General features: G+C 33.9%; 1 protein-coding gene across 2 annotated transcripts; it reads right to left on the reverse strand.

Annotated features, from left to right (window-relative positions):
- Positions 1 to 6,960: 6,960 nt before the first annotated feature.
- LOC131157457 (RING-box protein 1a) lies at positions 6,961 to 13,706 on the reverse strand. 2 transcript variants are annotated; one of them, XM_058111634.1, is made up of 5 exons: positions 13,379 to 13,706; positions 13,220 to 13,270; positions 13,018 to 13,077; positions 7,334 to 7,405; positions 6,961 to 7,229 (listed from the first exon to the last, which is right to left on the reverse strand). In XM_058111634.1, exons 1-5 carry the CDS (start codon positions 13,533 to 13,535, stop codon positions 7,192 to 7,194), a joined length of 378 nt encoding a protein of 125 aa, XP_057967617.1. In that variant the 5' UTR covers positions 13,536 to 13,706; the 3' UTR covers positions 6,961 to 7,191. The 2 variants fall into 2 exon arrangements, with proteins under 2 accessions (XP_057967617.1, XP_057967616.1); XM_058111633.1 differs by having other exon boundaries at positions 6,961 to 7,405; positions 13,379 to 13,670.
- Between the last annotated feature and the right edge of the window lie 58,383 nt (positions 13,707 to 72,089).

Below are 72,089 nucleotides of genomic sequence, written 5' to 3' on the forward strand. Positions count from 1 at the left end.
TTGTCTACAACAGATTGCCAAAGTCCGAATGAGGAAATCAGGGACATGTCAAAAGTCCCCTATGCTAGTGCCATGGGGAGTTTAATGTATGTTATGGTATATACAAGACCAAATTTGGCACATGCGGTAAGCGTGGTGAGCAAGTTCCTCTCTAATCCAGAAAGGCAGCATTGGGAAACCGTTAAATGAATACTTAGATGCTTGCGGGGTACATCGAGATATGGCATCATGTTCGGCAAGCAACAGGGTTGTCATTCAGTTATGGGGTTTGTTGATGCAGATTATGCTGGAGACATGGATGACAGAAGGTCTACAACAAGATATGTGTTTACCCTTGTAGGAGGACCGGTATGTTGGAGATCCATGGTACAGTCTCTGGTTGCATTGTCCACGACTGAGGCGGAGTATATGGCAGTTGCCGAAATTACAAAGGAGGCCTTATGACTTATTAGTATAGTTAGAGAGTTGAGGTTACAACAAGATGGTGTGGTGTTGTATTGTGATAGTCAGAGTGTCATTTACTTGGCGAAGAATCAGATATACCATGCTAGGACCAAGCACATTGATGTGAAATTCCACAGAGTTCAGGAATTGATTGCTTCAGGTGAACTTGTATTGGAGAAAGTTCACACATCTGATAATGTAGCAGATATTATAACCAAATTAGTTACTTCAAAGAAGTTTAAGCATTGCTTGGACTTACTTCATGTCTCCAAGTGATAGAAGGGAGACATACCCAACTAAGCATGTTTAAGTTTAAAGTGAAGCAATTCATGTTTTTGAGATTCTCCTAAGGGGCGTATAATCGCCAAGGTGGAGATTGTTATTTGTGACTCTTATACTTCTATTTTGATAAGTAAAGAAGGAAGAAGGAAAAACATGAAGGGGCAGCAGAGCAGGACTCGACGACGAGAGCCTTATATTCATCGACAAGGGAACAGCAGAGGATCATCGACGAAGGTTCTAAAGCTCATCGAAAAATAATTACCGAGAGCAGGAAATTTTCAAACTTTTGGCATCGTCGACGAGAGCCTTGTATTTGTTGACGAAGGTTTTTCATGGTCTCGTCGACGAGGTTTTGTGTTCGTCGACAAAAGGCACCTAGGCTGTGACAATTTTCTGAAATTTTGAATTTTTGAACGTTGGGTGGTTGGGCAAACGAGGGGAAACTTCCGAGGAAACTCTATATATGTCATCTAGGCATATTTTGAGATAAGAGAATGATCATTATTGAAGTGTATTGTATACATTTTGATTTCCTTAATGAAATTTGTGTGTCATTGCTTTTGTGGATGTAAGCTTTGCCGAACCATGTAAATCTTTGTGTTGATCTTGTTCTGATTGTGTGTGTTATTTACATTCACTTGTTGTTGTTTATTCAGTTATACATCTTCATTATACGATCCATATCACAACAAATTTGTTAAAAGAAAGTACTATGTTGTTATATTAATCAAGATAGTATAATGATTCATGCTTTAAAATGTGTGTAGTATAATGCCTTAGTTTGAGTAATTTTTGCACAATAATTCAATGTTTGTCGTTATGTTCTAGCATGCTTTCATACTTAGATGATGCATTTGCATGATTCTTTTCAATTTTTTAGACTTTATGGTACGCTTGGCTCATTAGTTAGGCTAGACTAGGTTAAGGTAAGGACCCTTAACCCACATTTGATGTAACACAATGATAAGATCGGATTGGCTAAGAAATGGTGGCTCGACACATTTATATGGGATAGGGCAAGGCCCTCTCCAAACTTTCGACCATAAGTGGAAGCTCTTCGTCCCTCAACCTACATTGAAGTAGATCGAAGGAGATAACCTTTAATTAGTTGAAAATCTTTATTCAACCTTCATAATGACACCCCATCTCAAATACCACAACCACAATTCCGCCACTGCAATTTTGACGAGGATTCCACTATTAATAGTAACAAGGATGATGCCTCCATTGGTCTAGGAGGTACTTGCTCCCCCTCCATTGCCAATTTATATGTTTCTCACAATAAATTCTTCAATTTATAAGAGATTGTTCAGCAACCAAGTTCTTCTTCTAGAAACCATGACTCGAAGGAGCATTAGCAGGTAAGAATCATGGACTTTGAGATAGGTCAACCAAGGTCGTTTTCCCTTGGTAGGTCCAATCGGACAGTACAATAGATGAGAGTATCGTTGAGAATTCATGGCAGAAGCTATTAATAGCCTGTCTTTGAGAATGAAGGATTACAGAAAAGGGGGATGTGGGTTGGAGTATTTTGTGGAGATTATATTACTTCTAGTGTTGGGATCTACATTGAAGTCGGAGAATGGGATTGTGGTGGTGCAGATTTATTTGTGCTGCTTCTCTCTTGCTTTATGGCTTCTACAACTCTCTCTCTCTCTCTCTCTCTCTCTCTCTCTCTCTCCTTGTTCTATTCTTTAATTTTTCTAGTCTAAACATTATTCTCAAGGGATTTTCTTTGTTTTTTAGTCCATTTTATATTTTATTTATGATAAATTATTTAATATTGTTACTGCATATTTCCTTACTTTTACATTACTTTTTTAAAGAAATTATGTTCTTTTGGTGATTTTCAATTTAAAAAAAAAAATTTATATATATTTTTAGAGAAAAAATATTTTGATCTTCCCAATGAATAGTATAGTATATTATGGGTATTCCAATCCAAACATGAGGTACAATAATAATTAAAACAAGTCCAATCAAATTAAATCTAATCCAATAATCCTTTGCCACACCACCAAACATATCCTTATCTCCTTGAGAATTGGCTAGAGAGAGAGAGAGAGAGAAAGGTGGAGAGAACCTACCTCCTTGTTTAGATGATGATACCCATAATGATGTTATAATTAAAATTTTTGTACTTTTAGTAAAAATTAAGAGGGAAGATAAAATTGAAAAGGATTTTTACGAATAGGAGTTGATGCTTTTAATTACTCATCAACAGCCTACCCCATTCAATTTTTATTTTATTTTTTTGGGTCAAAAAATTAAGAAAATACTAAGAATAAAAAAATAAATACAAAATTAAAATTTTAGCAATGTTTAGTTGTATTTTCAAAATTAAAATAAATTAAAAATCCGATTAAGTGCCTATTAATCCTTGAATCATCTGATAATTATTACACTATCACAAGCACTAAGCAGTTCAACATATGATGACTAAGCACTAATATATCAAATATTAGAAATAAATATAAAACCCTAAATTTATTAAAAGTATAATTAAAATAATAAAAATTGCGAAAAGAACCAAATTTTAAAACACAACAAAAGACCCTCACCTCTCTTGAAGTTTAACCATACTTGAACTTTCAAAAATCCCACGGACCGCTTTTAAGATTTCAAAAATCTCACAAAACTTCTCTTAACATTTGATTTTTAACACTCATACTCCTCAAGAAATTTGTCTTTTCATTAAATGTAAGAAGAGATCTTGTCTTTTTAACAAATCTTTGGGAGGTCGTATCAAGGAAGGTCATTGGAATTTTTAATACCTAGAAAAAATTAAAAAAAAAAAATGCTGTTAACCAAATATCAAAAGAGGTTAATATCTTTTACCCTTTACAACATTATAATAAAAGAAAAAACTTTATAATTCTTTGAATTCACTTTTTAGCATTCCAAAAATAATCTTATTGTACATGATAACATTAAAATATCCTGTTTTTTTCTTTTTATAATTTTTTAGATATTTTTATTTTAGTTTCACAATGCAACATTTTTTATTTAATTTACTTCATTTTAAAAACTTTAAACTTGATAAAATTTCAATCCAAAAATCTAGTGTTCTTTAAAAATTAGAATACCTTAACAAGAAGGGTGCCACGAGTGAATAAAAACAGGTCTATTAATAAAAATCCACCAATGGTCTTGCGTGATCTCTTGATTCTTTTCTCAAGTCACCGAGTAGCTGACAGCCAGCTTGTATCACTAGAATCTTTTCACAACTCAACACCAAGTGAAGATCTGTAGGATATGAATTCTTATGATTATTTGTTGCGACATCCCTCCAAGCGACTCTTTGCACTTGCACTACTATGGTGATCAAGGTCATTAGATTGGTTCAATGCTTGGGTACTGTGTTGAATAAGCAAGAATTTCCACATCCCAAATGTGGGCAAGTTTAAAGAAACCAGTTTAGGAAGAGTTAGATTAGCAACTTAAAAATTGCGACACTTCTTGACAAAAGCATGAAGAAATTTGACACAAATACTAAAGAAATATTAACATAATCTTCCTTTTTGTATTGGAGGGAAGCTAGAAAATATGAGAATTAAAATTTGATATATTTATAAGAGTTGGATAGAAATCATTGTAGACAAATACTTGAAACGGTGCTATAAATGTCAAAAAGAATATGAACTAGAATCATGAAAATATGGTCTTTGCAACATACATAAATCTTACAAGTGCTTATACTCCTTCAATGAGGTTAGGGAAAACCCCAAAAGATAATTTTGATAAAACAAATATTAAGGACTCGGTATGAATAGGAGCATATTTGAATAGCCACACTAGAATAAACAACAAATGGTATAAATGGATGCATGAAGAACATGCCTCACGAGGCAAGGCATGAGCCTGGGTTTGAGTCTTTTGAGAATTTGTTTTCAATATAAGTAAATTATCTATATTTAAAATAAAATAAAAATTAAGAAAATCACAAACATAATGTAAAAAAGAAAAACTAGATGCACTTTACAAAATACTGGTTGGTCATTCAAAAATTGCTAACTTGAATACAAGACATAAATCATGACAAGTACCATTACAAAGTTCAAACGATTTTCATGATGAAAGATACAATTCAGTTATTTTGAAAAAATTGAGCTTCAAGAATTTTAAAAATAAACTCATATTATGACATTCCTTTTATACAAACATCTAGTTAAAATTTTCTAACCAAATCTAACTTAGAATCACACACCCATGCATAAGCCTCAACTAAAAAGGCACAACAGGAGTGCTTTTTTGTTTAAAAAAAAAAAGTGTAAGCCTCAACATGTAATGCATTAACCTTTTTAGAATTTGGCATTTTAAATAGAGTCTAAATGCATTTTAGGCATGTCTTACTTGAGGCAAGCCTAGATTGAGCCTTTTAAAAAACTAGTATTATATATAAGAAAAGGGTAACAAAGATTAATATAAGAGAATTAAGTGGCCAAACCTAAAAGAAAAAATATAATAAAAATTTAAGCAAAAAACTGATAAAAGATGGTGACTAGAGAATAGAAGATAATGTACACACCACTCTTTAGAGGATGAATAGTTCAATAAAAAAAGATAACAAATAAGGTTTTAGGTGAATCTAGAGGTCAATGTTTGCCTAATATAGAGAGTTGGTGTTGAAAAAATGGGAAAAGATTGGGCCGGATAACGTTCAATTTGGAAATGCCTAACTAAAACAAAATTATTTGGTGACTAATTTATTAACACAATTTGAATGGAGAAAAAGTATTTACCCATATACAAAAATAAAAGAGATTCAAATTAAACCTTTAAGACATGACGAAACTTTGGAAAAAGGATAGTCAAACAAATACTAGAATAGAAACAATGGTTTTTAAAATTTTAGTTTAGTTCTATGCCTAGGAAATCAACTATAAAAGTTATACATCAATCAAAAAGATTTATGGAAAAGAAGGAACTTGCACTTGATTTGTAGACCTAGAAAAAACCCATGGCATGATGCCTAGGGAAGTTGGGGGAAGAAGGAAGGATGTAGTAGATATATTGATATCTTTAGAAATATGCACGATAAAATAATGTATAGTTTTAGGGGTTATAGATGTAAAGTTAAAAAAAATTTCCAATGACAATAGGTGCACATCAAGAGACAGCTTTGAATCCTTATCTCGCTGATGAACTTCCTAAGAATATTCAAAATAAGTTTTCATAGTGTTTGCTGTTATATATATATATATATATAGCTTAGAGTGGAGTAGAATTTAAGTTATAATTATGGATAAAAACTTTGGAATTGGAAGGCTTTAAGACAAGTCGAATGAAGACAATATATCAAATGTAATTCTAGTCGTGGCAAGAAACTAATATCACTAACAAATTTCAACACCCTAGATATATTCTGTAAAAAAACGAAGGAGAAATCAAAGAATAATTAACAGAGTTAAAGCAGATTGATAAAAAAGTTAAGTGCCTTGAGCAGTAGCGTGATTGTAGAATAAAATTAGTTAAAATTAAAAGAAAAAACTCTAAGATGACCAAAGGACCAAGTATGTTATATGGAACAGAATGTTGAGCAACTGAAAAACAGCATATCAAAAAAATAATAGTCAAAATAAGAATACTAAAATTGGCAATTCTAGAAGATAGATTAATGAATGGATGTATTTATAATAAATTGGGCATAGCACACAAGATGAGGGAAGGACAACTGAGATGGTTTGAGTACCTGAAACATCGACCATATAATGCATATGAGGAAGCATGAACAAGTTAATGCTAATGACAGCAAGAGTAAAGGTAGACTCGAATAACTTGGATGAGATTGGAGAAATTTATCCACCCTTCATTTGTATAAAGATATGTCCACATTTGAGCAAATTGGTGGAAAAAGATTCACATGACAAATACCACAATAGTGGAACCTACGATCTGGTTATTATTGCTGTAAACACCAAACAAAAATTCACCTTGTTTCTCCGTTGCACTTCAACAAAAAAGAGTTGAAAATACCAAACTTACCCTCTTCCCAAATGGCTAGCTTGTTCTTTGCTTCAATACCTCTAAACCTATCCAGAAGAGTTCTGCTGATCTCTTGGAGAGGCTAGCCCAATTCACGTGAACATAAATATACAGAGGCTCCAATTACATTTTCTAAATCAGAGGCAGTTCTTCAGATGGAGCAAGATTTAAGCCAAAAATTCCAGGGGGAGAAAAAAAACACATAGGAGCAGTCATAGTTTAATGCATACTCTGCTTCCTACAACAAGGTTAATAAAACCTTTCAAGATATTGCAACTGATTGTCTTAATCATGGCTTACAGAAGCCAAATATCATGCTTCTTTAAAAATTTTAGGAATTAACAAACACTGCCATACATAGAAAGGAAATGGATTATGTAAAGGGAAAACAAACTGTTCATATGTCCCACTGAAAGTGACAACATGTAATGTAAACCAACCTAGGGGTTTCAACCCAACAGCTCAACAATACAAAGTGTTCTAGTGGCCATACTTCTGAAACTCCCATTCACTATTATCTGTAAAAACAAAAAACAAAAAAAAACCGCAAACAAGACAAGAAAGTTCAGCAGAAGGAAAGAAATTGAAACACACTTTCCGAGGGAAGCAGGCACAAACATACCCAGTGGACACACTTGACGGGTCTTGAGCCATCGGCTGATGCAGTGGAAGTGGAATGCATGGTTGCAAACCCCTGCAGAATGAAAAGAAGCCACTTTCTTTCAATTTCAACCAAAATGGAAAAGCAAGTCTGGCAAGCAAAACTGCAATGACAATTGCACAATAAAATGTTGCAACATTGAAAAATAAAAAAAATAAAAAAAACTAAGCAATGATGACAAGATGAAGACACCGGCCCAAGCTTTTTCTGTACACCAGAAGATCATCAAAATACCAACCCATTGCCAGCCCTTGTGCATGCAACATATCTTAAAAGTATCCAGAGAGCAAAAATCAAGCATGGTTTATCTAATCAATTGTAATCAACATTATCATAAGCAGCACTGATTTACTTATCACAGATTTGCATCTATCCAAGTAAATTTCATACTTTAAAATTTTTCAAATTTTAGAAATTCTTATAGGGGAAAAAATAACTGGTTAGATTTTGCTACATTAATGTAAAAAATGAACTACAAAAATTATAAGCAATATTTAAAATATAGATGATTCGTGCGAGTAACAAAAATTTAAAATCAACCTTCTGAAAAACTACAAAAATAGTAAAGGAGATCTGGGCACAAAGAAATTTTTATGCAAGCCTTGAACAATTACAATCATCAAATCACAGGATAAGTACTTGTGAGCTCAGCTGCTCAATTACCAACACTCAGGAGTTTTGTCCAATCAATATAACTGACTAATTTTCTACGAAATGGGGCCCTGCAGTAGACAAAACTATTTGATTATTCATAGTCCGCAACATTCTTCAAAGTACATTTACCTGCACTTTCTGTTACTAATCATAAAGCAATCTGTTCATCATCTTCCAACCAGACTAAGAATATCACTGCATCAGTATTTCAACAATTTTAATAGTCCAAACCCCAAAATAAAAACTTTATCATTCCTTGAGGAGGTAGAATCTCTCCAAAATTCAAAATTTGAAACCACAATCATTATCTGGTGTAATGCACACAAGGCAAAGGTCTACAGTGCCAACAACTTCTGTATACTAAAAAGGCAAGGATCAAATGACCACTTTATGTAAAAGGTCTTCACACTAAGTGTCATCAAACCTTCCCATCCCAAATTGTACAATGACAGTCAGTGTCTCAGTGAATTACAATCCCAAAATTTACACAATACAAATTCAATAATATGAATTAAAAATATTATATAACTTGATCAATAACTACTACACCTTATTATCCTAAAAATTGTAAATAAGTACATAGGGTTTAGGTATCCAAGTCAGCTCATTTTTCTGGAAAAAATAAACCCAGAAGAACCTTGGTTAAAATACCAAGTAAGAGATTTTCTTTTTTTGCAAGAATTCTAGTCCAATAGCCATCACAGCCTTTGGTCTGTAATAGATTTATTTATCTTGCTTCACCCTAGTGTTCTTTTACCAGGTTTCTAGGAGTTTCTTTGGTCGATTTGCAGATAGAAAGGTTTTGCTTCACTGTTAGGGAATGTGGACACTTCAGAAGAGTAAGTGTCGGTATCCAACATGTGTCAGACACATAAATGACCCCTGACATGGCCGAATACATGTTCTGCACATGGTGGAAATTATTTTTAAAATTTTTATTTTCTAGACAAGGATGGATATGCCCGGACACACCCGGACATGTTAGGGATACATATGGGAGCGTTCTAAGACAAAAATGCTGCATTTAGGGCCACTTTATACCCCCCCCCCCCAAAAAAAAAAAAAAAAAACCCTGAGGCAAATAGAATAAAAGATCAGCAAGTATAGGAGCTTCGTCAAATGACTGGAAACCGATCTACCTTAAACCTCCCTCCTATCCTCCAGTCGCCAAACGTATCAACCTTCATTGACATTCAATCAAAATCTTGGTTTCTTCGAAGGTCGAAGCCTCTTCTCTTCCAAATGGTAAAACTGTAAAACACTTGAATTCTCCCTCTTCCTTCCTCCCTATTTCCCATCTGCTTAAACAGATTTCTACTTAGCTTGCATTAGAAACTTGACTGAGGCTAAGCTAAGAATTATTGTTTAAATTGTTAAAGGTTCTCTTCCTTCTTATAGACCAATTGCTTGTGTGGTGTTTGAAGTACAAAATTGATATACATGTTTCAGTGTTTCAAAAGTCAAAAGTTAAAAGAGGGGGGGGGGGTGCGCTGCTAGTTTTATTTCGTAGGTAGATGCAGGACAGCATGAACATGGTTCTGCTACTCTGCCTACTTTGGTGTTTATATTGATAAATAATGATGTTGATCATAATATGATATCAGTTACAAATTTACAAAGTAGTTTGTTTTCACTTTTCATTTTTTTAATTGCTTATTGATAGTAATAGTATTAGTGTGTGTTCTATGACAGTAATGACTTCCAAGAGTTCTTCATCTTCGATTTCTTTCACTAGTAAATTTGCAACTATTGCATTGGATGATAATGCCCTTCTTTGGGCTAATGTTACTAAATTAAGGAATTGAGCAAGGAATATTAAACTCTAATTTTCAGCGCAACTAATGCCAACAATCTTACAAGGACTCATATTCTAGAGTAGAAGCTCATTTATTGAAAATTTCAGGGGGAGAATAAAGGCATGTCCTAAGGTGTCCATGGAGAATCTTTCTAAAATGCAAAGATTGGAAAGTGAAGAAGAAAATAAGAAGAAGCCTAAGCGTTGTTGCCTTCTCCAACTTTGCCACCACTTCTTGGCAATCTAATACCTCATATTCATCTTTGTTCAAGAGGAACAAGGTGGCTAGAAAATCTCCATTGGAGAGGTGAGGGACCATTGAAATGCTTGACTGCAAGGATGGTTTGTTTAGGTGGTCTTACCTTTCCACCTCGCTAGAAATTTGTATTAGGTGGAAGCATTTACTTGTGCCTCCAGCAATCCCACTGTTGGTTTTGTACCTCCAGGGTATATTTATTTGAGAACAACTCTTTTACAAAAAAAAAAAAGAAGAAAGAGAGAAGGCACAGATTGAGAGAAACTTGCAATCAATTAAGGAGATTGGGAAAGAAAAAGGGGTGCCTGGGTGGGCATTGTGTCTATTGATGGATTAATCCACAAAAAGGGCCATTGATTAATTTTATGGATATATTAGCAGGAAATCCAATTTTATTGAAGGCTATTGATGGAACTAAAGAATACAAGGAGTCAAGGACAAACATTACATTGCCCAATTAATGTTGGATGTTGTTAGAGATGTTTGGACCAGAAATGTAGTTTGGATTATTACGGAAAATGAACATGTGATGAAGATTACGAAATCAATTGTGCAGTCTAATTATCCACATTTTTTTGGACACCATGTGTGCTGCACACATTTAATCTCGCGCTAAAGAATAATTGTGCAACAAAAAATACAAAGAAAAATGAAAATTGCTTATCAGGAGTATAGTTGGACCACTGATGTAGCAGAGAATGCTTCATTCATACTCACTTTACTCACAAATCACTCCATGAGATTAGATATTTTTAGTGGTATGTGCCACTCAAATTGCTTGCTATAGCTAATACCAAGTTGGCTTTGATAGTAGTCATGCTTAAAAAGATGAAACTGTGATGCAGGGGTAGAGCATCAAGGATCTACAGTCATAGGAGTGATAAGAAGAAATTGAAGCGAGGAAGGAAAGGGGAGGTGAGAAGAGATACAAGAGGGAACTCACGTTCACTTCTCAAATTCAAATCCAACAATAACTGCTTAAAACATGGGTTTCACACACTATTTGTAAGAAAGTCTCTACACATGAAATTACATATAAATCCCTAAAACTACATTACATTACAAACCCCTAGACTTCACAAATACAGCAAAAAGGCTCCAACATACATATACCTAACACAAGTAAACTAAACACACATCATTAAATAACTAACTAAGCACATTTTGGATTTAGGACCCAATAAACCATTGACCCTATTCTTCGACATAGGCCTCCAAATTGGGTCGAAATGATCCGTTCAAATACCCGCTTCTCATCCTACATCAAGCTAAAAAAGAGAAGCCTCCAAACCATGACCGTGATGAGTGGGCTTCTTGTAAAGAAGATGATATTGAGAAGCTATGCATGTGACGAAAATCATTTTAAATGATGTTTGGTGGAGAAAAGTTGAATACATTTTGTCCTTCACCAATCCTATCTATGATATGTTTCAAGCAAATGATACTAATAAAGCTATTTTTCACTGCGCATATGAAATGTGGGGCACCATGATATAGGTAAGGAATGCAAAATATCAGCATGAAGGCTTGGTTGCAAGGGGATTCATCATCTTTTTTTATGAATTGGTGTATAACATATTAGCTTGATGGGAAAAAAAAAAAAAAAATTGTACTCAACTTCATTGCTTGGCTCACTCTTTGAATCTGAGGTAATCTAATTTTCCTTCAATAATCTTTCAAGTTTCAAGTTCCATAAACTATATGCTCTCTCTAACTATTGTTATAGATTTTATAGCCAACAATGGCTTACCAAGGTACAAATCATGTTGCTCTACATGTAGACAGTGAAATTTCTGAGAAACCTTTTTATTTTTTAGCACAAGAATAGAAGAAAACAAATATGGAGTTTGCTATATTTTCTGGCTTCATGAATCTGTATGGTGGCCTTGAATCTAAACAACATAGATACACTTTGAAATCAAACCATTCGTGGCATGTCTATGGTGCATCAGCACACATGCTTCAATGGTTAAGCCTTCAAGCTTCTAGGACAACCTTTGCTCATCCTCTTGTTGTGAGAGGAATTGGAGTACTTATTCATTTATCCGCTCACTAAAGAAGAACAAGATGGTGACAAAACATGCTAAAGATTAGGTCAATGTGCATGCTAATCTTTAGCTTTGATTAAAAAATACTAAAGAATACAAGAAAGAAGCAAACAAGTTGTGGGACACTAAAGTAGATACCTGAGATGAGCCATTTGGAGGTGTTTGATATTGCAAGTCTTTCCCTTGATGAACCAGATATGGAGGTCATGCTTTTCAAAAAATGGTGATGGTGAAAATGATTATACATGGTTGATGGATGTCTTATGACTCTCTTTGTGTTAATTAGATTTGTAATTGGATAAATATTTTTGTATTTTTCTTCGAAGCCTTAGACCATTTTTTGATTGTTGATGAATAATAAATGTTTCTGGAGTTCCCTAATATGAGCTGTTAATGATTATGCAATTCACAATTGAGCATGAATGATGCTTATTACCCTCAATCTTTTTCATTTAATAGGGAAAACATGCCTAAGTATATCCTTTTTTCATATAAAATAACTAATGTATCCCAATCATGTCATATCCATGTTTTTACAAAATTGCCGTATCAAATCCATATCCCATATCCATATCAGTGCTTACTAGCTTCACTAATATTTTCTGCTCATAATTTTTTCCTTTGTTTTTGGTGGACATCTTGTCGACTTTGAATCTATTTATTCCATCTTAGTAGTTACAAGAACCTATTATCCTAAAAAAAAATCAACAGAAAAGAAGTAGGCTTGACAGCACGACTGTTAGCACATTACATGAAATGATGAACCAAGAGCATGAGCCAGCAACGAGAAAATAAATAATTTTGTTAAAAAACCTAATTGCTTTGGGGGAAAGCGGGAATATTTAAATAGAAAATAACTAAGTAAACTGAAGAAGAGATGGAAAAGGCATACCCCAAGCAACAGTGCATTCCTCGCTCGTGGCGCTAGCTTGGTTAGCCTGGCATTCAATGCCTATTCAACATACAGGAACAGAATAAAAAACAAAATCAAAATCACAACATCAACTAACCAGAACATCGAAAATAAAGTGAACCGAACCAAGCGACGAGAAGAAGATCAAGCAAAAAACAACGGTAATAAAACGCAAACTCACAGAGATCCATGATATGGTTCCGGCAAATTGCACAGTTATCCACGACAATATCTACAGAAATCAAACAGCACATCAAATTAACCCGGTCGAAAGAACTTGTGCAAGAAAAAAAAAAAAGAAATAAACGGAACTTAGAATTAGGGTTTGTCGAGGGAGTACCCCAAGCCCACAGAGAAACTGCGTTCCACTTTTTGATCTCGAAACGCTTGGGCTTCTTCGCGGACGATGATGAAGCGGCCGATGAGGAAGAAGGACCGGCGATGGTAGATGCCTCGCCGGCCGGAACCATCGTCACGTCGGTGTCCAAGGATGCCATAGCTGAGAGATCAAAAGCTAGGGCACGAACTGTTGGCTACGCGCTTCTGCGTGCTCTGTTTGGGTTGAGGGAGTCATGCAGACTCGGGCAGGTCAACAGAGCCTGGTGGACATATTGTTGAAATAAATATAAAATTCCATAAAACGTACGCACATAGTGTTGACATAATGCAAAATGCGTGAAAATCCTTTAAAATGCAAATCCTAAATTCTCAGATTTTTAAAATTTTAAAAATTCTAAACTAATTTTTCACCTATTGCAATTTTATATTTTTTTTGAAATTCCATCGGTCAATTATAATTAAGTTATGTTTTTAAAAATTAAGAATAATTTTAAAATTATTATTTTCTTTTTTCTATATATTCCCATAGAAATTCTCTCATAGATTTGTTTCCTAAATTTTTAGATTTTTTGAATTTCATAAATTCAAAATTAATATTCATCCATTGCAAATTGATCTTCTTTAATTTTATTTGTCCGATATAATTTAGTTATGTTTTTACTAACTTAATCATAATTAAAAAATTCTTATTTCCTTAGTTGTACATGAATGGTGAGGTGGTTGTGGTTTAGTTAGAGAATTAAGTGTCTTTAATTTCAATACTTAATCACCAAAACTAGATGACAATAATGCGTAAAAGATGATTAACTGTGTTGCTTGATAATTCATAACGCGTTCTTGCCCAAATTTGTAGGTTTAGCTTAGACTTAGACTTGCTCCTTCTTCTTTTTTTTAATTATGTCCCCAAATTGGCCCATTTTAATCTTTAACTTGGCTTATGATGGGAATTAAAGATGTTTAACAAACAACGAGTAATGGCTGAAATCCTCCTTAACAATTGGAGGAGATAACGTCTTGTATATATTAAATAATTACACTTGTGTGTTCCTATAAAATAGGAAAGAATCAAAATACAAATATTTAAAATATATTTACATATACCTACAGTTATAGTAATCGGATATTGTGGAACTATTGACTTTTGTGTAATTCCAAGGGGGGGTGAATTGGATAATTAAAAATTTCGAGATCTAATGATCCACAATCAGTATGTTTACAACCTCGGGTCTGTCTCAAACTCGTATTTTTAGCAGATAAATAAATTAGTAATTAATGTGCACAAATATTTAGTTTAGATATTTTCAATCAATTACAAATATGTATTCAAAGACAAATTCAACAGATATTATATATCAAGAAGTAAATACCAGAAAGTAAATCAAGCAAAATACGAGATAACACTCGATATATTATCAGGGTTCGACAATAGTGCCTACGTCCTCACCTCAGGCTAACAAGCAAGAGGGTTTCCACTAAAACCTTTGCTCACTCGCGGGTGGAGTGGCACTAATTACAAAGCATCTCTTTATTGGGCGAGGTAAACCCCCAGGTCAAATTAACAAAGCTGGCCCCGACCTTTCCAACCGATCCTTACGGATTAGATCAACATCCCCTCAAGTCACGTCTGGAATACAACAGATAATCAAATGATTTTTGTGTACAATATCAATGCTTCTCCAATACGCAAGTATGTACCAATACGCACAATCAATCCACTCACAGATAATAGTAATTTATACTTAAGTGAGATAGGGTCAAGTTATGTGTCAACTCTCAACCAATGTGTATATATATTGTATATACGTGAGAGTAATGCTTTTGATTAGAGATAATATATTCAACAAGTAAATAAATCAAAATACTTTAAACTTTTAAGCAAATATCTCAACAAATATATTTCCAATGTTAAGCACAACCAAGATTAGGGTTTCAAGCTTGCAAATAATATTTTATCAAATAGCACAAGCAAGCCTTTGAATCTAGCAATAAGAATGCCGAGACTCGGAAGCTAAATATGAGTTCCTCCCAGATAGTATTTATCAATAAAATAGAACGAGAAAAACTTTAGCTTACTCTCTAAAAATCAATTTCAGAGAGTTGTAAGCTTCAAACAAATATAGGAAATGAGCACAATAACGAAATCACACTCCCTTACAAGTTGCAATTAGTTTGCAACCAAAGGAGTACAACAAATGATTCTCCTTAAAAAGGATTTTTCAAATTAAAGTGAAAGGAGAATAAGAAATCTGTTTTGAAGATTGGAATAATATGAGCAAAATGAGTATAAAGAGTTTAGATGATTTTTTGTTAATGATATTTGATAATCATGAGCTAATTAAGACAAATGAGGGAGTATATATAGACATCCATAAAAAATTAACCTTTGGGGACATGAAGGTCCTTTTGGAAAAAAGGTTAATGATGTTTAATTAAAATTAACCTCATTTATCGAAGGTAAAAAAATTTCAACCCTAGAGTTTTGGTCGCCCAATGCCTAGGGTTGGTTGCCCAAACACTCACATAAATTCACAGCCACTTTTTAGGTTCGGTTGACCATGGGTATACTCGGTTGGCTGAGGTTAGGTGATTTTCCAAAGTTTCGTGGTTTTGATCACCCGGTGAGTGGCTCGATTTGCCGAGTCTTGAACTTAGACAACTGAGTTCAATTTGAAATGCCAATTTGGTCAGCTAAGGAAGGTGAAAGGGGTCACATCCAAGGTTCGGATGATCGTGGACAGTATGCTCAAAATATGGTCGGTCAGCTGGGCCAAGTCAGCCCATTGACTTTTAACCTATTCGGTCGACCGAGACCACTCAAAAGTGGGCATTTAGGTCCATTTTGGCCTTTGTGCTTCATTAACTCAATGTGAATAAGAATATGGCATTTAAGTTAGAGGGGTGATGGTTCCTATGGTCATTCTAAGGCCACTTGAGCATAAATACTTACTATGCATGATATGCAGATTATTACAGACCATTATAACAGACCAACAAATTTAAATTGTGATTACAAGAATGAAAGATTGGTCTTCATTTCCTTTCTTTCTTCAATTGCCATCTTGTGATATGGACATTAAGATCTCTACGACTTCCACTGTATCCTTACCTTTGCGTGTAAAGTATGGTCCTGTTTACAAACTCAAGGCACATGTAACATACCAAGATATTTGTCATTATCAAAACGAGATATGACCTATAAGGTTAATAGGAACCGTATATCTACAATTGTATCAATCAGATATTGTGGAATTGAAATTGATTTAGCAAATTTCATGGAGAATCTTTGATTCTCCCTTATCACCCCTGCCACGCCCCCAAATTATTATTATTATTATTATTATTATTATTATTATTATTATTATTATTATTATTATTATTATTATTATTATTATTATTATTATTATTATTTCCACCTCTGATACCATATTTGTATATCTCAAACATGCATATATGCGGCGGAACTATCAATACCAGCCTAGAATACAATATACCAGAGTTCTAGTGTCATCCTCTATATATATATACACAAACCATTCTCCTAAAAATACAACTATAATCCCAAGTGTACAGAAACATCTCTACATACAAAAATTTACTCTCCAGTACTTATTTCCAATACTTATTTAATTAATTATTAAATCAACCGAAAAGAACTGCAAAAAATTGTACTCGCACATATATATATATATATATATATATATATATATATAGTGATAATGCAATTGTTTTTAAAATATGTTTCAAGTTAGTATGATGTCTCTGTGTAAATAATCAACACACACACACACACACACATATATATAAAGAACAGCCTCGTAGGGTTTCCTGGCTAACGTCATGCTTCCCCCCCATGATTAGGTTGTGTGGCCCGAAGATTGGACTTAACCGACACTAGCCACCACCAAGCTAAGTCAAAATATACGTTTGTAGTACGATTGGCCTACCACAACTGGTCCAAACCCAAGGTGTCAACAACTCTACGTAGGCCCAATCGACTGTCAGCACCTACGCTACCATCCCAGGTCAATGTGGTTGCACTCACTCCTCTAACATTGTAGCTACGGTACCGTGCTCTATGCATGAATTATCTACTAGTGTTCTTAATTCATATATATTACCATTTACACAGTGTTATATAATATCAATATAATGAATTCCTCATATCCTGTCAACGTTATATTGGTATATATATAACGAAAGAATGTAACGAACTTCTCATAACCTACCAACGTTATATTCAACCAACATTATAACGAACTCCTCATATTCTACCAACATTATATTGCGGTTTCCATATTATTAATAAAATTAGGCAATATAACAAACTCCTTATATCCTACTATCAAACTCCCATTTTTCCATGAATCAATAATCAACCAGTAAAAATCATATGTCAACATAAAATCATTATTCTCAATTTCAGCACAAAGCATCATCCAGTTAAAACACACTTCAGTATAAAATTTTCATTCTTAGTTTTTCAGTATAATTCAATATCCAGATAAAACATATCTTAGTATAAAATTCTCATACCCAAACATAACATAAACACATATTATAGTGATCAAACCTACAAAACATCATACTCATGCCACACAATTTTTTTTTATAAATATAATATTATATCCACCCAGGAAATATATATAAATTTTGCTAAAAATTATTTCCCACATGCTTAGATAATCAGAAAATCAAATATATATATATATATATATATATATTATTTTCAAAATTTCCTGACATAATCTATCCTCTTACCTGACTTACTAAGAGGCTTGCTAAAATCCCTAATTCCATGCCCGTGGCGTTCGGAGCTCAAAACCTTGAAATCATCTTTCCCTCAATTCAATCAACTCAACCCCAAAATAATAATTATTTTAATAATATCTAGACCCACACACTCCCAATAGCTAATTAAACTTTAAAAATGATTAATGGATAAAATTTCATTATCCTTACTCTAACCTTAGAGTGGTGCCTAGGAAACCCAAATTAAAAATCTGATTTGATTAAAATGACAAGGATCGACGCTAGGACCCCGTGGTGGTGTTCGATCATCAATTTGACTAAAGATTTGAGGAAAATTTAAGGAAAGAGATAGAAGTTACCTTATCTCTGGAGTGGTGCCTATGACACTCTAATCACAAATCCACTCAGATGAAAATGTTAGTGGGCAAAAATGGAATCCAGTGGTATTTTTCATTCTTCAATCGGCCGAGTATTCGTCAAGCTCACCTTTTCCACCAACTCGGGCACCCAAACTCTATGTTCCAAATACCCTCGGGGGAGCAAACATGTGAGTTTGGTAAACTGAACTTAGGACTAGGCGACCGAACCTCGTACATAATGAAAATCGCCTTGGTTCAACCACCTAAAGTTCTCACCAAGCACTTGAACTTCAAAATTTTCTTTTCCTATTGTGAGTGTTCGAACGATCGAACCTAGAGTTCGGGCGACCGAAACTCTCGGGTTGCTTAATTTTTAACCGCGGTAACTCGGGTTAATTAAGGGTAAATTGGTTTCAAAATTCATTAAAAAAATTTAATAATACCATTTGTGTCCTAATGATTATATTTTTGTTGAAGGCTATATATATACCTTTATTTGCAAAAATTACAAAGAGATTAGGGATTTGATTAGCCAAAAATTTCCTCTGAAATTTTTTATACCCTATTTCTTCATACACATCCTATACACTCATATACTACCATTCTTTTGAGAAATCAAAGTCTTGTGAGTGTTTATTAATTGTTCTACTGTGCTAAAAACCCTAATTGATTTATTGCATATTTGATTTTCGGATTGAGGGTTTAGCTAGGTTTTTCCACCGATATTATTTAATAAATCTGTGTGTGAGAAAACCTTATAGTTAAGTGGTATTTGTATTATTATTGCAAGACTCATTGGGCTTGTATTTTTGGCTGTACAAAAATATTTTTACAGGCATATATTTGAATATCTCTTTGTGCCTATGTATTGAGAAAATAATTTTTGAGATATTCTAAATTCCTCTTGGTACAAATCTTTGAAACCCTAAAACTGTGATTGAGATTTATCTTTACATAGTTTCAAAGATTAGCTTGTAGAAACAGTTTGTGCTTAAATTTGAGATAATCATTACTTTGAGTGTTGATTGCACATATACACCATTGAGTTTTAAGTTCTTACATTATTGGTGTGCATTGATTATACTGTGCTGAATCGGTACATAGTCCGCTTTGTTAAGAAGCATATTTATGTGTACGCAAAAATTATATTGTTTGTTGTATTTCAAGCATGGGCCTGAAAAGGGAGACTAGCCCTCGTGAATAGTCCCAGATTGGCTTTGACCTGGTTAGAAATGTTAGGTTCACCAGTCTGGTAAGGTGTGGTTATAGGTTGAGATCAGCCCCGTTAATTGACCTGGTTGTAATCGGTGCCGCTCTACCTATTAAGTGAGCAATAGTGGAATCCTTGGGCTTGTGAGCTAAAGGCGAGGACGTAGGCAGTATTGGCTGAACCCTGATAACATATCGTGTGTGCACTTTATATTTTCGCAATTTATTTATTGCACATGTATGTTACATTATGAATGTTGCACATGATTTAATTTCCGCATCTTACATTTATCTGTGCATTTGTGATTATGAGTATATAGACAAATGCTAGGTTGAGTATTACTGCTGTTAATTCTGACATACCTATGAATAAATTTTAAATACCCAATCACCCCACTCTTGGGAATACACCAAAGTCATCAATTGGTATCAGAGCCTTGTTGCACTAGGCTTAACATCTTTTGTAAAAGATCGCAATGACTCACATTGGTGTATCCCCATTCGAAGAGGGACGATCACCTTCCAGTCTTTCATTTTTTTTGTTGTGTAAATTACACCCATTGGAAAATATGAATGAACATATTTGTAAAATCTATGAATTGAAGGTCCTAACAGGTGATTGATAAGGGAATTTGCATGCGAGTAGAAAATGATATTAATTTGATGTATGCAAATTCATATGCCATGGTTTTACTGTATTGTGCTTTAGATTATGGCATATAGTAGTGCACAGGAGATCTGGGTTGAACTGGAAAAGAGATATGGAGAGACCCAGGAAAAGGAGATTGCCACTCCAAATGCTCCAAGCCTAAATGATCAGGTAGTGGCTCATCATGAGCAGGTTGCATTAGTAGATGATGAGGTATATGAATCTTACCCTACCTCATTTACTGATTCGTGTAATGAAGCATGTGGTGATTCTTAAGCTAAATCATGTGATATATCATATGTTGAATCATCAGTTGCCTCTAATGATTGCTTTGACGAAAATGCATGTATTAATTCATGTGATGTTTACTGTGATGATTCTTGTGCCAAAACATGTGATAAACTATATGATGAATCATCTATTATTTTTTATAATAATATAGTTTATGATGCATGCATTGATTTATTTGAGTGTTATTATGATATATCCGATGCTGAATCATGTAGTAAATCTAATGACAATGTGATGCCCTCTAACAAGGAACTAGAATGTACTTTATTGAAATTGAATAAGCTTCTAGCTAGGGTGTCTAAATAGAAAATGTTTTTGAAAAATGAAAATAGAAGGTTAGCAAAACAATTAAAAGATCCAAGAAAATATCATGCCACCTTAGAGGAGAAGAAAATTGTGAAGGTGTTTAAAATCATCTGCTTAGAAAGAAAAATTGAAAATTATTCTGAAATGATTTTCAAATCCAAAAATAAGAAGTATAGTTCAAATAAACCATTAGAAGCTAAAAGAAATAAATCTTTTCAAAAGGGTTTATCTTACAAATCTTATTGCCATGCCTCATTGAGCAAAAACAGAATAAATAAGCATAATATTTTATGTATATTCAATTCATGCTTATTTTGAAAAACTATGTGGCACGTATGTTTTAATTGTTTACTCAAAAGGGCTAGAGGCTTAGAAAAAAAAAATGAAATGGATAATCAGCAAAGCAAACTCTGTAGGATCTAAGGAAGATCCGATTCCAATAGAAATTACATAAATATTTCAATCTTCCCTTTTCTAGGTTTATGGATTGTGATGACAGTAGGCTTAGGAAGGGTTGGTGCTTAAAATAAAAATTCTTAGTATATGTATTCACTATACACTATTGCCATACTAAGAATCATAAGATTAACAAGCCAATTCAAAAATTGAATAAAATCCACTTCCAAATGGACAAAGCATTATTTGTTTGGTAAATAAGTCAAATTGCTTAACTCACGCTTAAATATAATCATCTAAAGTTGAGCATACTATGTCCATTGTGCAAGTTTGAATTTTAGGAAATGAATCCTTCTAGTTAAACATCTTGTCCTAACTCATCTTGAAAGCCTAAAATGTCTAATAAAATTTTTAGTCATCACTTTAGGCTTGAAACACTATTGATCATAAATGACTAATATATATTGAGTGCTCATCATAATACATTCCTTCTACTAACCAGTTGTATCCTTACTTCATATTTATAATTATATCTAAAGGATACATACCACTGTCCAAGAGTTATACTCAAAATTTCATACTCTCTTAGACACCCTTTGCTCATACTTGGACATGATTACTAAGCACGAAAATATTTTGAACAATGTCCTACCTCTCCTAAATACTCTTCTAAACTTAATAGAAATTTAATACTTGAGAGTATTTGATTTGTACTTCTCTCACATAGCTCTCAAACTTCAAAACAATTAAGTTAGAACTTCATATCCTTCGTGATGAGCTGAATGGTTAAGTTGGTTGCAGCAAGTCTCAATCTAGATGAGTGCACAAAATTCAAGTAGACCAATGCACATGCAGTTTAATTTGAAAGTCATTCCATCTTGTGCCCCTCACGCATTGAAATTCATAAAAGAAAAGAGGCATGTGTTGGCTTATGACCATAAAGAAGTATTGTTTATGACTTTTTGGTCTGATAAGCTTAAGAACTCAAAACCAAGCTAAAATCACTGAAAATATTATAACTCTTGGTTATTAAACTTGAAGATGAAAGAAAGGCATAAAAAGAGTCGAGTACATAATTGAGGGGGAGCATTTATCTTTCATGTCTATATAAATTTGAATGCTCTCATATTCTTATATTGTTTATGCCTTATGCCTATATGTGTATAGCATTGTAGCACTATCCATGATTTAATAAATGGTTAAAATTTCCTTGATGGATAGTTTATGTATTTTTCTAGCACGAACCACTATTGAGCTATATTGAATATCTTGAGTTGATTATACTACTGGATTGCATGCTTGTGTTGAAAGTCTCCTGCATGGTGGATGCAGTTGATGTGTATTGCATGCTAGTAGTGGTTAGGTTCTTGCATGCTTAAACTGAATTATATATTGATTGCTTGAATCTATTAGGTACAGGTTTTATGGGAAAACGTCCAATTTACAGATGGCATGCTGCCAAAATTTCGGTAGATTTTTTCCAAAGTAAAACCTTGTACAAAGATAATTATGTTAAAATAAATGTTAAAATATTTTTGAAATGATGAGTGAAAATCAATTGAATAATTAAACTTCATCCTGGCATAATCATCAGACATTTAGAGGAGCTAAGCTCCATCCCTAGAGAAAGGGCATAAAGAACTTATATGCATCATGTTTTGTTTTTGAATATTGAGGCTATTCTAAGAACCCTATCATCATATCCAACTTTTAAAGCTATATAGTTAGATATAGATGGTTCTTGGTTGTGAACATAAAATCATGCCTTAATATATCTTTTCTGATGCATGTGTAATGCATAGAGATAGCTATATTGGTTGCATAAAAGAGTAAACTAATCTTTACCAATATATTTATTGTAAAGATTTAAATTGATGACTTATACTACTTAGCATAATGAAATTTCTCTATATGGTATAAATAGTTTGTTGCATCTAAGCTAGAATTCAAATTGATAGGGGGGGCATCTAAAATTAAAATGTTGATCATATTATGCTCACAAACTTTTTAGCTTAGATTTGTCGAATCAAGTGTGGCATGTGATTGAATGAAATGTTTTATTGAAAATCATTATCTAAAATATGTTGATTTGTCACAGTCATTTGATTTTCCATATGATCTTGCATGTGATTGTTAAATTTTTAGGATCATTATAGTTGTAGTTTTCTGGTTATATTTTAGTATGTGCTTAATTGACAAACTGGAAAATTTGTACTTGCTTGATCTTTAAAGTTTCTTTTTCATCAAACACACCTCCACTATCTCTTGACAACAATTGGTATCCTAAGGGGGATATATATGTATTATTATATACATATATATTTTTCAAATTGCATAACTGGGTCGATAACTACACATGAAAATGCATACAAACTAGTTAGATTGTTATATGCTCAAATCTTCTGCCTGTTATCATATGTCATATGTTTGAAAATAAAATCTTTTATGGGTCTTATGATATGACTTAAAAACTGTTATGTTTTGTGGATAATTTTGGTCTAATCATGCTTGTTATGTCATTTCAATTTTTAATGACTAGGTGTATTGTTTGTGTGTGTTTTGCAATGCATGACTATCATATCTATTGCATGTTGATAGTTATATTTATGTTTTCCATCTTGATCATATTAAACTGTTTGAGTTGGTAGTTGTGGATAAATTGTTAATTTAGAACTCAATCGGGTCATTTTTAAATATGTATTTTTGGGAAAATGCTCTATTTTCAAACGGCATGCTGCCGAAATTTTCCAATTTTTTTCCCAATCATATCTTGCATATAAATTATTCATACTCAATGCCTTGTTTGTGTGCAATAGCCCTTTTTACTATTGCCAAAAGGGGGAGAACTTAGGCAAATTTGCGTACAAATTGGGTACCGTAGGAAAATGTTTCAATTTTTCAAATCTTTACATTTCCTTTATGCATAGTTTCAGGGGGGGCCTTTCTTGGTCGTACCCACTTTTGCATAAGGTATTTGTCATCATAAAAAAGAGGGAGATTGTTGACCTTATAGGTCATACCCTATTTTGATTATGACAAATATACTCCAGTATTTAATGTCTTTCAAGTTTCTGTGCAGGTTCATATTAGCAAGATCAGTTGATTGCATATGAAGACTTGAAGAATACAAAGACCTAGAATAGTTATTCATAGTAATCTATATTATGTTTAATTTAAGTCTGTAATTATATTTCCAGAGGTCTGTAATAATCTGCATGTCATGCATGTAGGAACGACAAACTTAAAAGCCTTAGAACGACCCTAGGTCCCTACACGTCACTTGAAAATTGAGAGGCCTTAGACAAGACTTCGGTTGACCGAAGGTCTATTGACGCCAGTTTTTTAGGCTTACTCTCAAAGAACTTAGAGTGACCCTAGGTCCTTGCACTTACACGTACGAGAATCTCCAAAATCATATATACTATTAGGGGAATCAATTAAAATAAATCAGGACTTAAAGGACTAATCTTGTGAGGTTTCGGACGACCGAAATGTGGTGTTCAAAACACCTTAGTCGACCGAACCATTGAAAGGTCAAATAGTTGACTTGACTTCTGGTGATCGAACCAAAAAGGACTTCACTATCCTCGGTCAACCGAACTCGTATGCTCACCTTTTCCACCAACTTGGGCACCCGAACTCTACGTTCAAAATACCCTCGAGTGACCGAACACGTGAGTTTGGTAAACCAAACTCAGAACTAGGTGGCTAAACCTCAGACAGAATGAAAATCGCCTTGGTTCAGCCACGTGAAGTTCTCACTATGCACCCAAACTTCAAAATTATCTTTTCCTATTGTGAGTGTCCGAGCAACTAAACCTAGAGTTTGGGCGATCGAAACTCTCGGGTTGCTTAATTTTTAACCGCGGTAACTCGGGTTAATTAAGGGTAAATTGGTTTCACAATTCATTAAACAAATTTAATAATACCATTTGTGTCCTAACAGTTATATTTTTTTTTTTGAAGGCTATATATATACTTTCATTTGCAAAAATTACAGAGAGATTAGGGATTTGATTAGTCAAAAATCTCCTCTGAAATTTCCTAAACCCTATTTCTTCATACACATCCTATACACTCATATACTACCATTCTCTTGAGAAATCAAAGTCTTGTGAGTGTTTATTAATTTTTCTAGTGTGCTAAAAACTCTCATTGATTTATTGCATATTTGATTTTTGGATTGAGGGTTTAGCTAGGTGATTTTATTTAATAAATCTGTGTGGGAAAACCTTATAGTTAAGTGGGTCTTTGCATTATTATTGCTAGACTCATTGGGCTTGTATTTTTAGTTGTACAAAAATATTTTTACAAGCTTATATTTGAATATCTTTTTGTGCCTGTATATTAAGAAAATAATTTTTGAAATATTCTAAATTCCTCTTGGTACAAATCTTTGAAGCCCTAAAACTGTGATTGAGATTTATCTTTACATAGTTTCAAAGATTAGCTTGTAGAAACAGTCTTGTGCTTAAAATTTTTTATAATCATTACTTTGAGTGTTGATTACACATATACACCATTGAGTTTATAGTTCTTACATTATTAGTGTGCATTGATTATACTATACTGAAGCGGTACATAGTCTGCTTTGTTGAAAAGCATATTTTCGTGTACGCTTAAATGATATTATTTGTTGTATTCCAAGTGTAGGCCTAAAGAGGGAGACTAACCCTGGTGAACAATTTTGGATTGGCTTTGACCCGATTAGGAAAGTTAGGTGCACCATCATAGTAAAGTGTGGTTATAGATTGAGGTCAGCCCCGTTAATTGACCTGGTTATAATTGGTGCCGTTCTACCCGTTAAGTGAGTATTAGTGGAATCCTTAGGCTTGCGAGCTAGAGGCGGGGACGTAGGTAGTATTGGTTGAACCCTAATAACAGATCGTGTGTGTACTTTACATTTCTATAATTTATTTACTGCATGTATGTGTTGTATTATGAATGTTGTGCATGATTTAGTTTCCACATCTTACATTTATATGCGCATTTGGGTTTATGAGTATATAGACAGATCCTAGGTTGAGTATTACTACTGCTGATTCTTACATACCTAGGAATAAATTTTAAATACCCAATTCACCCCCCCTCTTAGGAATACCCCAAAGTCATCACACAATAAAGCTCTGAACTCATCACAATACAAATAAAATATTAACAAATCTAAACAAGACCTTCTATCCCACCCACACTTCACCATGCTACTTTGATCATTGTTATACTCCACATGGTATTACAACACAATATAGCAGTTATATTAGTTTTTTTAGTTAGTTTTCATTCAGTTTTTCTTGTTTCTTCTGTTTTCTTTCTTTTCAATCTTCTTCCTCTGGTTATATATACAGAGGCTTCAGTTTGTAAAGAAGGTAAGAGAGTAATAACAGAAAGTAGCTTTCTCCTTTGTTCAAAATCAATCTGTTGCACACTCTGTTTCATGGTATCAGAGCAAGAAAGAAAAAGAAAGCTGCGAGCATCATTGTCATGTCCACTTCTTCTATTTCAATGAATAATACAAGTGAAGAAAACAATCCATACCACTTACAAAGTGGCGATTCACCAGGTACAATGCTAGTTTCAAATGTCCTCACTAGGGAAAATTATCATACATGGAGTAGATCTATGATGATGGCCTTGAAGGCAAAGAACAAGATTGGTTTTGTGAATGGAACAACAGTTCGTCCAACTTCAACATATGCTTCAAATGCTCTATGGGAAAGATGCAATAACATGGTTTCTTCTTAGATCATCAACTCAGTATCAAGAGAAATTGGACCTAGCATCATTTGCTCCCACACTGCTATGGATATGTGGCAGGAGTTCAAGAACAGACTCACGCAAGGAAATGGGCCAAGAATCTTTCAACTTCAAAAGGATTTATCAATGTTAGTTCAAGAAAACATGTTGATAAGAGATTACTATACAAAATTTAAGTCTTTATGGGACGAATTAGCTTATTATAATCAGATTCCTACTTGTTCTTGTGGTGTACTACGAACATGTACTTGTGGTGCCATTCGGGAATTCTTGAGATATCAAGATAAACAGCATGTCATTCAGTTCTTGATGGGATTGAATGAAGGTTTTTTTCACATTAGAGGGCAAATTCTAATGATGGAACCCTTACCTGAAATAAATAATGTTTTTTCTTTAATGGTCCAAGAAGAAAAACAAAGAGAAGTCTGCAAACCTGGGATCTTTGACACAGTTGCTGTTATGAGTAAAATGCCAGAATTGAATTTTTCAGGCCACAAATTTTCTTTTGGAAATCAACAACCAAGAAGAGCAAAATTATTTTGCACTCATTATGGTTTGAATAATCACACAGTGGACATATGTTATAAAATACATGGCTATCCTCCAGGTTTTAAATTCAGTAATTCTTGACAAAAAGGAAAATCTTCATCAGCTAATCAAGAACAAGCCATCCTCTTGATACAACCTTTGAATCTTATAATAACTTGCCCTTCTTTCAAGAGGACTGTCAGAAATTATTAGCTCTAATCCACTCACAACCTGATAAATCCATCATCCATCAAACAGCCAATGTTATTTCTACTTGTCCTCCACGGAATACCCAAGGCATGATACTTTCTAGTTTTTCTTCAAATTGTTCAGTAACTTCATCAACATCTCAGCATCACTGGATTGTAGACACCAGTGCTACAGACTATATTGTTCATTCCATTGATATTTTTACTTCTATAACAAAGCTTTTCGACACTATTGTTATGCTTCCAAATAGAAACATCATCCCAGTTACTCACCTTGGCACTGTTAAACTGTCTCAAAGCTTAACTCTCAAGGATGTATTTTGTGTACCATCTTTTTCATATAACTTGCTTTCGGTTCGTAAACTTACCTCATCTCAGAAATGTGTTTTATTTTTTTACTTGATGTTTGTTTCATTCAGAAGTTTACCCCATGGAGGATGATTGGGATTGCTAGAAAATCTGTTGGGTTATACATCTTGCAACACTTGACTGTTAATACTACTGAATCCTCATCAACATCCAATTTTGTAAATTTTGTCATAAACTCCAAAGTCTGGCATAACAGATTAGGACATCCTTCCATGTCCCAATTGAATTTTCTTTCAAAACATGTATCAGATATTAGTTTTTTAGACAAAACTATTGATCATTGTACAATTTGTCCAATGGCTAAATAAAAAAGACTTCCTTTTGAGATTCATTCATATAATAAAATTTTTTCTTTCAATCTTGTTCATGCTAATATATGGGGACCATTTTCTATTCCAACTCATAATGGTTCTAGATATTTTCTTACTTTAGTGGATGATCATTCTAGATTCACTTGGACATGCTTAATGAAAAGGAAATCTGAAGTTTAAAATATTTTTATTGCCTTTTATAATCTGGTTGAAACACAGTTTAAGACAAAAATAAAATGTCTATGATCTGACAATGGTTTAGAGTTCAACATGATAAATTTTTTTCATTCAAAAGGAATTTTGCATCAAGTATCATGTGTAGAAACACCTCAACAAAATTCTATAGTTGAGAGAAAGCATCAACATCTTTTAAATGTAGTAAGATCTTTAAAATTTCAATCAAACATGCCTTTGATTTTCTGGGGAGAATGCATATTCACTGCAACATATCTTATTAATAGACGTCCATCCTTAATTTTGAATAACAAATCTCCACATGAAGTTTTGTATAATTCGATTCCAGCATATAAACATTTAAAAGTTTTTGGATGTTGATGTTATGCGTCAACTCTTACCCATTCTAGATCAAAATTTTCTTCAAGAGCAAGACAATGTATCTTTATAGGGTATCCATCTGGTATAAAAGGCTATAAACTATATGACTTGGAACAGAATTTTTTTGTTTTGTTTCTCAAGATGTCATATTTTATGAATCTATATTTCCTTTCTCTTCAGATTTCAATAGGACTTATAGACATGACATTTCAATTCAGTCAAAAACAATTTCAGCAAATCTAATTCTAGTTCTCCCTAAGCCAGTTTCAGATTTCTTTGACCATATTTCATTTCCTAAACCATTGTCATCAGCAATTCCTTTTGTTCCATTTGTTCCTTCTGTTTCTTCCAATACAAATATACCCTTACCTAATGCAAATCAATTTCCACCTTTGCGAAAATCCACTCGACAGCACAGAATGCCTGGTTATCTGCAATCATATCATTGCAACTTAGCTACTTTTGCTTCTCAATCATCTCCCAGGGATCCTGCTATTATTTTAGGTACTACACATAGTATTTATGAAGTTCTTGCTTATTCCAAATTATCCGATTCACATAGAGCATTTTCTATTGCTATTTCTTCTCATTTTGAACCTTCATTTTATCATCAAGCTGTTCAACATGCTCATTGGAGAGATGCCATGTCTGCAGAATTATATGCATTAGAAATGAATAATACCTGGATTCTCACATCACTACCACCTCATAAAACTCCTATAGGGTGTAAGTGGTTTTATAAAACAAAATATAATTCTGATGGCTCAATAGAGAGACATAAGGCACGAATAGTTGCTAAAGGTTATACTCAATTGGAAGGTTTGGATTTTTTTGAGACTTTTTCACCTGTTGCAAAATTGGTTACTCTAAGGTGTATCTTATCACTTGCTGCGATACACAATTGGTATTTATTTCATTTTGATGTCAATAATGCCTTTCTGTATAGAGACTTAGATGAGGAATTTTTTATGAAGCCACCTCCATGTTATCTTCACAAGGGGGACAAAAGAGTAAGCAAGTTGCAAAAATCTTTGTATGGCTTGAAGCAAGCCTCAAGGCAGTGGAATTCTAAATTTACTTTTGTGTTGTTTACATTGGGTTTTTCACAATCTAAGGTTGATTATTCTTTGTTCATTAAGAAAGATGGAAATTCTTTCATTGCCTTGCAGCTGTGTGTCGATGATATACTTTTAGCTAGCAGTGATCTGGCTCTTCTTCAACAGGTTAAAAGCTCACTAAGTGCTAAGTTTAAGTTGAAGGATTTGGGACTTGCAAAATTTTTTCTTGGAATGGAGATAGCTCGATCGAACAAAGGCATATCTTTGTCTCAAAGAAAATATTGCTTAAAGTTAATTTCAGATGCTGGATTGCTAGCTGCAAAATTTGTTTCATTTCCTATAGATCCTCATACCAAATTGTCTAAAGATATTGGTGATTTGGTAGATGATATTACAGCTTATCGAAGACTTGTTGGAAGGTTGTTATATTTGACTCACACCAGGCTAGATATTACGTTTGTTGTGCATCATCTTAGCCAATTTTTGGATACCCCTCGCATTCCTTATTTACATGCTGCTATGCAAATCTTGCGGTATCTAAAATCCGCTCCTGGTCAAGGTTTATTTTTTCCATCTTCATCAAAGGTTCATATAAAAGCTTTTTTAGACTTAGATTAGGCTAGCTATTTGGACACTCGCAGATCCATCAGTGGATATTGTGTTTTCATTGGGGATTTTCCTTTTTCATAGAAGTCTAAAAGGCAACAAACCATCTCACGTTCTTCAGCTGAAGCTGAATATAGATCAATGGCATTCACAGTTTGTGAGATTATTTGGATAAAAAATTTACTTGCTGAATTGCATCATTCCATCATCAACCAGCTATCTTATTTTGTGATAATCAAGTAGCACTTCATATAGAAGCTAATCCAATTTTTCATGAGAAAGCTAAACATATTGAAATCGATTGCCATTTGATTCGAGAGAAATTGCAAGAGGGTCTCATTACTACTTTACATGTTTCTTCTACTCATCAAATTGCAAATTTAATGACTAAACCTTTAGGTTATCAACCTTTTGCATTACTTTTATCTAAGATGAATGTGCACAATATTTACACATCATCTTGAGGGGGACTATTACAGCACAATGTAGCAATTATATTAGTTTTGTTAGCTGGTTTTCATTCAATTTTTCTTGTTTCTTCTATTTTCTTGCTTTTCAATTTTCTTCTTCTGGTTATATATACAGAGGCTTTAGTTTGTAAAGAAGGTATGAGAGTAATAATAGAAAGTAGCTTTCTCCTTTGTTCAAATTCAATCTGCTGCACACTCTGTTTCACATGGCATCTGAAAAATATTAGATAATCATGGGATGAGACACTTCTCAGTAAGATAAAATAGATTACTATTAGTGTGTGGCAAATGAGTTTTAAATATTCACATGATTCATCCATTAATTAACTTAAATGAAATAGCAATTTTAAAGTATACTCATGCCTATACAATTTCATAGCACATATTTCTTTTCAGTTCATAATTCGGCTCAAAAGCCCTATATATAAAAACTACAAGTCACATGATCTGCACACATATTAAACTTTTTCTAAGATTGAGGTGTTTCGTTCCGTCGTCCCCCAATAAGCCATTCATAGCAAACACTTACTGTGATTGAAGTGTTTCATACTGTCGTCTCCCAATCAGCTATTCACAACAAACACTTACTAAGATTGACGTGTTTCGTACCGTCGTCCCCCAATCAGCTATTCATACTAAGCACTCGCTGAGTTTTAGATGTTTTGTACCGCCATCCCCCAAATCAACTATTCATAACATACACTCACTGAGTTTGAGGCATTTTGTACCGCCATCCCCCAAACCAACTATTTATAACAAACATCAGTATGTTCTGGTGAGCGTTTTCGTTGTGTAATTTTATTTGCAAATTTTGGTTGTCCTAAGCGTAATTTGTGTGTTATATGTGTTATGGTCTATAATTATATGTTTCATGTTTTATAATTTGAATGATTTAGGTTATATAATTTGTGTGTAAGGTAAGAGTTTCTAAATGTATTCGCAAGTGGTAGATGTATGGTTTCTAATCATTCACATGATCGTATCAAACTATTAAATCCATAACTCGGTATCAAACCGTCATATCCATAACTTGGTATTAAACCATCCTTTTCATAACTCTACATTATTCTCAACATTCCCTAAGTTCAGTATAAAATCACGTCATATAATTTAGATGATAATTCAAATTACAACTTATGCACAGTCATACTATAATTCTGAATTAAACCATATCTTTGTCTATATAGTACCATAAAAACTGACATATCTAATTATGCATAATAGTCAATCTCATGCCATACAATTTGAGTGATAATTCATAATATAATAAACTGTCTGAAAAATATATATATTTTGCTGAGAATTAACATATTAGTATCCTCTAGGATTTTTCTTAATCTCAAAATACCTGATTTCCCAAAAATATACTAAAAATAATATTTCAAAATTTCCATTTCTATAAGCTTGAATATTCAGAAAAACATATATATTATTCCTGATAATTTGATAAAATCAAATCTATACAGTTTCATTTAATTCCAAAATATTCCTCAAAAATATGTTATAATCAAATCCCTGCAATTTAATTTAACTTAGGCATATTTTCAAAATAAAATCTGAACGTATATATAATTAATTCCACATACTCAATTTAAACCGGGCATATTTTGCTTAACATAAATCTAATTAAATTCACGTACTCAAAATTTAATCGGGGATATTTTTAAATAAAAACTTGAATAAATCTATTCCCCTTACCTTAGCACTAGAGTGGTGTCTACAACGTCTCAATGACAAATCCACTCTATTTAAAGTGTTCAGGAGCGGAACTAGGACCCATATATGATGTTCGTTTTTTAATTCGGCCGAGAAACAAAGAGAAATTGAAAAGAGGGAGAGAGCTTGAAGAGAGAGAGAGAGACGTAGAGAGAGACGTAGGTTGCAGGCAAAGAGAGTGGCGAGAGAACCAGGTGGGCTTCTCAGGATCTAATTTGATCTTGAGGTTTACTGAAAAAGCTTCAGGGTGTGTGTGTATATATATTATATTAATATATTAATATATTATTATATTATATTATACTATTTAATTAATAATTAATTAATTAATTTTAATTTTATTATTATTATTTATTATTTATTTTTGCATTTCCATGCATATAATTTTTGGGTTCATTACAGGGTTACCTAAGGCCAATCCCTTTTTCAAACAAGAGTATATTAAAGTTTCATGCTGTTGTTTAGGTTCTTTGACGGTGATATACCTTTGAATGAACAAAAAGGGAAATCTCCCTTCTTTTTTCTTATCTTTTTCTCTAGTTAACACACAAACACATGATGGTTATGATTCTTAGAAAGGGTGCTGATAGGGGTTTTGATTGACCGATTTCCCTTACAATGCTTGGTCCGCCCCCTTCCCTATGCACAAGTGTATTCTCAAACCATCATTCTCTGTATTATAGACCTCCTAGGATTTTTCCTTTGTATTTCCTAAAAAATTATAATAATAAAGGTGGTGAGTCCACTCTTTTCAGCCTTTTGTATTTTCTTAGAGTTTTATCCACCTTTTTTTTTTTCTTGTTTGAGGAAATCAAGATGTAAAGTTCCATTTGTTGGCACACCCTTGGACCAAAATCCATTGTCGACAATAATTACAACATTTTTTCCTTTTGTAAGTTTTCAAATTCCTGTATTATGATAGTTACAAAATTATTATATATATGATGAGGAAGTACTAATTAATAAACTTGAAAGTACAACCTTAAATTTAGTTTTAAAAGAAATTTAATTTAATAGTTAAATCATTAAAAATTGGGGTAAGAATAATTTTGCTTATACCACATAATAATCTTTCATTTAAGTAATAGAGGGACTCCAACACATTTTTAAAATAATCAAATTATGTTATTAAATTTTCTAATCGTATTTTGATATTTGGATAATTTAAATAAAATTTAATATCCCAAAAATCATTTTCATTATAGCATGCTCCCTTTTTCATTTCTAATTTTTCATAGAAACAAAAAAATGACCTTATGCAATGTTTATCTTGCAGTATTCATATCTCCCCTAAAGTTGTTTTGTTAAGAACCATAATATTTGAAATATAAGATTTAAGAAAAATATAACGGTTTTATATTAAGTTTAGAATAACCTTCTTTATAGATTTTTTGAGAACCTAAGACTCTATATTTCTATATTTAATTTATTCTTGAAAATAATAATAAAAAAACTATATTTTCCTAAAATATTTTTCAAATAAGACCTCACCCCCAAAAAATAAAAAAAATAAAAAAAAAATGGAATAGAATGAAATACTTGTGCATGGTATTTTAACACAATATTCAACTAAAATAAAATATTAAAATTTACCTAGATTATTAAAAAAAAAACACACACACAACATGAAAACAATAATTAAAATGAAATAGCATGTGAAAACATTTTCAGATTTTCAAAGGGTGTTTTTATCGGTTTATGTTTTCTCATAGTTCTCATAGAATTAGAATTCAAAGTATACAAAGAGCATTGTGGTCAGAAATAAGTGTTGCTTTCAAGGATAGGATTATCTACTATTACAAAATTGGGATACTAACCCTTTCTAACATTTACTAAAAGGACTTGAACCTCTCTTGATATTTCAAAAATCACACGAACCTTTCTAAATATTTAATTTTTGGGATATATATACCTCTTTCGTTAATTTACCATCAATCCTATGGAGGGGTGTGAATGTCTCAAAAATCAAATGTCCAAGGAGGCTTCTTTTTATTGTATTTTAATAGAGGCTTAAACAATTTTTGAAATTTCAAAAGAGGTTCGTATGTTTGTTAAACTCGTGTATGAATTTTTGAAATTTTAAAAAGGAAGTTAATGTTTTCTTTTTTGGGCCCATTTTCATGGAAAGTCAACTTCTTTTGCCCTAGGGATTTTTTTTTTTACCAAATTTCACGGAAAATTAATTTCTTTTGCCCTAAGGAAAAGTTCATGTATTTTTGTCAAATTTTAAAGGAGATTTATTTTGTTTTATTCTAAGAAAATTCATGTTTTTTTTTTTTTTATCAAGTCCATAAAATAAAGTTATAAATTTGATTTCATTATGTTCTATTATAATTTATTTTACTTGATTTTTAGGACTGCAAACGAACCAAACCACTCATAAGATCGACTCGATAAGAGCTTGTTCAACTCATTTATTATCTAAATAAGCAATTCCCATGAATTTTAAGGTTCGTTTAATAAACGAGCTGAACCTAAACATAATCAGGCTTGACTCGTTTAGGCTCGTGAGCAGCTCGATTAGGCTCGGTAATGAGCTCAATTTTATATTTAATTCTTAAAATATTTTATTTTATTTATTGAAGTTCATTAAGTATTGCTTCACATAAGTCAACAAAATAAACTCAAAAAATAACTAATAATTGTTAGTTTATTGATTAATTAGTTGCGCGCATGCACGACGCTTGTGTTCTGCAGCTTTTAAAGAGTTTTGGATTAAAACATGATATTCATAAGTTTCATAAGAATTGCATTATTTAAGGAAGTATATTATTTGAGTGGGTTCAAAATTATATATTGTTACTACCATTCAATTTCATATGACACATTTTCATTTATAAAATCAAAATTTTGAAACTTATGAATATCATGTTATAATCCAAAATCCCTAAAATACCACAGAGCACGCGCGATGCAGTAGTATTAGTTATTAATTTATATTAATATTAAGTAAATTAATATTTTACATTTAATTAATAATATTATTATTATCATAATTTAATATGATAGTAATATGTTATAAATATACAATATTAATAAAATTTCTATTAAGTAGAAATACTAATCTTATATTATGTTTTAATAGTAAATATTTAATTTTTAATTATAAATAATTAAAATAGTTATTAGTGAAATTGTTAATTAAAAATATTAATATTTGTAATTTAAAATATTTTTAAAAATTATCATATAGTACACCCTATAATAGAAGTAAGTATCCAAATATCACTTAATTTAAGCACAACAAAACAATACTTATAATTTTTAACACTTTTCTAGTTTAGCATTTATTAAATTCAACATTTTCTTTGTGAAAAGCATTTATGCATAAGTGGTTTATTATGATCTTTAAGTAGTTAAAAATTTATACTACTATAAAGGGGATTCCCCTATTTGGTGTCATTTTTCTAAAATCCAAAATTAATCTTATATAAATTATATTTTTATTTGTTAAAAAAACGAACATCTATACTAGTATAAAGGGGATTCTTTTATTTGATGTCATCTTTCAAAACCAAAAATTAACCTTGTGTAAAATATATTTTTATTTGTTAAAAAAATGGACGGGCATAAGTGTAAAAATTACAATTTACGTTTAACCATTCTTAAAAAGTTGGGCAATAATTTTTCTTTCCCTTTAAACTTTTCGTTCAGTTTCCAAAATGGCCTTACGCTATTTAATTTTTTGTTATTTTTTTTACAAATTTTTTAAAAAATAAAGAACCTTAAAGCACGTTGTGACGACCTGAATATTTGCACAACGGAAGATCTCAAATATAGTTACTAGAGTACTAAAAATCTTTATTACAACAATATCATAATCTCCAATATCAAAATTAACATCCCTAAAAGTTCTAAAACATTAAAAACGTAACTAATTTAATATTTATTTTAAATAACTCTTACTATCCCACCCACGCTTCCCCTATGCTACTCTGAATTCAACTATGCTTCTTAAGATATTTGAAATGTAAGATAACAATGGGGTGAGACACCTCTCAATAAGTGTAGACTAGATTGTTATCAGTGTATGGCTAAACTGAGTTGTAGTATAAGAAGACATTCGATAATTCTATTTTAATAATATATCATTGGAAATCTGTCAATCACATATATAATCAAATACTCATACTTTCCTTGCCCCCACGGCATGGTGCGATGGAAAGGTATCAATAAGTAAGGAGTATCAGGGGTTCAATTCTAGGTAGATACACTCATGGAGCCAGTGATACCTGTGGATGATGAGAGTTTACTCTGTGAGTCAATGGGGACTGTGGATGGTAAGAGTTTGCTCTATGAGCCAGTGGAGAGAGTGGATGGTGAGAGTTCTCTGTGAGCTAGCAGGGACCATGGATGGTAATGAAGATGTGTCTCGCAAATCTGGTTGGCCGAACGTCCAACTAATGCACAGAAGCCGTGTCCGCATCTAAACTTTACCCTGATCAGCGAGACCTGGGGGCAGAGGACGCTGATCCGTAGGTTTGGTGTCGCACTAGGGGATCTGAAGAGCTTGTTGATGGCTAGAGTTCCTATGTAATAAAAAAAAAAAAAAACTCGTACTTTCCTTCGAAACACAATTTATGCCTATCAAGATCATTATCACATAAATACCCAATATGTACACAAGACTCCTTTCGGCCGATGCATGTCATGTTTAACCCCCACGACTGGGTTGTACGGTCTGAAGACTGGACTTAGCCTTGGTTGATCGAGCAAAACTAAATCAAAGGTAGCATGTCTGTAAGTGCGATTTGTCTCACATCTTGGTTTGGAAACAAATGTGTACTACCCTTCTCAGGTCAAATCCACTATCCACCGCCAACACTTTCACAACAGTGCGACTCCACTAATACTCATCTGTAACTATGGTACCGAGCATCCACCACGCATCCGACCCATTAGAACTCTTTAAAACTTATTATTGCAATTTATGCAACAACACAATATAGGTGGTCTCATCATTTTCTCAACATGTAATTTGTAACAATATCTCATCTATATATTCAATGAGCCACATGATTACTATCATACCATATAATAAAAATCTCATCATTTTCTATCATACAATTTGTCATAAATCTCATCAATATTCCAAATCAAACACATCAAATATAACATTGTAAAATTCCAATTTGTTCAATTAAACAACAAAATTAAATAAACTCATGCCACATAATTTATGCAATAATTATAATTTCACAAATTGTCTATAGACTTTTCAAAACACATACTTAGTAAATTTAATAAATCGCGGGTATGATCAACTCCCCATTTTTAAATTTAATCCTCAATATATTTAAATACCCAAACATGATCAAATCCCCGCAATTTAATTTAATTCCAAAATACTCCCAAAAATCTAGGCATATGAAAATAATTGAATTAACATAATCAATTTAAATCAGAAATATATTTAAAATAAACTCTGACATAATTTAGTCCACTTACCCTAACCCTGAAGTGGTGCCTACGGTGTGCAGATCATGAAATCTCTACGATTAAATGCTTGAAGAGCATAGTTGGAACCCGAGAATGATGTTCATTTTTCAATTCGACCAAGAAATGACAGAGAAATTGAGAGAGAGAGAGAGAGAGAGAGAGAGAGAGAGAGAGAGAGAGAGAGAGAGAGAGAATGGGGATCTCAATTCTGAAATGTAATCAGGAAGCATCCTGATGCTTCCTGATTGTATATATATATATATATATATATATATATATATATATATATATTAATTAAATTTTTTATTTTTATTTTTATTTTTTAATATTTTTAATATTTTTTACACTTCCAACATATTATTTTTGGGGCTGTTACACACGCACTATGTGCGTGCCCGTGGCTAAAGTGGACTTCAACTTTTGATAATTTTAACATACTTCTTTATTTAAATTATAATCAATTTATAATATAATATAGTTTTGAAATTCATATTTTAAAATTTAAATTTTTGTTCTTTTAGATTTATATAATTTTATTGAAATTTCTTATTTAGATTTGGATCACTTTTTACCACTTAATTTTTTAAATAATATACCATATTACTTATTTAGTTAGATGACACATGAATTATTATACGGTCCCATCGTCCTCCTCCACTTCGGCTCCCACCCCATTACTCTTCTTTTGAATATATATATTAATTTTTTAGTGACTGAAATATTTTGTGTGAGTGTTTACTATTTTTTCTTAGTTTAAACATGCTATTATATATTTTAAAAAATTAAAATAATATCATATTGCCTATTTAGTTAGATGACACATGAATTGTACCTTCTATTTTAAACTATAATTGAACTGAAGGAGCTAGGTGAGGGAGGACAGTGGGGTAGCGATGATGCGGGAGCCGTGGTTGAGTACGCCTTTCCCATCATATGAAACCTTAAAGACTAAAGGGCGCTAGAAACCAAAGCATGTTATGCTGAACTTTATAGTCTAATGATGAAGTTTCTACCTTTTAAATCTCATATACGTGAACAGTCAAGGTGAAAATCGAAAATTGATGAAAAAAATTACTAAAAAAACATACACTTTGAAAATTTTTCAAAGCACCAATTTATTTTCTTTAGAGATTGCAATGCATGCATTGATCCTACTTGATGCACACTACACAAAACTAATAGTTCCTGAAATTATCATTGTCATCCGAAGAAGAAGAAGAGAATTACCAGAAATCAGAAGCGCAAACACTCAACAAGAAAAACAAAGAGGGTGGAAAAATGAAGTCAGAAACCAAAAGAAGAAAGAAAAATGATGCGCATAATAGAAGAAAAGCCAAAAGCAAAAAAATCTCAAAAATGGTTTTGGTCCTATTCAAATATTGAAACAAACAATCCACCAGACCTAAATTATCATTTCTAATTAATTTAGAGCACCACTATTAAAATTAACAAATAAATCAAAGAAGTTTATCTACATGTCTATTCTAAGTTTCTCATGACTACAATTCATATAAGAAAAAACAAATACAAAAAAACCCGAAGAGAGAGACAGAGATAAAAAAGAGAGGATTGACTAAGTTTAACCACCAATCACAAATCCACTACTAAATTTAATAGTTCATTAATAAGCTCTATCAGAACCATGGATTCTCAAAGTTAGATGAATCTTTCCCAAATTTAGCTAAGCACTGAGAGGGAGTTGTGGTCAACTACAACAATTGACATGAATACTAATTATTTTTTAATGAAAAAAAAGAAGAAGAAGAAAACATACCAGTTGATTTGTCAATATGTTGTGGAATGATAAAATACCAACAAAAAAGAAGAAGAAGAAGGGGAGAATAGGATTTCGAGGAGGGGAAGAAGAAGAACGTAAATTGAAAAAAAAAATAACTTGACTTTTAGTGGGATTGTTAGAGGTCGTGATGTAAAATGAGATTTGTCGACCTATGTCCTACGGTTCTACCCACACATAAGCACAAACACTCAAAATACTTTAAATTAAGAATTCAATTAGCTAAACATAAACACCATAAATCATGCTCTATTTCACATGTTGTTGGATTTTTGAAAAGGTGAATGATTGTGTTCAGCAAATAAGTCCCAAGAATTACTAATTAAGGAATCAAGTCTTATGCATATAGATGTTATTTTCCAAGCTAAGATTACAAGTTCTAAGTTGTCACACTAATATTCTTGCAATTGATTTGAACTAACAGGTATCAATATTGCAATCTAATGGTTCAAATGTGCTATTAAATAAGAAATTTCAAGCTTTCAAGCAAAGGTGTTCACTTTTTGAGTTAAATCCCTATTTTGATGCTGATAAAGCACAAGTATCTTATGTGTGCATTTAGTATGTAAACAAGTTTTCATTTCAGCACAAACATAATATATCAGAGAAATGGAAGCCAGAAGGATTTAAAACTCACATCAACTGGCGTATTCCATGAAGAGATGAGCAAAAAGAAGAAGAAGACATTTATTTACTGTAATTGCATTTAGTAATTGGTTTGTAATAATACATTATCATGCATGATATGAATTTCAAGATCAAAATGACTATAGACTGACCTTAGGGCTCCTAAATCTTCACCAAAAACCTTTTTCAGAAAACTTTAAAATCATACAAGGGTTTTTGCAATAGCTTTAGGGTCCCAATAAGGGCAAAAACTGAGGTATTCTAGGACATCGGTTGACTGAACCCTTATAGTTCAAATCCTCTCAGTCGAACGACCACATCATAGGCTAGAAGTCAAATATTTGACTAGGCTCGGTTGACCGACCAATTTTGAACTTAGATTCCACAGTCGACGGACCTCTGAAGATTGCCTTTTTACCTTTCTCAGACGACTGCCCGTTTAGATAAAAAATACCCTCGGCTGACCGAACCTACGAAGTGTTGGAAAATCACCTCGGCTAGCCGAAAGACATTCTCCTCAGTCTATCGAATCCTATTTTAAAATTTGAAAAGTACAGAGAGGCCAGCTGACCAACATTACACTGGTTCGACTGAACCTCTTGGGTTCCGGTATTTTTTAGCGCTTAAAATGTTTTTAATTTTAATTAAATAATTTTAAAAATACCTAATATGTCCCTAATGGTCAAAATTCTCCCAGAGTTTATATATACCCGCTTATAACTCAATTTTTAAGCATAAGATTAGAGAGAAAAATCTCCAAAATTATTTTTGAAATTCATTCATTCTTGTTCTCCTATTCTTATTATTTTTGAAAATATTTCAAGAGAACATTCTTTAGGGCATTTATTTTGAGCATTCGTTTTTAAAATCTCAAGCATTTACTCTCATTCATTTACTACTTCATTTTAGAAAATCATTTTAGAGAGTAAACCTAAAGTTTTCTCCACTTATTTCATCTTGATAAATATTTGTTAGAGAAAACTACACTCTACCTTGTGAATCTTTAGCATTTTCATTGCAAGATTCATAAAGCTCATCTTGCTTTTATTGCAAGAATCCATTTTTGTGCTAAACTTTAAAATCTCCTATACTTCATTTTGAAAAATATTTTTGGAGATTACATTTAAGGATTTGAAGATCTTTGAAGTAGATGTTGCATTATTTTTTATAATCAAAATCATATATTTCATTTGTACATAAATTGATTTAAGTGCAAAACCCTAGTTTCTCCTTCACTTTATTTGAAAAAAATTTTTGGGAGAAAAAGTTTTGTGTGTTTAATCTTTGAAGTACTTTAACATATACATCATTTTCAAAGACTAAAAAAATACTTTTTGAGAAAACACCTATACTCACTTGAGCTCTTATTTCATATCATACGTGTGTGAATTTGTGCTTCATTGTGTACATCCTGCTTGTTGTAGAAGTATTCTCTTTGTATGCAAATTTTTATTATCACTATTGTATTCCCAATGTGTGGTCGGAAGAGGATTGCACTAACTTGTAACATGCACTAGGCTGGTTCAGACTTGGTTAGGAGAACTAGGATTTGCACAATCCTGTAAGGTGTGCACCGGACTGGTTCAGACCCGGTTAGGAAAACTAGGAGTACCGTCCTGTAAGGTGCATAAAGGTTGGGGTCAACCCTATAATCTGAGCTGGGGTATTCCTCACCCAGTAAGGGGATGAGGTTGTAATCAATGACACTTCACTCGTTAAGTGAGCATTAGTGGAATCCTTTTGCTTGTGAGCTTGAGGCGGGGACGTAGGCAGAAATGGCCGAACCTCGATAAAAAATTTTGTGTCGGCTCTTTAATTTCCTGTACTTTAAATCTTGCACATGTATGCTATTATTTATTATCTAAATTGTTTTACATACATGCTTTGGATGATTGAGAAATACTGAGGCTGCTATATATGCTTTGTACATTTGCTTAGTTGAATTGTGTTGGGTTTCACATTTGCTTAGAAAGACCCTAGGTTTCGAAATACTGATTTTGGATTTGAACCTAACCTAGGAGAAATTTTTAATATACCCAATTCACCCCTCTTGGGAATACACCAATTCCAACAATTGGTATCAGAGTCTTGTTGCAAAAATCTTAACTGCTTATGCCCAAGATCGCAATGGCTCATATTGGTGTATCCCCATTCAGTGAGGGACAGTCACTTACTAGTCCTCCTGTATTTTGTGGTGTCAATTACACCCATTGGAAAATTAGAATGAACATTTTTATAAAATCAAAGGACTAGCGGGCCTGACAAGTGCTTGATAAGGGAATTAGTATGCTTGTAAATGAAAATGATATTAATTTAATGCATGCAAATTCACATGCCATGGATCTACTGTATTGTGCTTTAGATTATAATATTTTTCTTGAGATCATGACATGCTCTAGTGCCAAGGATATATAGGAAGAGCTTGACAAAAGGTATGGAGTACCTAAGAACGAAGAGACTGCCACTCCTCCATACGCTCCAAGCTCAAATGATCGGGAGGAGGTAAATAATGAGCTAGTAATGTCAATCGATGAAGAGGTATATGATTCCCATCCTACATCAATTGATGATTTGTATGTTTAATATTATGATACATCATGCATTGAATCATCTATCAAATTTTGTGATAATACTGTTAATAATTCATGTGATATTTATAGTAATAAATCTTATGATGAATTATGCATTGAATTTAATGACAATAGCATAGCCTTTAACGAAAAACTAGAAATTGTTTTACTTAGGATGCATAAGCTTCTGGCTAGGATGTTTAAGCGGAAAACAATCTCGAAAAATGAAAATAGAAGGTTAGCAAAACTATTAGAAGATCCAAAAAATTATCATGCTGTCCTTGAGAAGAAAAAGATAGAGAGAGAGTTTTGAAAATCACTTGCTTAGAGGATGAAATGAATAATCATCCCAAAATATCATCCAAAGCCAAAAATAAAAAGAGAAATCATGACAAACCCTTAGGAGTTAAAAAAATTAAATCCTTCAAAAAGGGTTCAAAAGCATATGGAAAAATCTCATAGCAATTTTCATGCCTCATCTAGTAAAAGTAGGGTAAAGAAGCGTAGTACTTCACAAATATACAAAATATGCTTATTCTGTGAAAACAAATGGCACATTCAACTTACTTGTCCATATAGAAGTGCTAGAGGCCTAGTTATGAAAATGGTATGGGTTATCATGAAAGGAACTCTCTTAGGAACTAAGGAAAAATGGATTCCAATAGGAATTACATAATCATTTTAAATCTTTCCTTAGTTCTTAGGTTTAGGGGTAGTGATGACCAAAAGGCTTGGGAAGTGCACATTTGGTTATATTAAGAATCTTAGAGAATCAAGCCAATTCGGAAATTCAAAGTAAATTATCCAATCCAAACTTAGTGCATTTATATCACAATGATTGGGTAAAATTTGAACACATTGGCTATAGCTTGCAAGAATAAGATCCACTTCCAAATGGACAAAGCATGTTTTCTTGGTAAATAATTCTAAATGCTTAACTCACGCGTAAATATAAATATCTTAAGTTAAGCTTATTTTGTCCATTGCACTTGCTTGAGTTTTAGGAAATTCATCCTTATTGTATATTATTTAATCCAAAGCTTACTCTTGAGCATAACAGCTTGACCAAATATTAGTCATCACTCTAGGCTTTAGCACTAATCATAATTGCCTATTCTATTAAGTGCTTATTAGAAGACATCCTTCTCGCAATCAAAATTAGAGGCATCCACTCAAGGGATTCAAATTTGCTATCAAATTAAAATATTCCCTTTAAGTTTAAAATATATAAATCCTCTATTTTGATTCACCATCTCCTCCATAGGAAAACTTTACCAAACATTGATTATATTAGGTAAAGTATTATCCATCCTCTGGTTCGTATCCTCATTCCAAGTTGTGATCATATCTAAAGGATATGCTCCGGTAGTAGTTTGTCAAAAATGGCCAAAGAGCATTGTTCAAGAAAGATCACATTCTTCCAAAATGTTCTCTACCTAAGCAGCTGGACATATTCACCTCCACGAAAATATCTTGAATTGTGTCCACTCATAGTGATTACTCTTCTGAACTTAATAGAAATTTAATTGTTAAGAGTATTAATCCAAACTCACTTCACAAAGCTCTCAAAACTTTAAGTCAAATCATTTAGAGCTTTATATCCTTATAATGAAGTTGAATGACTAAGATGATTGCTAGGTTTCAATTTAGAAGAAGACATAAAGTTTCGGGAAACCTTTGCATGAGAAGTTAAATGGAAAAGCCATTCTAACTTGAGCCTCTCACATGTATTGAGAACTCATAAGAAAAGAGGCAACATAGGCTTATTACCCTGAAGAAGAATTGTTTATGACCTTTTTGGTCCTCCAAGTCAAAGCATTCAAAGCCAAGTTCAAATCACTGAAAACCTAAAACACTTGGCCAAGGAACTTAATAATTGAAAAGATGAAAGAAAGGCATAAAATGAATAAGTGCATAACTCAGGGGGAGCATCTCTCTTTCACGTGTATATAAATTTAAAGCTCTCACATTATTTTTTGCTTATATGCCTTGACGAGAATAACACTGCTGCCTACTATCCATTGCTTGCCTAATGATTATATCTTTTGTTGGATAGTATGTATTTGAACTACTGAAAGGCATGCCTGTATGGAATGCCAATTGCATAGCTAATGCAATATCTTATGTATTGCATGTTGGTAGTGGATATAGGTTCTCGCATGCTTGAACTAAATGGTATTTGTATAATGCAAATTTTAATAAATTTCTTGCTTGAATCTATTAGATACATGTTTTATGGGAAAATGTCCAATTTACATACGACATGTTGTCGAAATTTCGTAAAATTTTCCTAAAAATAAAACCATGTACAAAGATGATTATAAGAAAATAAATGTTAAAATATTTTTGAAATGATGTGTGAAAACTAATTGAATATTAAATTTTATCCATACATAATCATCGAGAATATTCAGGGGAGTTGAGCTCCATCCCTAAAGAAAGAGCATAAAGGACTCATTTGCATTATGTTTCGCTTTTTGAATATTGAGGCTCTTTTGAAAAACCCTGAACATCATATCTAGCTTTTATGGCTTAATATTTTGATATGGATTGTTCTTGGTCATGTGCAATACAGTAAGCATTAATATTTATATATCTGATGCATTTGTGGTCTATATAGACAACTATACTGATCAGCTGATAAATATAGTGAATAAATATTCAGTATAGTTGACTTAAGAGACTTAAAATGTTTGCTTATACTACCTAGCATACTTAATGAAATTAATCTTGATAAGTATAAGAAGTTCATTGCATCTAAGCTAGAACTCAAATTGAAAGGGGGAGCATCTAAAATTAAATCTCCATCTTGTTATGCTCACCAATATTCTTAGCTTAGATTTGTGTTCTAATTATGTGTGGCATGTGCTTAATTATATGGATTTCATTGAATATCTTAAATGAAAATTATATTGCTTAGCCATAGGTTCTTTGGTTTTGCCATATAATCCCTATTTTGAATTTTTTGATACCTTTGGGATTTATGTAGTTGATTATTTTGGTTATGTTATGAATTGTGCTTAAATGTTTAACCAAAATAATATGCTTGCTTGAGCTTTGCATTACAGTTTCTTTTTCAGCAAGCATCACTCCCAATACCTTTTGAAAACATCAAAGGGGGAAATATTTATTAAAATGAAATTTCTTTTGGCAAGAACTTCTTTCAAAACTAAAATTCTTTATCTCTTGCCTTATTATTCATATATATTTTTTAATGCATAACTGGTTCGATGATTACACATGAAATGCATGCAAACTAATAAGACCGATTTTTTTTTCATTTGAGCATGAACATAAGATACCGAAAAATAGAAGCCAGAAGGGTCGTAAAGACTATACACTCAGGCACTTTCCATGAATTCTTGAAGAGCAAAGATGAAGATATTTATCTTTTTATTGTATATGCATTTAAGTTTTTATTATTTGGTCTATAATAATGCATGCATCTGCATGATATGTTTGAATGCTCAGAAGGACCATAGTCTAAGTGTAGGGATTCAAACCTGACCTTAGGGTGCCCAACCTAAACTCAAAACCTTTTTCTTAAAAGCTAAAACTCATACAAAGGTTTTTAAGATAACTTAAGGTCAAAAACAGGGCTTGCCAAGACTTCGGTCAACCGACATTGGAATTTTGGGCTTAATTTAAAAGCCTGGTCGACCGAACCTTTCCAGTATTAATTAGCTTAGTCGACCGAAATGACAGTAGGCCAGAAAATCAAAAGTTTGACTAAGCCTTGGGCGATGGAACCCTTGGCATTATAAATACCTTGGTTGACTGAATAGGTTAGAAGTCAACATGTTGACCTAGCCTTAGGCGACCAAATATAGTTTGAAAATATTGCTCACGGCCGACCGAAGCTGGGATGTGACTTTCCTCACCAATCGAATTAGTAGTTCAAATTGATCTCAGTCGAACGAAATTCAAATATCAGCAAATCGAGCTCTCATCGGGTGACCGAAACCACGAAGCCCTGAGAAAATCACCTGACTCAGCCGACTGGCATTGGCCACGGTCAACCGAATTGGAAAGTTGTCTCTGGGCCATTGTGAGTGTTCAGGCGATCAACCCTAGGCATTGGGTGACCGAACCTCTCGGGTTGCCATGCTTTTACCATGGTAATTAGGATTAAAATTTAATTAAACTTTTCTAAAATTCCCAATATGTCCCCAACGGTCATAAATTCCTGAAAAACTATAAATACCTCTTCATTTGCTTTGATTAGAAACTTTGATTAACTATTTTTTCTCTCAAATTATTTTCTTAATCAAAGTTCCCCTCATATTTTAATTGCAAAATCATTGTTGAGGTAAAATTTTATACTCTCTAAACTCTGTTTATTATTCCTTAGAAAATCTTTTGAAAGAGAACATATATTTTTATTTGGGCATCTCTTTTTAGAGCACTCACTCTTACACATACTTTATTTTCTTAAAATCATTTTTGAGAGTTGCCTTAAGATTTCTCCCGATTATCTTCATATTCTTGGGAGAAATTATTTAGTGCACAAATATTTTTGAGCTTAAGTCCTAGCTTCTCCAAATATTTGTTATTGCAAAAATCTTCATTAGAGAACATATTTATCACGTATATATTCTTATATATATATATATATATATATGTATATTATTTGTGCAAAATTTATTTGAACACAAAAACCCTAGGTTCTCCTATTATTCCTAGAAAATTATATTTGGGAGAAATTTTATTAGGGTCATATTTTTGAGTATTTTATCATACACATCATTTCTCAAAGATTGAAGATTTTTTTTGTTTTTGAGAAAACACAATTTCTCTATTAAGCATAACTCATATCATATTAGAGTGTATGTATTTTAGCTTAAATGTTGTACATCTCTACTTGTATTTAGAAGCATTTTATTATGTACAAAAAATGATTTTATGTATAGATTGGGCTCAGCCTAAAATTGAACTGAGGAGTCTCAGCCCCATAAGTGAGACTGGTTCGGTTCAACTCGAAAATTGAATTGGGGTGCCTCTGCCCGTGAGGGAGGCTAGTTGGGCTCAGGCTGGTAATTGAGCCGGGGTTTACCTCGCTCCGTAAGGAAAGGTTGTAACGGCTTCTACTCTACCCGTTTAAGTGAGTAAAGATAGTGTAAATCCTTGAGGGGTATGCCGAAGGCAGAGACGTAGGTTGGTTTGGCCGAACCTCGATAACAAATATTGTGTGTTTCTCTCTCCTTATCTTATTTAAATTTCCACACTTTAGTTTCCATATATGTATGTTTGTTCATTTACAGTTATAATTATTTGCATGCACACATTCAATTTAAATGAGATTTGTGGCACTTGTGTATGTATGTATTCATTGTTCAATTATTTTACATACACATGTATATTTTGAATGGGATATGATATGTGGTGAATCAGTGTTTAGTTTAAATTAGTTAAAAAGTTTTAAAATTCCAATTCACCCCACTCTTGGGATTACACCAATTCCAACATCTAACCATGTTTAGTATGTTTTTTTTTATCTTTCATGACTAGTACTACTGTTGTGTGTGCTTAATTGCTATATTTTTATATGCACAAATGTCTTTATATTCTTATGCCCAAATGTTATATAAAAAAGGGGGAATGTTTTTTAAATGGGGGAGAATTTTTCTAAGAAAAATAAAAATTATTTTAGAAAGGGGGGGAGGGTGCTATTTTAAGCTAAGACTTCTTTTAAAATACTCAAATATTTTTTCTTAGCGCAACCCTTTTGTTGAAGCCAAAAAGGGGAGAGGGAGAGTAAAATGATAAAATTTTGAGTTATAATGCATGTTGCATGTATCTGCCTTATTGTTAAATCTAATTGCATATGATTTGAAATGTCTTCTTTCGTTAATATGCTTGTACTATATTGTCTATGCTTTTCAAGTTATGCACATTGTAAGGGGGAGCCTTTTCAGGCTTATCCCAATTTGCTCTAGTGCATGTATCATCATAAAAAATGGGGAGATTGTTGACTTTTTGAGTTCGATCCATATTTTGATGCTGACGAAGTACAAATATCTTATATGTGCATTTAGTGTGTGAACAGGCTTTTATTTCAACACACACATAAGATACCAAAGAAATGGAAGCCAGAAGGACTTAAAGCTCACATCAACTGACGTATTCCATGAAGAGAAGAGTAAAAAGAAGAAGAAGACATTTATTTATTGTAATTGCATTTAGTAATTGGTATGTAATAATGCATAATCAAGCATGATATGAATTCCAAGCTCAAACCAACCATAGACTGACCTTAGGGCTCCTAAATCTTCACCAAAAGCCTTTTTCATAAAACTTAAAATCATACAAGGGTTTTTGAAATAGATTTAGGGTCAAATTTAGGGCAAAAACTGAGGTATTCTAGGACCTTGGTCGACCGAACCCTTATAGTTCAAATCCTCTCAATTAATCGACCACACCATAGGCCAGAAGTCAAATATTTGACTAAGCTTGATCAACTGACCAATTTTGAACTCAGATTCTACGGTCGACCAACCAATTTTGAACTCAGATTCCACGGTCGACCGGCCTCTAAGGATTGCCTTTTTACCTTCCTCAGCCGACCGACCGTTTAGTTCAAAAATACCCTTAGCCGACTGACCCTCATGAACTGGCAGACCGGCCTTAAAGGCAGCCGACTGAACCTACAAAGTATTGAAAATTCGCCTCGGCCAGCTGATTGGCCTTCTCCTTGGTCTACCGACCCTTGTTTTAAAATTTGAAAACTACAAAGAGGCCAGCTGACCGATGTTACCCTGGTGACTCACTCTAAAAATGAGTAACTCGGAAGCTATCTCAAGTATAGGAGTTCAGTCATGTAATAATTAGCCCAAGGGCCAAATCCTCTACTCAGGGAATGCAATTTAGTTCCAAACTTTGTGTAATTCCAAAAGAAAATAAGAAATGAAATGTTTACTTAACGCAGTTCAGGTTCGGTTCATGGGATGTTTGAGATTTTTGCAATGAAATTTAAACCTTAGCTAAAGATTTAAGATGCATGAAAATAACTAAATAAACACCAGATTCAATACCAGAATAAAGAAAGAAATAACTTTCCAATTATTCAAGTAAATAAAAATACTAACTTTAAACATAAATCCAAACAAAAATAAACTCTAACTAAATAAAAACACTAACTTTAATAATATAATACCCAAAGAGAATATTTAAATGCAAACTAAATTCTAAAAAAAAACTCGAATAAGATTCAACTCCAACAACGTATTTAAATAAAAAAAAAAAATTAAACTTCTTAATAAAAATAACCCCAAAGAAATATTTAGATTCCAAAAAGAACTTTAAATAAATAAAGACAAAATTGAAATTAACTTAACAATACTTAAACAAGAATTGAAATGTAAGCTTTAAATTAAAATAACTAAGGTTTTAAAAAAAATTTAATTCTAACAATCTTGAATTCAGAGAGAGAGAGAGAGGGAAAGAGAGAAGGAGAGATGAGAGAGTAAAGAGAGATAAGAGAGATAAAAAGAGAAGAGAGAAGAAAAAGAAGAGAAAGAGAGTTGGGAGAATGAGAGAGATCAAGCCATTAGAGAGAGAGAGAGACGAAAGCAGCTCTTAGGTTCCTTTTCCATGCAGCAGCACAGTAGCATAGCATAGCAGCAGTAGGCAGCACAACACAACACATGTAGAGACCTGGAAAAAAAAATAACAATAAAATAATAAAGGAAAAGAAAAGAAGGAAAAGGAAATTATATTAAGGAGCATCAGCAGGAGTTCATCGACAAACCCAAGGTTCTTGTCGACGAACATCCTTTTAGATCTCGTCGATGAAGTACACATGTCTCTTCGACGAGAAGATACAAAGAGCAGTGAATTCAGGCCATTAAGGGTTCGTCGACGAACTCATGATCTTCATTGACGAACACCCTTCTATAACTCGTCGACGAGTACACGTGTCTCGTCAACGAGGCCACGTGGCCAGCAGTCTATAAATACGCTGAAATAAAAAATTCAGCATGAAAATCACTCTTTCCCTCATTTTCTCTCTCTAACTTCGGTTTCTTCTCCTTCTATTCTCCGATCAGGCTCCATTTTTCCCCGTTTTGACAATCAGAAGTTACCACGTTGATCCCGAGGAGATTCTCTACAACTTAATTGGAGCGGAATGCTGATTTGGGGTTCTTGAGCACCATCCCAAAATTAGGGTAAGTAAGTTATTTTAGGGTTTATGTGATTATTTGGTATATGTGAACCCAAGAAAAAGGTTAGATGGAAATATACTAGGGTTTGAGTTGTTTAAACTGGCGTTAATGTAATTTCAAGGTTTGGAGTTCTAGACACTGTAAGTGTGATTTAGGGTTTTCTACAGGCTTCTCAGGAAATAGGTAAGGGAATACATTAAGTTAGGTATTTTCAAAAAATTTAATTTGTATTATACAGTATTTATTTTAGAAATTATATATATATATATATATATGAAATAATTAGTTTTTGGGAATACTGATGTTGAACTGAGGAAACCCTGATTTCAAATTTAATATTATTATGTCAAAAAAATATGTTTTCCAGGTCAGATAATATGATATTGTAGTATTCACTTGTGTGGCGTGAGTATAAATGATTTTATTGCAGACTTATAACATGATTAGAATATTTTATGTTTTCCTAGAAAAAAAAGGATGATTTGATAATAGTTTTAGAAAGATGATGATTAGCATAAAAATTAAGATATTTTTCAGTATATTATGATAATGCAGCTGGTGTAGATGCCGTGAGAATTCATTCAGTGCAAATGCCATGTAATGATAGTCGGTGCAGATGCCATGATATGATAGCTAGCGCAAATGCCATGATTAGTTTTAATATGACAGTTTATTTAGAATAAGAAATGACAGCTTTTATTTAGAAATATGTAAAAGTCAGAGTTTATTTCAAAATTATGAAAATGTTAATTATGAAGAGAATTATATTATGTGAAATGTATTATATAGTAACAGAACCCAGATGGTTACGTATGTTAAGAGCACGGTACCATTGCTAGCTAGCCAGATAGGAGAGAGGATACCCACTGTGAGCTGACCCATTAGAGATTTGATGGAAAGTAGGATGGGCGGACCAGATTGGTGTATAGCCGACAGTGCAACCACACTATTCAAGAAGTGTGGGTCGGAGGCCGATTAGCCCCAAAGTGTAGGCGGTGATATAGAATACCCATTATGTTACTGACCTGTTAGACTTTTGACAGAGAGTAGGATGGGCAGGCCAAAATGGGTGGGCAATCGTGTGTAGATATGTCATGTTTGACTTAACCTTGTAGGCCAGCCAGCGGTTAGTCCAGCCTACGGGCTGCACAACTCGAAATCATGGGGGGGTGAACTCATGATATGCAGTTTTACATATAGGGTATAATATTTCAGTAATATACATATTTAACAGATGATTTAAATGATACAAAAATTCATTATAATATAGTAAAATTATGTTTAAAAGAATACTTTTCCATGTGTTATCAGTTACAGCTTAAGATATATATTACAGTTATATTATTTGTAGTATATGTTTATATTATGATAAAACTCACGTTGTCATACACTGATATTAGTCTATTTCCCTTACTGAGAGGTGTCTCACCCCAGCATTACAAATATTTCAGGAAATCCCGACAGACGAGTGGAACGAGCTCTGTAATAGAGGAGTTCGTTGGTGTTACCCCAATTGTAGAGTAAGTAATCGTGTCGGGAGCGGGATGGATTTTTAGGGTATATATATGTAAGTGTGTGTGTATATGCAGAACAATGAATCTGTGGTATTGTATATAAGTCAGTTATATTATAATTTCCCCTGCTTAGATGGCATGTATGTATAAACAGGTAAATCTTCAGTACCTATGGGTTCGGGTTGACTTTGACTACGTTTTATGGTATTAGAGTATCATTAGTATGTGGAAAAAAAAATATAGCAAAATTTGGGGTCGTTACAATTTGGTATCGGAGCCTAGATTGCTAGGTTCTATAGACTTTTGTGTGTGGTGGAAACAATGCCAGAGTATAGGAATAGATCAGGAATTTAGTGAGTCAATGTTGGGAAATTAAGATGAGTATTTAGGGTTTTGTTCCATAATCGGAAAGTAAGATTTTCATAGTGGTTTCTGTGTCATTCCTAGGGTGATGATTTCAAGAAAACCGTAGTAACTATTGTCAGGTTGTGTTTCTTAATTGTTGGGTTGAATCTTAAACTGAGAATAAGGACATTAGGTTAAATTGATGATATGAGATTCCAGTTAGATAAATATGTTAGTTAAGTTATGCAGACAGGATCCTCAGACTATGTTATTTGCTTTTCAGGATGGACCTTGGAGGTAGCAGTGCTTATGCTACAGGTGACGATGGTGCAGGCCCCTCTAGTGCAGGTGGCAGTGAGTCAGATGCAGTTCTGTGTAGTCTAACTAAACAGGTTATGATTGAGATTGCACAGAATTCTAAGGAGCAGGGAGGACTATCAGTAGACCTGGACTGCACTATAAAGAAATTCGCTAAAATGAATCCTCCAGCATTTTTAGGAGAAGCTGATCCTGCAGTTGCCGAAAGCTAGATGCAGGAGATTGAGAAAGTACTGACGGTGCTTCACTACGCTAATGAACAGAGGGTCCTATATGCTACATATAAGTTGATAGGTGCGGCTGAGAGATGGTGGATAACCGTGAAATTGCTTGAGAAACAGAGACACGTACTAGTGGCCATAACGTGGAACCAATTCAAGGAGATGTTCTTTGATTGTTATTTACACCTACTGTTAGAGAAGCTAAGATAGAAGAATTTTTGAATCTAACACAGGGGCAGCTGACGGTTCAGCAATATGCGAAAAAATTTATCGAGCTGTCACGATTTGCTCCCTACATTGTTTCAGATGAGGTTAAGAAGGCGAGAATGTTCGAAAGGGGTTTGAGGCATGACATCCATAGACAGGTAGCATTCCTAAAGGTGCATAATTTCTTCAAATTAGTGGACAGAACCACAGTGGCAGAGGAGAGCAGCCATGGGGATGTGGGGATGTTGATTCGAGAAAGAGGCCCATGCCTCCTTGATTCTAGGCAGGGTTCAACCAAGGCTCTTGGAAAGGAGACAGATAGGGCAGCACTCCAAGGTAGGAGACTGGGAGACAGGAGATTCAGGGCAAGCAAGCATATGTAGTTTTTCCTATATGTGGAAAGAGACATAAGGGAGAATGTTGAGCGGGGAGGAATGTTTACTACTGATGTGGTGGACCGAGTCATGTAGCACGAGACTGTCATACATAGTATAATACTGCTCTTGCTCCCAAACCATTTGGAGAGAATATCCAGGCACCCAGGGGTGGCGGCTAGTAGAGGAACACAGCCCCGATGAGGGTCTATGCATTGACGTCGGGAGATGCTGAGGCTGCAGGCGATGTCGTGATAGGTATGATTATTTCTTTATCATATAAAGCTGTTGTTTTATTTGACTCAGGTGCCACCCCATTCGTTCTTGTCGCTGGGGTATGTCAAGTCGACTAAAGTTGAGACACAATTACTAGAAACTGATTTGTTAGTAGCCACGCCAACTGGATTAGTAGTGAGATGTAGAAGGGTGATTAAAAACTATCCAGTGGGCATTCAAGAGAAAATACTATCGGCTGATCTTGTAGTATTAGACATGTAAGGATTTAATATTATATTGAGTATGGACTGGCTGGAAGTTAACTACGCCAGTAGTGATTGCCATAAAAAAGAGGTGATTTTTAGACCCTCGGGAGAGCATGAATTTAGATTTGTGGGATCGCGTGTGCGCACATCGCCACAATTTGTGTTAGCCATTCAGGCCAAGAGGCTACTCCAGAATGGTTGCCAGGGGTATGAAGCTTATATAAAAGAGATTCCAGAAAAAAGCATTGAAGCTTGGTGATATTCCAATAGTCAAGGAATTTTTAGATGTATTTCCAAAAAAGTTACACGGCTTACCACCAGATAGGAAGATTGAGTTTGCCGTGGGTTTACTTTCGGAACAACACCGATATCTAAGGCACCTTATAGGATGGCCCCAGCAGAGTTAAAGGAGTTGAAAGATCAGTTGCAAGAGTTGTTAGATAAAGGGTTTATCAGACCTAGTGTGTCGTCCTGGGAAGCGCCAGTGCTGTTTGTAAAGAAGAAAGATGGAACGCTAAGGATGTGCATCAATTATAGGGAGATAAATAAAGTGACGATCAAGAATAAGTATCCTCTTCCTAGAATTGATGATTTATTTAATCAGTTACAGGGAACCTAGGTCTACTCCAAGATTGATCTTTGGTCGGGATGCCATCAGGTGAAAATTAAAGCAGAGGAGATATTATGAAGATAGTATTTAGGACCAAATATGGCCACTATGAATTTCTAGTTATGCCATTTGGTTTAACCAATGCACCCATAGCGTTTGTGGATTTGATGAATTGGGTATTCCATCAGTACTTAGATCAGTTTGTTATTGTCTTTATTGATGATATATCGGTCTACTCAAAGAGTTTTGAAGAGCATGAGGATCATCAGAGATTAGTATTTAAAGCATTGAGGGAAAAGAAGCTATACGCTAAATTCAAGAAATGTGAATTCTGACTGATGCAGGTTACTTTCCTTGGACATGTGATTTCTGGGGATGGTATATCGGTAGATCCAAGAAAAATAGAAGTGGTGGTAAATTAAGTGAGACTGGGAAATGTTCAGGAGATCAGGAGTTTTCAAGGTCTAGTGAGCTACTACCGGCATTTTGTGGATGGTTTTTTTAGATTATCAAGTCCATTGATGTGGCTCACAAGGAAAAATATGCAGTTTGAATGGACCAATGAGTGTAAGCAGAGTTTCCAAGAGTTAAAACAACGACTTGTCTCTGCACCGGTGTTATCCATTCCATCAGCAGAAGATGAATTTGTTATATATAGTGACACATCTCGAAAGGGACTCGGGAGTGCATTGATGCAGCATGGGAGGGTTATTGCATACACCTCCCAGCAACTTAAGGAGAATGAAAAGAATTACCCTACCCATGATCTGGAGTTAGCTACGGTTGTCTACGCATTGAAAATTTGGAGACATTATCTCTATGGGGGTAGGTATGAAATTTTTACTGACCATAAAAGCCTGAAGTATTTCTTCATGTAGAAAGAATTAAACATGAGGTAGAGGAGATGGATGGAGCTTCTTAAGGATTATGACTGCACCATCAGTTACCACCTGGGGAAAGCAAACGTGAGGGCTGATGCGTTGAGCCGAAAATCAGTGGGAGCAGCACTATCAGCAAGGTTGATTCAGCATCCAATTCAGATGGATTTGGAGAGGCTCGGTGTGGAGTTGGTAGAGGGTGAGCACCAAGCATTTATTGCCAACTTAGTACTATAGCCTACCCTGCAAGAGAGGATTAAAGCTACTCAGAGGAATGATGTAGAATTAGAATAGCTAAGGGATAAAGTGCAAGATGGACAGGAGGAGGAGTTTAATATTTTAGATGATGGAGCTCTGAGATTCCATACCAGGCTATGCGTACCTAAATATGCTGAAATTAAGAGGACTATCCTAGAGAAAGCGCACATATCTCTTTATACAATACATCATGGAAGCACTAAGATGTACCGAGACCTTCAAGAGTCATTTTGGTGGAGGGGGATGAAGAGGGAGATAGCTAAGTTTAGGGAGCAATGTTTGACGTACCAACAAGTAAATACTGAATATCAGAGACCGGCGGGACAGCTACAGCCAATCAACATTCCTGAGTGGAAGTGAGATCATATTTCTATAGATTTTGTTTTCGAGTTACCGCCGACGTTGATTACGCAACAAAGTTGCATAGTTAACCATTTAAATTCATGCATTAAGAATTATAATTTTAATTAAGTGCCTAATTATGTTCAATATTTTAACATTGCACCCAATTTATAATATTTGGAATTTTATTCAATAACTTACGAATTTTTGTATTTTATTATTGCAAGAAAAATTTTGAAAATTAAATCTGAGATTAGAATGTACGCGGGTCATGACCATGAAGAGGTGTCATATACGTGAGGCAGAGTCCAAATCAAGACCGTGAGCATCCACGATTTTTATGGACATTTAAAGGATAATTTTCGAAAGTCGACCCATGCACGCAAGAGAAACCGTTTTCTACACTACTTTGTAATCTACGTGTAACACTCACATCTGACCTCTGATTCAGATGATTCAAAATTCTATAAAAATCTAAGAGAACTCTTTACAACTTTCATGTTTTGTGTTTTGAGAGATACTAGATGCATCAAGTTTGAAATCAAACATGAAGTTACCACACACTATTTTTATGGACTATTTCGACATTACGCCGTAATATGAGCGTAACTTTCTCGTTTGTGCTCCGATTGAGATGATTCAAAATTCTCTGGAAATGTGAGAAAATTCTATAAAACTTTCATGTTTTGAGTTTTAAGAGCTATAGGTTTTAGGAAGGAAAGTGGCTTGAAAGTGCAAAACTGACTATGTGTGAACAAAAGAAAAAAACAGAAGAAGTGATGTGACCACGTGATGGCAGCCCTTGCCATGCGTTGGGTCTTCAATTGTGCATGGGAGTCTTATTTTTGGGGTTGAAAAGTCAACATAGCAAGGGGATATATATATATATATGAGTTGGTAGGGTTGAGCTAGGTTTTCTTTGGTTTTTTATTTTGAGGTAGCTTTTAGGGCAGTAGCAGACTGGGGCTGGAGAGGTGTGCACAATAGCTCTCTTATGGCCAGCTTCTCTCTCTCTCTCTCTCTCTCTCTCTCTCTCTCTCTCTCTCTGCTTATTTTTTATTTGAATCTTAAACAATTGTTGGATCTATTTTTATAATAAAAAAATTAGTTTGATTTTCTTGTTATTTAAATATTTTTAATTAGTTTTTAAATTGAATCTTTCTCTCTCTTCTACTCCTTTTTTTTTTAGTTTATTTGTTTAATAAAAAGTTGTGGTTGGAATTTTATTTTAGTTTAAATTATTCAGTTTAGAATTTTTTTTTTTTAAGTCTTGCGTTGAATCTTTACTATTTATTTGGGTCATAATTCAGTTTGTTTTTCTTATTTGGAGTCTTTGTTAGCATTTAAATATTTTATTTGGGTATTTTTATTATTAAAGTTAGTGTTTTTATTTAGTTAGAGTTTATTTTTGTTTGGATTTATGTTTAAAGTTAGTATTTTTATTTAATAGAATGATTGCAGGATTTGTTTCTTTCATTATTCTAGCATTGAATCTGACATTTATTTACTTATTTTTATGCATGATAAATTTTTAATTTGGATTTACATTGTTTTAAGTTTCATTGCAAAAATTCTAAAAATCCTAGGAACTGAATCTGAACCGTGTTCAGTAATTTGTCTTTTCTTAATTTCTTTTGGAATTACACAAATTTTGGAACTAAACTGCATTCCCTGAGGAGATGATCTAACCCTTGTGCTAATTATTGCACGACTGAACTCCTATACTTGGGATAGCTTCCGAACTGCTTATTTTTAAAGTGAGTCAAGATTTTGGTGCATTTGCCAGGGAATGTCAGTTTTAGTTTCAAATTAGTATTTTTCCCATTATTTTAATTTTTCTCATGGAAAAGAAAAAAAAAATTGAGTTTTGAAAAAAAAAAAAATATGGCTGCACCTGCACTACACACGCTTATGGATTTTTTTCAGCCCACACGAACCACACAACCATGTTGCATCATATTGCTTGAGAATGCACAAAACATTAACATTAAGCCTAGAATGATATCTGTGATACCTCAATTTTATGGGATAGAGTGTGAAAATCCGTATTAGCATTTAATTATTTTTGAGTTTGCATGCGTTACATTCATAGATGGGACTGCTATTAATCAGGCAATTAGATTGCATCTATTTCCTTTTTCATTGCAAAGCAAGGCTAAGACATGATTTAATTCTCTTAGACCTAATTATATCTCTTGTTGGGCTGATATGCAAAACAAATTTCTGCATAAATTTTTTCTCTTATCAAGAACTCAATTTTTGCAAGAACAAATCAGTCAATTCATGCAAGGAGCTGATAAGACATTTCATGAAAACTGAGAGAGATTTAGAGATCTAATTAACATGTGTCCCCACCATGAATTTGAATCATGGCGTTTGGTCAACTATTTCTCCACTGCATTGACTCTTGAATCGAAACAGTTTGTTCATACTATGTGTTCAGGATATTTTTTCGACAAGGAGCCTAATGAGGCATTAGATTTTTTTGATCCTTTAGCTAACTATGCTCAGCAGTGAAACATTAGGATTGACAGAAGACTAATTGCAGCTCAACCATTGAGATCAGTAGATGGTGGAGAGTGGTATGAATTAAAAGATGATTTTTATGTTGAGGCACGTATGACTGAACTCACCAGAAGAATGGAGGCTATGGAGATGGAAAAGGAGAATAGTACAAAGCAACTTTGGAATCAACTTGTTCAATCCTATGCACTCCCTTATCAGTCATAATATCATCAGGCTGCTTTTCAGCATCAGTATCGGCTACAATAGATCTCTCAGAGCTATGCACCTTCAGGATTTCAATCTAATGCAGCATCTGCTCCACTAGAGAAGTCTCTTGAGGATGCCTTTCAGTAGTTCATGCAGATTCAAGTCACAACTAACAATCAATACACTCAAGCCATAAATGAATTGCAAGACACCATTAATGAGATGAGTACGCAGTTGAATATCTTAGAAAAAGGGGAATTTTCGGTAGAACCTTAGTATAATCCTTAAGAATACCAGCACCAACAGCAACAAATACATAATGTTTCTCTTGAGACAGTGGAGGTCGTTATTACTTCGAGAAGTAGAAAAGAAGTTTCCCAACCTAAGATACCCATCAACAGACCCACAGTTGTCCCAAAACCTGAAGTTAAAACTAAGATAGATGAGGTCAAAGAAAAATCAGAGGAAGCGAGCCTAGAACTGAAGAAGTCAGTTAACGTGGATACCGAGACCAGTAAGGAGTACCAACTTGTGGTACCTTACCCTCAGAGATTGAAAGCCATGGAACCATCATTCCCTACTAGATTAAATGTCATGGAGTGCAACGCTGAAGCAAATCCCCATAGTGGTACGATGATGGGTACACCCGATAAAGAAGGTGAGCAGAATGGTGAACGTTTAATTTTCAAAAAACCAAGTGAAAATCTTAGTGTTGATACTTCTAAAGAATCAAAGGTAACTACTCTGACAACTTTACCTCAAAGACCGGTTCTTAAAGGAGTAAATTTCTTGGAAAATATGCTAAACAAATATCCTTTCTTGTTAAAACAAGGAAGGCAATCTGCACATGTTTTTTTCTAGTACCTTAGAATGTATTGATTTATTTGAAGCTAACTTTTGTGCAGGCAACAAGATTGATTCATTGTGATGACTCAAATTTGGAGACTTGTCAGTTCAATTTATAGACCTGCACCACCAGATGAAATTCCTCCAAAGTCTCCACTAAACAGATTATGATGTTTTTCTTTCTTTTCTTTTCTTTTTTTCATTTTTTTTACCTTGCTTTATTTTTAGTTTATTTTCAAGTACATTTTTTTTGTAGTTTCATTATTTTCTTTTCCCTTACTTCTCCACCTAGGCACACTCTACTTCCCATGTGCACATCTTTTCTATTTCCTTTATGCTTTCACATTGAGGACAATATTCCACTTTAGTTGAGGGGGGGGGGGGTGAAAATTTACATGTGACAGGCACGTCCACTTGCTGAGTTTTGTATTAATTAATTAAAAAAAAGAAATAAATAAATAAATAAAGGGTATTGATTATAGATGATTATGCCATGATTAACACTGACATATACCCTTTACATACTTGCAACCTAAGAGTTACACACTTAAGCTGTATAGTGGGTTATTTATATGTAGTTTCTCTTTATATGACTAATCTAGGAATTGTAATTCTATGTAGGTTGACTAGTAGTACACTCGTGTTAATTTGGTTATATAAAGTCTTGTATTTACATGGTATCTCATGAGGTTGAATAGACACATTCACGTGATTCATTGCACTTAGAGTTCCTTGTGAGCACTGAGAGAGCGCCTGTGGCAACTTTGATACCTTGTAAGGTATTGTTGAGCCATTTATCGTTCTTTTGAGTTTTGACGTTAACTCAGAGTTCATGAAACTTAACCTCCCTTTTTTTTCTTTTTCTTTTTTTTTCTGGATACTTTTTATATACTAGTCTCGGTTTTGACTTGTTAGCCTAGAGGTGACATCTAGTGGGAAGATAGAAACCTAGATCTTGTAGCCTACTCAAGATGTGAAGGCTGAGCTATCCCTAGAAATAGACTTATTTCATGGACTCCTATTCGAGCTTAATTCACATAGGTGGTATAAGACAACAAAAGAAGTGTAATGATTGTCCTAATTAACAGTGAAAAGACAAAAATTGAAAAATGAGCAAAAGAAAGAATAAGAAAAATAGAAATGCACATGAAGCAAAAGGTTAATACTTGCTCCACACAAATACCCCAAAAATTTATGGACACGACACATGTTCTCCACATATGAAGACTCTTCAACAGCTTAATACCTCATATTTATTCACGCCTGGTTTTTGAATAAGTTGATATAGGGTGGTCTTGGTTGGATATGACGAGTAGGTGAGAAGATGCTAGGGTGAAGGACCCAACACCTCACAAATAGGCTGGATCCTTTTCAGACTAGTCCACTCCATACATTTAGCGTTTGTTCCTTACAATATGTGGGATGTTTGATCGCGACACTCCTCCTTACATATGATGAGTGAACTCATTATTTTGAGTGTTTTTGAGGGTATACCAGTTAGGCTGAGTCAAAACGACCATTCTGTAGGTGTCCACTGTTATCCTGGGTATAACGAGTCATACACATTACACATACCTCAAGATTTCACCTGTTTATACTTGAATTTATATGGCTACATTAACTCTGAATTGTAATTTCCGGTTGATTCTATGTGAGCATACTGTTCTTAACAGTTGCATAATGATGAAACTTGTATCAACGACTTGCTTCGGAATTACGTGAATTGTGTACGAACTTGTGTGTAATTTGGTGATATTCATGTATGTGAAATGGTATATTCGTGTTACGTGTACATTCATTTAATATTTATTGGAATTGGTGTTTATGGGTGTCGCCCTAGAGACCTTCACGTGACTATAACTTGTTCACTAGAATCGACCTAGGGGTTTAAAGCCTTATCGCATTCGGTAAATGCAACCGTGTTTCCCGCGAAAGAAGAGGTAGATAGGATTTGATAGTTTTCTTAGTTTTTTTTTGTTAGGGATTAGCAAAACTTTAGTTGGGAGGTATGATTACGTGTCAAAGTTGCGTAATTAGGCATTTAAATTCATGTATTAAGAATTATAATTTAAATTAAATGCCTAATTATATTCAATATTTTAACATTGCACACAGTTTATAATATTTGGAATTTTATTCAATAACTTACGGATTTTTGTATTTTATTATTACAGGGAAAATTTTAGAAATTAAATCCGAGATTAGAATGTATACGGGTCGTGAGCATGAAGAGGTGTCATGTACATGAGGCGGAGTCCAAATCAAGAGCGTGAGCATTTGGGATTTTTATGGACATTTAAAGGATAATTTTTAGAAGCCGAGTCATGCACGCAAGAGAGGCAGCTTTCGACACTACTTTGTAATTTGTGCATAACTCTCTCATCCAACCTCTGATTCAAATGATTCAAAATTCTATAAAAATCTAAGAGAACCCTCTACAACTTTAATGTTTTGCATTTTGAGAGATACTAGATGAATCAAAGTTGAAATTAGACATGACTTTTCCATACGCTGTTTTTATGGACTATTTTGACATTACTTTATAATTTGAGCGTAACTTTCTCATCTGAGCTCTGATCGAGATGATTCAAAATTTTCTAGAAAACTGAGGAAATTATGTACAACTTTTGTGTTTTGAGTTTGGAGACCTACAAGCTATAGGAAGGTCAAAAGCGGGTTTGAAAGTGCAGAACTCACTAGCTGTGAACAAAAGAAAGAAAGAAAAAAAAAAAGTTGATGTGACCACGTGATGGCAGCCCTTGCCATGCGTTGGGTCTTCAATTGTGCGTGGGAGTCATCTTCATGGGGTTGAAAAGTCAACATAGCAAGGGGGATATATATATATATAAGTTGGTAGGGTTAAGCTAGGTTTTCTTTTGAGGTAGCTTTTAGGGTAGCAGCAGGTTGGGGCTAGAGAGGCATGCACAGTAGCTTTCTCATGGCCAGCTTCTCTCTCTCTCTCTCTCTCTCTCTCTCTCTCTCTCTCTCTCTCTCTCTCTCTCTCTCTCTATCTCTTCTCTTTTCTCTCCTTATTTTTTATTTGAATCTTAAACAATTGTTGGATCTATTTTTATTATAAAAAAATTAGTTTGATTTTCTTATTATTTAAATATTATTAATTAGTTTTTAAATTGAATTTTTTTCTCTCTTCTACTCCCTTTCTTTAGTTTATTTGTTTAATAAAAAGTTTTGGTTGGAATTTTATTTTAGTTTAAATTATTCAGTCTAGATTGTTTTTTCTTTTTAAGTCTTGCGTTGAATCTTTAATATTTGTTTGGGTCATTATTCAGTTTGTTTTTCTTATTTAGAGTCTTTGTTAGCATTTAAATATTTTCTTTGGGTATTTTTACTATTAAAGTTAGTGTTTTTATTTAGTTAGAGTGTTAGAATTGGTGTATTCCCAATAAGGGGGTGAATTGGAATTTTAAACTTTTCTCTTAGGTTGAACAAGATGTTGGCAAAATATTACAACCTAGGGTATTTCTGTGTAGTTTCAAATGTGCTGATAAATATAATATACGGAAGTTAAAATCAAGCGCATCATCCACATAACAACATACACGTGCGGTAAATATAAAATGCGGAAATATAAACAAACACACGATATGTTATCGAAGTTCGGCCAACTGTGCCTACGTCCTCGCTTCTAGCTCGCAAGCCCGAGGATTCCATTAATAGCTCATTTAAGGGTGGAGTGGCACAGATTACAACTAGGTCAATTAGCATAGGGCTAACCTCAACCTTAACCAGGTTAATTAGCGGGGTTGACCTCAACCTACACGCCTTAACAGGATGGCGTACCTAACTTTCCTAACACGGTATAAACCAATTCGGGACTATTCCAGGGCTAGTATCGGGCTCATGCTTAAAATACAATTATACAAGAAGAATTTTGGAAAGAGTTTTTGAAAATTTCGGCAGAGTGCCGTTTGTAAATCGGACTTTCCAAAATACATCCTGTATAATCGTAACGTGTTTGAGTTTAAATTTCCTAGCAATTTATTTACAACTACTCAAACAGTTCAGTATTGTCCAATCAAGTAAATATAAACTTTCAAGATGATCATTAATGGACAATTTGTGCATCACAAATGATAATCAATATAAGCATGCGATAGAAATATGAACTGTGTACACAATCAATAATCACCTTTCACAAAGTCTAAAGCAATAAGATAAGTTAAACATTAGTGTCAGTTGCTAAGACTTGGAAAGTTCCCATAAGCGAGCTCCGCCTAAAAGTATGCATTTTGGTCCAATTATTTTAAATATATGTATGTGCACAATCAACCCTAAAGAGTTTAACATTTCAACTCAAATGAATTAACTATGATATTTTTAGATTTTGCACATACAGAATTGTTTCAATCATTTAGGCAAATATCTATAGAAAATTCGGCAGCATGCCGGCTGTAAACAGAACATTTCTCAAAATTTTACCTGCACAAAAATGATTCTCAAACAAGCAGTATCACAAGAGTAAGGCATGCGAGAACCTATCATCTACCAGCAGACAATACTCATCAACTGCATCCGCCATGCAGTAGGCATTCTATACTATTCATGCATTTCAATAGAATAATCATTTAACCAAAGGCACATGCAAATCAAGGTACTGCTGATATATATCATAATTAAACAGGGTAATATATCATAGTATCATGAGAGTACAAAATAAAAGTAAAAGTTGTTTTTATTTAGTACAGACCAGACGAAATAAGATAAAATAGAATGAATCAAAGCCACGCGATCTGATCTGCAAACAACTCTGGAGTCTAGAACTCCCCTCCATCATCTCATCCATCACCACCGTCACTGGCATCAAAGTCAAAGTCCATGGTCATCCTGTCTTTCTCATCCTGCATCTCCTAAATGCGGTTGTTCAGCTCACTGAAGCTGACTATTATGGACCGCTCCAAATCTGTAAAGCGACTAGTAGTAGAGATGGAGAATTGCTGGAACTCCTCACGAAGTGCAGTGGATGATGATGCCAAGTCCCGTAAGTCTGACTGGACTGATCCTCGAAACTGTATGAATGAGTCAGACAAGTTTGTGATAGCAGCCATAAGATCCAAGTTTGATGGCTGCAGAGGCTTTAGTGGCTCCTGTGAGGCCTTTTCTTGCGCTGCTTCTCCCTTAGAGGGCACCCCAGATGTTCCCAACAAGCTCGTATCCCATCAGTCTCAGGGTCATGCCAGTGAAGATATCAGCAGGCCGTTTCCTCTTCAATGAAGCCACATCTGAGCGCGACTCCAATATTCCTAAACAACTTGTTCAGGATACCCCCTATATGGCATAATAATACGGTGGGCAATTGTTTTGACCATCATCTATCAGATTACTAGGCTGGGCAGATCCACTTTCTTTCGAGCAAACAGGCACCACATAGTGAAACAGTCCAAAAATGACATATGCACTCTAGACCCTACCTTGGGCAGGACATTGTATGTGATCAAGTGGTGCACAACCTTAGCCTTTAATGTGAATTATTTGTACTGTGGGGGATGGTTTTGGCTAGCAGTGCCAGGGTCCGATAGGGTCAGATTCGCAAATGTGGCGACTGTGAATTCTTGTTCAAAGATCCAAGAATTTACCACATCTGGGCACTCGAAGTCTCTGCGGTCAATATCAAGGACATCTGAGATATATTGGGCGTCAAAACGCACATCTGTCCTCAATACACGGGAGAAGTACCCGTTTTCATCGTTATCCAAATTAGCGTAAAACATTCTAACATAGGTTGGGTAATGACCCCCAGGCTGATAGGAAATAAACATTTTCCACCCCTGATACTCGAACATATCCATTACGTTGCTAAAGTATTGATTCATAAAGTCCAGATCGAGGATCTTACCTAATATTGCCTCCTTGGGATTGAACTCCCGTATATATCTGACTTTGCACCTCTCTGAAAGGAAGTACTCACCCTCGGAGTGTGTAATGTCGTGGGCTTCAATATGTGCCTTGGCGGTAAGGATGTGAGGCTTTGCAACAGGATTTGCTTAGAAATAGAAGGAATGGGTGAAGGATCTCTCAAGTTTTTCATGCAATTGAGCTGCAAATGAAGAAAAACCATAAATATATCGTAGCTCGGTCGACCAGAAGTAGATACGGTCGACCGATGCTTGAACTTCCCCAAGGACCGACACTGTTCGGTCGACCGAGGAGAAAATGAACTAAGATGGTCGGTCGACCGAGAGGGAGTACAGTAACCATGTTTGGTCGAGCAAGGGGAAACCAAAAGGTTTGGTCGACCGTTGGAAATACGTTCACTGAGGTTTGGTCAACCGTAAGGTCAAGGTCAACATGGTTCGGTCGAGCGGGATACTTTATACGTGCAATGCTCGGTCAACTGAGCATAGTGAATTTTCCCGATTTTAAATGATTTTGATCCAAAGTTCTTCCTAAGGTCCAAATTTGATATGTTGCAACATAAATATGATTTTTAGGGATTTTTGGTGAAGAGATATTGCTCAAATGAGGTGCGTACCAAGAATTGACTTATTGACCTATTTTGGCACTGTGCACTAAGGAGTATGAGACTTTTCTTAAACTATGCTCTTTGGTGACTGGAGAGTATCCTTCAAAGATGATGATGAGCAAGGATACAAACCAAGGAATGGGTGAAACCTTACCAAATATAATCATGGTTTTCTAAGGATTTCCTATAGATGAGAAAAACCAAAATTAGAAGATTTTTGTATTTTTGGTTCAAAAAGGGTTTGATTTTATCAATGAAATGTGAATCCCTAAGTGGTTGCCTCTAATCTTGATTGAAAGTGATGGCTTTTAATAAGCACGCAATAAATATGAAATTTTAATGAACAGTGCTTATACCTAGAGTGATGACTAGGTCTTGACTAATGAGATTTAGGGTAAAAAGATATAATGCAAGATTAGATCCCTAAAGCTCAATTCTGTGCAATGGACAAAGGTATGCTTAAACTTGTGATTTTCATAATAACATGGGTTAAGCATTTTGAATTAAATATCAGGCATACATGATATGTCCATATGGAAGTGGATAAGGATTCTTAGTATAACAAGATAGGTGAGTGCGTACACTAAGATTATCATTACAACCAACAACCACTTCCCAAACCTACCGTCATCACAGCCTCCTAAACCTAAGCCTAGGAACTAAGGAAGCATTAACTAATTAAGTAATACTAAGTTAAATCCAATTTTCCTTAGGACTTACGAGGTTTGCTTTCATAACAGCCTACATCATTTCTTTGTCCATACCTCTAGCATTTCTAAGTCAGTTACGCCCTTTCATTTTACAAGATAAGCAAAATTTATAACATGTGACAGATTATGCTTACTTGTTTTATTCTGATTTGATGACGTATGATTGTGGGACTTATAATATGAACCCTTTTTGAAAAATTTATTTCTTTTGGCTCTTAAGAATTCATTATGATTATTCTTTTTATATTCTACTTTGGGTGCAACGATAGAATAATCATTTATTTCCTTTTCTAAGCAGATAATTTTCAATATATTCTTAATCTTTTTCTTCTTAAGGACAACATGGTAATCTCTTAATTCTTTTAATTGTATAGCTATCACTTTATTTTCAATTTTCAACAATGATTTCTGCTTAGATATTTTAACTAGAAATTTATTCATTTACAATAAGGTCTTTTCTGGTTTTTCAAATGACATCATGCTTTTATTATTCAATTTAGCACATGATTCATCATAAGAGTTAACACAATAGCTTTCATATGAATCAGTGCATACACGTTCAACAGGACTTACAAATATTCTCAAATGATTCATTGTACGATATGCTGCAATGCTTTTCATAGAAAACATCATATACATCATTGACAATATTATCAACAGATGATTTAGCATGAGACACAATACAACATTCAGCATAAGAATTATCAACAGAATTTTCATGGTATTTAACAGATGATTCAGCACATATAGTGACATCACATACAACACATGAGTCCTCAAACGAGCTAGAGTGAAAATCATATACCTCATGTTCTGTTGATGCACTATCCCTATCACTTACCGCTCCCTGAGCATCTGAACATGACATCTCTAGAGTGATGGTTTCCTTTTTCTGAGTCTCTTTATATTTCTTTTCAAGCTCATCCTAGATCTCCTGTGCACTACAACATGCCATAAACTTATGAAGAATATCAGTATCTAAAGCACAATGTAGCATGTCCATGGCATATGAATTTGCATGCATCGAATTAATATCATTTTCTACAGGCATACAAATTCCATTAACAATCACCTCACAGGCCCACCAATTCATTGATTTTATAAAAATGCTCATTCTAATTTTTCAGGTGGTGTAATCGACACCACAAAACATAGGAGGACTGAAAGGTGATTGACCCTCACCGAATGGGGATACACCAGAGTGAACCATTGCAATCTTTTTGCAAAAATGTTTAAGTCAAGTGCAACTTGGCTTTGATACCAATTTTTAGAATTGGTGTATTTCCAAAAGGGGCGGTGAATTGGAATTTTAAACTTTTCTCCTAGGTTGAACAAGATGTTGGCAAAATATTACAACTTAGGGTATTTCTATATAGTTTCAAATGCGCTGATAAATATAATATACGGAAGTTTAGATCAAGCGCATCATCCACATAACAACATACACGTGCGGTAAATATAAAATGCAGAAATATAAACAAACAAACGATATGTTATCGGGGTTCGGTCAACTGTGCCTACGTCCTCGACTCTAACTCGCAATCCCGAGGATTCCACTTATAGCTCACTTAAGGGTGGAGCGGCACCGATTACAACCAGGTCAATTAGTACAGGGCTGACCTTAACCTTAACCAAGTCAATTAGAGGGATTGACCTCAACCTACACACCTTAACAGGATGGCGTACCTAGCTTTCCTAACCAGGTCTAAGCCAATTCGACACTATTCTAGGACTAGTCTCCCTCTGTAGACCCGTGCCTAGAAATACAAAAAATTTTGCAATCAAATAATATCGGTACAACGATCATGCTTTCATGTAAAGAAGATATGTAACCAAATACGCGCAATTACATACACCACAATATGATTTAATATGTAAGCTCAGTGTGGTCCAATATTTCAACTCTCAGATATATATATATATATATATATATATATATATATATATTTACTATCAGTGTAATAAATGCGTGAGAGTATCGATCAAGCAATCTTTGTATCACAAGATATTCAGGCAAGATGTTCACACAAAGATACTAGCCAAACAATATATATGTATATTTCAATGAGCGGGTTTTCTCAACCGTATGATGCTTTAGTAATGTATATGTTTGGTTTGCAGAAAGATATTCAATCTTTGTATTCAGCAAAGGATATGTGAGTTAATGAATATTGCAACAAAGATTTTATCACATGACCAAATATCTCTTCAAATATTTTTCAAGATAAAAGCACAATAAATATTTGAAAATGTTTGATAAGTTTTTGCAATCCAAAAACAAATGCAAACTTCTCAAGATGTTGCAATGAATATGCAATACTCAGAAGTTTTATATAAGTCTTTTTAGGAGAGACTTATTAACAAGGTCCCCTAAGAACACTTAGGTTTAGTTCCCGTAAAAATCAAATCAATCAAATCAAAATGGGAGAGCAAACATTTCTAATCAAGCACTCATTCAACTTACAGAGATTTTGAGCAATAAGAGAAGGTAAGTATGAGTGGTTGGAGCTTAGATATGAGTGTTATAAGATTTGGAAATTTTAGAGAATTTCTCCTAATAAAAGTAGCTAATCACCCATTAATTTGCACAAATGATCTCATATATATAGACATAGGAAGAGATATGACCGTTAGGGACCTATTGGGTATTATTAGAAAATTTTAATGACATTTCAAATATTTTAACCCTATTAAAAAATTATTTAATTGCGATAAAAATCAGGGTAACCCTAGAGGTCCGGTCGACTAGAACAGTTTCGATCGACCAGATCTCATATGGTTCGGTCGATCAGGATTTAAATGAACTGAATGGTCGGTCGACCAAAGTTGGGTGATTTCCCATTTCTCCGAGGTTCGGTTGACCGGGCCATTTTGAACTGGCTGGTTCGGTCAACTAGACCATTGGGATTTTTCCCGAGGACCCTCGGTCGACCAGGTAGTTGGAGTACAAAATTGGCTCAGTCGACCAGATGGTCAAATTATTGACCAGAGAGGGTTTCGGTTGACCGGGGAGTTTTGAAACATACTATTCGATCGACCAGGACCTTGGTCAACTGTTGACCCAAGACTGTTTCGGTCGGCTGGGGCAAAATGAACTGCCTTGACCGATCGACCGAAAGTGCACAAAGTGTGCATTTCGGTCTCATTTCAATACACATTCACCCTATTCAAGTGCCTAACAATCAAAGGTGCAATGGTGTGTGTCCTAGAGTCATTTTTGTCCAAAATAAATACATTGAAACAATTTGGTGTCGGTCAACCTAAACCCTAAGGTCATTCAAGGTCACTTTTTGGTTTATGGTTTGTTTTGAGCTTACGTATTATCATGCATGTGATGTGTGTGAGCTTATTACAAACCAGAGCCCTAATTACTATTACAGACCAATTTTCACAAATGAAATATATTACAACACTGAATATAAATTGGTCTTCAGGCTTTTACTTGCTTTTTGTCCATCTTGATCTTAACAATCTTAGTTCCTACACAAAACCTCAACTACCCATTAGATATTATGAGTATTTGTCATAATCCAAACCAGGCGTGACTTATAAGGTCAATATAGAGTTTATTTTTGTTTGGGTTTATGTTTAAAGTTAGTATTTTTATTTAATAGAATAATTGCAAGATTTGTTTCTTTCATTATTCTAGCATTGAATTTGGCATTTATTTACTTATTTTTATGTATAATAAATTTTCAGTTAGGATTTATGTTGTTTTAAGTTTCATTGCAAAAATCCCAAAAATCCCAAGAACTGAATCTGAACTATGTTCAATAATTTGTCTTTTCTTAATTTCTTTTGGAATTTTGTAAATTTTGGAACTAAACTGCATTTCTTGAGGAGACGATCTAACCCTTGGGCTAATTACTATACGACTGAACTCCTATACTTGAGATAGCTTCCGAGCTGCTTATTTTTAGAGTGAGTTAGGCGTTGCACGTGTAGAACGCCATTTGGGTGATAGTAGACCAACTGACGAAGACTGCTCATTTTCTCCTTATTAAAGTCAACTATTCCATAAGAAGGCTGTCCGAATTATATATTTAGGAGATAATTCGACCCTATGGTGTACCGGTATTTATAGTTTCACACCGAGATCAACGATTTATGTCATGGTTTTAGAGAAGTTTATAAGTGGTTTTTGGGTCTCAGTTATCATTTAGCACAATATTTCATCCTCAAATGGATGGACAGACGGAGAGGATGATTCATATACTAGAAGATATGCTTCGAGCATATGTGCTGGACTTTAGGGGAAGTTGGACCCAGTTTATGCTGCTGGTTGA

The sequence above is a fragment of the Malania oleifera genome, chromosome 6 (genome assembly GCF_029873635.1).
Source record: "Malania oleifera isolate guangnan ecotype guangnan chromosome 6, ASM2987363v1, whole genome shotgun sequence".
Classification (NCBI taxonomy): Eukaryota; Viridiplantae; Streptophyta; class Magnoliopsida; order Santalales; family Ximeniaceae; genus Malania; species Malania oleifera.

Coding starts and splice junctions, on each gene's coding strand:
- LOC131157457 (XM_058111633.1), bottom strand. CDS start 13,535: ATGGCATCCTTGGACACCGACGTGACGATGGTTCCGGCCGGCGAGGCA. Junction 13,271..13,378: donor AGTTTCTCTGTGGGCTTGGG/GTACTCCCTCGA, acceptor TGATTTCTGTAG/ATATTGTCGTGGATAACTGT. Junction 13,078..13,219: donor GAACCATATCATGGATCTCT/GTGAGTTTGCGT, acceptor TATGTTGAATAG/GCATTGAATGCCAGGCTAAC.